The 72,089-nt window shown below is 38.8% G+C and overlaps 1 pseudogene; it reads left to right on the plus strand.

The window, feature by feature from the left end:
* The first annotated feature begins 39,186 nt into the window (after nt 1-39,186).
* Nucleotides 39,187-40,667, plus strand: LOC109702525 (sentrin-specific protease 5-like; annotated as a pseudogene).
* Nucleotides 40,668-72,089: the final 31,422 nt, after the last annotated feature.

Here is a 72,089-nt window from a genome sequence, read left to right on the forward strand (position 1 = left end):
CTTTCTTCCAAATCTCAAACCTAAATACCTCAGAGAATTTTATGACCCCACAATTTTGTTACTCACTTCTTGAGGTAATTACAGTGTTTAACTTTGTAAAATAATTATTAACCCCCTGGCAAATTGCTTAGAGAAATATTAGTAGGGGTTAAATTAACAAAATCAATTTAATCTCTTAGTTCTGACTCTTCTTTACTTCTGGTTTGTTTGTCAGTCATAACATGAGAGTTTGCATAATCAGGATGAAAATGTGATTCTCTCAATGTAGGGTTAACCTACTTGGGTGGTCAAGTATCTTTAAAGAAAGGTAGGCAAGAGAGTTGGTGCTGGTGGTAGTGAGTGTGAGTGAGTGTGAGTGGATTGTTTCCTAGTGGAAACAATCAAATAGACCTGTTTTTCATCCATTACATTTTTCTCTTGGTTTTTCTCCTACTTCTCTGGAGCCACTTCTTTCGTTTCCTCTGGCAGTTTCTTTTCCCAGAGTTCCTCCAATACTGGGCTTCTTGGGACTCTTTTCTAAGTTTCCTTCTTTTTTCCAACTGGAAATTTTTATTTCCTCCAATAGGAAAAATTTTGAAAAGCAGAAATAATTACATTTTTCAACCTCCCACCACAACCTCAATCCTGCTTTTCCTCCTTTATTAAACACCTCAGTAAGTGATACCATATCCTAGTCCTTGATACCAGTCTACACCCTCAGGTTCAGATTCTTCAAAAACCAACCTTAAAATTCTGACTTCCATTGATGAAAATATATGTCAACCAGGGTTTAGTGCTACTGATCACATTGGATCGTGTATCAAACAAATTGTATTTATACATAAAATAAAACATGTCATAATTGGGGAAATGTTAACATTGAATGTTTGATTATATTGAAGAATTATCATTATTTTAAGCATTATAATGACATGGTTGTGTTTAAAATGGACTTTTAATTTTTTAGAAATGTATATTTAAAAATTCAGAAGTCACAATATCTGTTTATGGTTTACTTCAAAATTAATAGTGGAGAAGGCAGAGAAGAGAGGGATTAATAAATCCCTGGTCATGGGTTAACAGTTATTAAGCTGGTGATAGATAAATGGGGGTTAATTATATTATGCTATTGCTTCTACTTATATATAATTTGTGTGTGTGTATATGAGAGAGAGAGAGAGAGAGAGAGAGAGAGAGTACATGCAGGAACACATGCATTAGGGTTTCCTGATTGAGAACCTCTGTTCTGTTCCATTGCCTGTTTGACTTTGTTATGCACTTATTTCCTTGGTTTGACTTCTAGACACACGCACTGTGTGTTCTGTGATTCCCTTTGCTACATTCTAGAACGGAGCCTTAAGGGAGAAGACACTGTCTCTTGTGCTTATTTGTTGCATCAATTAAAAAGATCTTTCAAGCTGGGTACAGTGGCTCATGCCTATAATGGGAGGTGGAGGTAAGAGGATGATGATTTGAGGCCAGCCTGGGCAAAAAATTAACAAGGCTCTATTTCAAAAGACAAGACAGGCTTGGTGGTGTGCACTTGTCTTCCCAGCTACACAGGAGGCATTGGTAGGAGGATCACGGTATGAGACTGGCCTGAGCAAAAAGCACAAGATTCTATCTAAAAAATAACTAGCAAAAAGGGCTGGAGGTGTGGCTCAAGCACTTAGCAAGTGCAAGTCCCTGAGTTCAAACCCTAATACCACAAGGAAAGAAGGAAGGAAGGAAGGAAGGAAAGAAGGAAGAAAGGATGGAAGGATGGAAGGAAGGAAGAAAGGAAGGAAGGGAGGAAAGAAGGAAGGAAGGAAGGAGGGAAGGAGAGAGGAAAGAAGGAAGGAGAAAGGAAAGGAGGAAAGGGAGAAAGGAAAGAAGGAAAGTCCCAGTTTTGCTGTTGTCACAGCAGTTACTAATAATGCATCTTTCACTCTCAGAAGTGTTCTTGTTTCGAAGAGAAATCATGTGACAACTCAAGCAGAAGTGTTGGTGTCTGTCCACTGCCTTGGAGGTGCCAGGCACCTGGTACATCACAATCCGGGTGCTTCCTTTGGTGGCTTCCCATTGGACAGCATGACATCCAACTCAGACCTGTGGCTTACCTGCCCCTTGACTGTTCCTGGTCCTCCAGCCTCAACCCCCCTTTCTCCTGCTCATCCTGCAGCAAGCCAGACTTATTCCTCCTCAACTCCAGAATCTGAACTTGCTGAGTTTTTTCCTACCTGGAAAATCACTTCCCCAACTGCAACCTGTCTAAACCCCACCTACCTTAATTATTACTTCTTCCAAGAAGCAAGTCTTTAATCCACAGACAAACTTCCTTGGTTCTAAGTCACTCTAGTACCCAGTATCCCAGTTCGAGATAATTTATGCTTCATAGGTTCATTCTTCTTTACTGGGATGGAGGCTGTATGATACTATAGCTTGTATGGTATTTTTTCCTCTCAATTCTGCATCCCTGGGACAGAATGTATATTAAGCAGTTAATCATTTATTGCAAGAATAAATTCATCTGTGTTAAGGTCTGTCTGTTTATGTCTAGTAGTGTTTGTTTTAAGAAATTGGGTGTGGCAATTGGTGTGTATACATTTAAGGTTGTTTTCTCCTTTCTGAATAGTTCCCTTTATCAACATGATATGACCTTCATTTTCTCTTCTGACTAATTTTTGTAATTAGCATCAGGTACTGGCTCTAATACTGCTTATGTACTTCAGACTTATTTTTGTCATCACAATGGTGTTACCCCATGAAGTATAAATCTAATAAGGTGTATACCATTTCCTGTGCTCAGTAAGAGCTCACCATCTAACATCATTGGATAGGGTCACCTCTTCCAAACCTCATCTTCATCCCCCTCACACTGAATCACCATGTTCTTCATCCTGGCCTCACACTAGAAGTGGGAGACAACCTTGAATTATCCCTAATCATACTTGAAGAATGAGATTTTCAAAACAAATGCAAGATGATTTTGTCATAATGGGGTTTCATTTTCATATTGCTAGGTTAGAAAGCAATTTCGAGGGGAAAAAAACTGCAGTGTGTCCTAAATGGTTAATGGTCCTCAGCAAGCAATCTGTCCAGCACAAGGAAGATTTCTTTTGCAATCTGACAGTTGATCTATAATCGGGTTCTGCCTGGCTGCTCTTCTGGGCCTCTCCCCATACCACTCCATGGGCTTGGTGAACACCCTAAGGAAGAAAAAAGCCCAAACCTTTTATTACATGCATTTTTGATCACCCAGAAGCTCCTCAACAGAGGAGATCTGCAGATGCTGGCCAGATGTTGCTTTATCTTATGGTAGAAGAACTCCTTCTCCAAGTGTTTTGAGGTTTATGCTTGGTAAAATTATAGAGTGAATGCATTATTTCCCTTCCTTTTTCCCCTTTATTCATTCAATAATCATTAATTTAACAGCTACTATTTCAGAGACCATGATTGCAAAGATAAACAGTATAATTTCTGACAACTTAAACTCCCAATATAATAAAGGATTTAGTGAAATGAGGCAACTATTGCAATAAAGGGTGCTTACTGCTCTGATAGGAGATACAAAGGAAAGGGCGATGTGGAAATGCAGAGGTTGGGAATGGGCATGGTGGTATACAGTTGTAATCCTAGCTACTCCAGAGGCAGAGACAGGGTAGATGTGGTTTGAGGCCAGCCAGGGCAAAGTTACTGAAACCCTATCTCAAAAGCAAATGAAAAATGAGAGGACTGGGGGTGTGGCTCAAGTAGTAGAGTGCTTGCCTAGATATCACATTTAGAGGACTGAGTTTATTTTAAAGCAGTGAAACCATGGAGGGTCTTAAATAAGTATGTTCCACTTCATAAAGACCAGATACAGGATCAAATCTACCAGTCAGATCTAATATTCAATGCAGTATAGACTGTGTATGCCATCTCTTGCCTCACGAGCAGCAAACATCTTTGCCTCGGTTCCAGTTTTGGAGTGCTCTCTTCCTTCTACCTCCCTGTCTCCTTTTCTTACATCCTTCCTTCCATTTGTATTCTGTTTGCAAGATTCTGGTTTTTTACTTCATTTTTTCCAAAATCTCAAAAATTCTTTCTTCCAACTCTGCCTCTCATCCATTTACTGTTTAATTCCCATTCCTCAGTCTATCCTCCCAGGGTTTCTATGCTTCTTCTTTCTTATAATTTGTAGTGGTTTATAAGCTAAAAAAGTCATGCATTTTTGTTCAGTCCGTGGTCACTTGACTTGGTGGCTTTTGGGCCCATCATGGAAAGGAAAGCTGCTCATGGTGGACAGGAAGCAGGCAGAGAACAAGAAAGGAAGGGTTCAGGGGTAAGAAACACCCTTCAAAGGTGACTGACTTCTTCTCACCAGGCCCCTTTTCCATAGTCCATTCAGCCATGAACCCAGCAATGGATCCATCCACAGACAGAGTCAGTGTCCTCATGATCTAATCACTCCTCAATAGTGCCAGCATCTAGGGACCATGCCTTTCAACAAATGATTCCTTTTGGGGAACACTATATCCAAACCATGGCAATCACATTAATTTTCAAGTGTTTAAGGTAAGCCAAATAGCAACTTTAAATCCATCTGTAAACTTAATTCCTCTGTGCCATGTGTTTTCATTTCCTGTTACCGCTATGACAAACTAATTCTGTTCCATGCCTCTTTCAGCTTCTAAGGCTGCCAGCACTTATTGGCTTCTGGCCACAGCACTCCAGTGTCTGCTTCCTTAGTCAAATCACCTCCTTTTTATGCTTCTGATTTCCTTCTGCATTCCTAGTAATAAAAAGACCACTGCAAATACACCAGGCTCACCTTTCCAGCTCAAGATCCTTAATTTAGTGACATCTGCAAACTCCATTTTGCCACTTAAGGTAACATTCACAGGTTCTAAGCATTACACTGTGAATGTATATTGGAGGCTGTTATTCATTGTACCACACTGTATAACATGGCATTTTCACAGGTTTGGGGATGGGGCACAAACATTTTGGAAAGCCCATTATTTTGTCCCCCACATTCCCTTTAAACATGGTTTTTCTGAAAATGTTAACAGACAGATATTAGAACTTCTTCATCTACTCTTCACACTTCTCAACTCTTCTTTCACACCTCTCATCTTTGTCTTATTACACATTTCTAGGCTAATTACTTTGTTCAATCTTTCAGCTCATTAACTGACTCTTCAGCTATTTTTATTTCACTATTTATCTGTTATACATATATTCTTTTCCTAATTATCCTACTTCTAAGTTCCAGAAATATGGTTCTGTTTCATAACAGCCAGCTTTTAATCTCCCTAAGGATATCTATTCTGAATTTTTTTATATCATCTGTTAAATTTGTTTTGGGGGAAGGTTGATTATTCAGTCTGCTGTTCTTTTAAGGTATATTTCTAATACTTAATAATTCCTTCTTGTTCCTATTTGTACTTAAAAGTGAGACTGAACAATATTGCCAAATGGAACACACTTGTTTTAAGCCAAATGCACAGCTTGCTTTTTTTGTCACGATTGAAATCCAGTGTACGAGAGCATGTAGCTAGTGATCACAGACAAGAGAAAAGACACACAGCCAAAGGTTTTGAGGTCCATCTTTAGTCTTTTGTTTCTCTGGACATGAAGCATATTCTTACCTCTCCCATGTTACACTTGAATTTGTGACTACTTTGTCAGAGACAGTAACAGCAACTCCCTCTCAAAAACGAAAGCTTTCGTTAGTAAGTACACGTATTTTTACAAGTTTACCCAGATGCTGGCAAGTTTGTTTCTTTAGGGCCAACACTCATACTAAGAGCACATCCAAGAAAATAGTTTGCTCTGTTTATATTTTGGTTCCCAGGGCTTTTGCTCAAGGACAAAAGCCATTTTCACTGGATGGTAAATGTGGAGGAGGGAGAAGAGTTCAGAGTAGTAGCTGTTTCAAATGCAATCCTTTAGTTGGTTTATCTGGTTATTTACCCATTCTTCCCTCCGGTGCTTTGTGTTGGGTGACTTTTACCTTGGTGTTTCTCTGGAGATTTTATGGGGAAAGTAGCTTTCATTTCAATAGTTCTTCTCTTCAAGTTGAATATTCTTTGTCCTTTCTTCTCCTTTAGGTCAGTCTGCTTTTTTTCTTTCCTTTTGTTTTGTTTTGTGTTTCTATGATTTATAACTATAAGTAAAATTTGTGGTTCATCTAGCATGTTTATTTTCAACTATAATCGATATTGTCACATAGATCTGAAGAGACTGAAGCAATTCCATTCCCACCACAGCACTTAAGAGTGGACGCAATCCTCATCCACATCCTCACAAGGTGCACCGTCATCATACTTTCCAAACTTGACTTAACCAGCAGATATAAAAGCATATTTCACTTTAGCTTTAATTTTTATTATTCTGGATATTGGTAAGATACGGTACCCTTCATATTTTCATTGAGTATTTTGTTCTCTTATCTGTGATTAACACTTTATTGGTTAGCATATCTCTTTTTAGTGATGAAGAGTTCCTTATAGATTCTTGTCAATAAATCCTATTGATCATATTGAACTGTAGGTATCGTCTCCCAATTCATGGTCTTTCTTTTCATTTACAATGGTTTCTAAACTATAAAAGTTATTGACATTGATGTACTACAACTTTTCTTTTTGTTTTATACTTCTCTATGTTATTATAACAAAACTTTTCTACTGCAGGTTTATACAGATAGCTCTTCTATTTTTAAAAAAGACTAATATAAAGCTTTTTATATTTAGGTTTTGAATTCACACACACAATATTTTGTGTGTGTGTGTATGTGTGTGTGTGTGTGTGTGTAGAAAGAGAGAGAGAGAGAGAGAGAGAGAGAGAGATTTGTCTCCTTAATCCAGTATCCCCATATCTTTCCCACAACAGATCATTCTTTCACAATTAGTCTTCAGTGCCTCCAATGCATTTTAAAGTTTCTATTTATGTATGTTTTCTCAGGTCATTATTTTGTTTCATTGTTTTGTCTATTCTTTTTGTTTTTATTTTTAAGTTAGCATATAATATTTTTATAATTTAACACATGCACAGAATATGATTAAATTAAGTTAATTAGAATTTCTTTCTCCTCAAATATCATCATTTCTATGTTTTGGAAACCTTTAAGCTTTTCTCTAGGCATTTTGAAGTGTATAATAAATTGTAGATTATAGTTATCCTACAATACTACAGAGCATTAGAACTAATTTCCTTCTGTAATAATACTGTACTTTATTAAGTACTATATATGTATAGAAATTTTGGTGTCAAGTAGGGCAAGTCTCCTCAGCATGGTTTAGCTTTCAAAGGGAATTGGCCCTTAATTTTCCATATAAATACTGCATGTTTTCTCTCATATGTGGAATCCAGATCTAAAAAAAAAACATGAACACAAATGGGGGAGTGTTTGGAAAGTGACCAGTGGGAGGGGTGAAGAGAGGTGGGGATGGGGAGGAGGCCATGATTGCAGTAAGTTAGACATACATATGAAAAGGTCATAATAAAACTCACACAAAAATTGTGAGAAAGTCTCAAAATAGGGGGTAGGGGAAGGAGGGATAAGACAGAATAATGGGGTAAGTTTGATCAAAGTACATCGTAGGCACGCATGGAAATATCACAACGAACCCCCTCACTTTGTATAATTAACATATCCCAAAAAAGAAAAAGAAAAGAGTTTACAACCAAAGTTTTAGGGTCCAGAAGAAACACTGCTGGGGCTTGTTTTTTGTTTGTTTGTTTGTTTGTTTTTGTAGTACAAAGGTTTGAACACAGGGCCCCACACTTACAAGACAGGTGCTCTACCACTAACTCCATATCCCACCCTTTTTGGCTTTTGCTATTTTCCAGATAGTCTCACATTTTCACCTAGGGCCAGCCTCAGAGTACAGTCCTCCTACCTATGCTTCTGCATAGTGGTTACAGGTGTGTATCCCACACCCAGCTTGTTTGTTGAAACTGTGTCTCACTTACTTTTTGCTAGGCTGGCTTTGAACCATGATCCTACTGATCTCATCTCCTGTGGAACTGGAATTACAAATGTGCACCACTGTGTCTTGCCCACTGTTGAGATTTTAACTAGAATTACCCTGAATATTTATATTTATTTGAGATAAGTGGCAGTTTTACAATTTTAATACATCAGTGTGCAAAGACTATTTTCCCTTTATTGTGTACCATGCACGAAGTTTTAGAATGTTCACCTTAAAGTCTTGCACATCTTTATTTTTCTCCGTGTACCTAATTATTTTTCTCCTTTATAAAAAACATTAATTAAGTTTTCATTGCTGGCATGTAGAGATATAAATATATTGTGTATGAGCATTTTATGTCCAGACACCTTGAAATTTGCTCTTGATAATTACGTTAATTAATTTATAGATTCTCTTGGATCTTCTGGATAGATAATCACAGCATAAAGGAATTAGGACAGTTGTCAACTTTTACATCTTTGGTTTTGCCCAGTTCTGTGAGTAAACCCTCCATGTCATGTCTTGCAGGCTGAATGAAGCAAACTCCAGGGAAGCCTATTTACATAGTAGTGTTTGTGGTGCAATACACCACAACCATGCACTGGACACCTGCTAAAGGCAGTGCAAGTGACAGCCTTATCATATTGCTGGACTGACAAGGAAGAGATTCTAACACTCTTTGGTGTCTTCTGCAAGTTTTTTTAGTCAATTTGTTTGTCTGTTGATTGGTCCTGGGGTTTGAACTCAGGGACTTGAACTTGCTAGGCAGGTGTTCTACCACTTGAGCCAAATCTTTAGTATCCCCTTTGTTCTTTAGTTATTTTTTTAGATAGGGTCTCATGCTTTTTCCCAGAGCCAGCCTCAGATGTGATCTTTCTACCTATGCCTCCTGTGTGGCTGGGTTTATAGGAATGAATCACCACACCCAGCTTCTGCTGGCTTTTTGGATATACTTTATGGAATTAATTGTACTCCCTTCTAATTTAATTGCTAAGAATTCTATTCTTAACTGATATTAAGCTTTATCAGCTATTTCCTAAATCCCTAATGCAGCTCCATATCATGAATTGCAACAATGGGTTATCTAAAGTTAAATCCCCTTATATTTTTAAATACACGCAACTTCATCATAATTATATGTATATGGAAGGAGAGAGAAAGTACATCATTTCATTTGTTAAACTATTTTGGTCATTTTTAGCCTCTCTGTTCATAAATTTGATAGATCTATAATTTTCACAGAATCATTGTCTAGTATTGGTATAAAGATAATACTATTCGTCTAAGACAAGACTAATAGCATTGCCTTAATAATGTTTGACTTTTTCTGTCTTCTTTTATTTTGGGCGGAGGTGATATTGGGGTTGAATTCAGGGCCTCAATTTGACAGGCAAGCAGTCTACCACTTGAGCCACTCTACAGCCCTATTTGCTTTGGTTATTTTTGAGGTAGGGTCTTGCTTATGCCTGGCCTGGACTACAATTCTCCTATTTGTGCTTCCCTGGGAAGGTGGGATGACAATCATACACCACCGCACCTACATATTGATTGAGATGGGGTTCTGAGAACTTTGTGCCTGGGCTGACCTTGAACCTCCATCCTCTCCATCTCTGCCTCCCAAGAGACGAGGACTGCAGTCTTGAGACACGGGCACCAGTGTTTCTTTTTCCTGGTGATTTTGGCGGAACTCACGTGTAAGTTTGTCTGTCTCATGTGATGTGCCTTTAGCTCATTCAGTTCCTTAAACAGTGTTGGTCTATGCTGCCTTGTTTTCCTTTGTGATAGTTTTAGGAAGCTGTGTTTTGTTTGTATTTAAGAAATGGTTTAGTACAAATTTCCAGGTCATTTACCTCACTTTTTAAAAAACATAATTCTTTCACTTGTTTTTGAATCTTCTTTCAATCTATCAATGTTTTCTTTTTTCCATTCAACCTTCAAATTATTTATTTTATTCATTTATAAAAACACTGTTTGCTTTAGTTTCCTATTTTAAGCTTGCTTTATTATTTTATTGTTTTACCATCTTATCCATCTTATTCCCTGTATTCAATCATCTTTGTTTTTACTCTAAGTTCATAAATGAATATTGTTCTCATCATTTCAGATTTTTAGCACTTTTTAAAATATTAGTTTTGGTCTAATTGAGGCTTTATCTGTGTCCTATTAAATGTGCTATGTAGTACAGGCATTCACTTGTTCCAGCACTTGTTTTTCCTTGAGATATTTATATTTGAACATGTTCTAATTTAAATTAAATTGCGTTAGGTGACGTAATACATGTGATAATAATTTTTGGAAATTTGTCGAGCTATTTTTTATGACCTGGTAGTTATTAATTTTTACAATTGTTTTCTGTGTGTTTCATGTGGATGTGTTTTTCAGTTGGGGAAGCGATGTTATTAACACTCTCTGCTCAGGTTTATGATGCTCAGTCATCTGTCAGTCATGTTGTTCCATTGTTTCATATACTTGCTGTTTTACCTGCTTCTTCTATTGAATCTTGAAAATTATGTACTAAAGTATCCTATTGTTAGCAACCATAAATTTTATTTTTCCAATTTAATTTTTCTAATTCCACTTCTTTTTGTGCTGTAAATTATGTATATATGTACGTGCCTGTGTGTAATGTGCACATAGCTATGCAATACACATCCATGCTCTGAATTGCCATTTCAGCCTCATATAATGATCCATTTTTATCACTTCCAAGCTTTGGTTTTAAGGTTAGTTTTTCATTCTGATATTATTATAATGCACCAGTTCCTTTTTTTCCAGAATTTACCTGAGGTATCTTTATTCTAATCAATTTCATGTTTGTCCTTATCTCTGATAATTTCATGTTTGTCCTTGTCTCTGATAAAACACATGGCATTAGCTATGTTAGTTTACTAGAGTTGCCATAACAAAGCACCACAAATAGAATGGCTTAAACCCAGAAATTTGTCTCACAGATCTGGAGGCTGGGAGTCTGGGGTGTTAGTAGTGTTGGTTCCTTTGGCAGTCTGACAGGAAAATCAGTTGTAGTTCTCTCTGCCTGATTCTGATTTTTTATTGGTAACCTTTGGCATTCCTTGACTTATGGGAGCATTACCTGAAATTGTTCCTTCATTTTTTCATGGTGTACCCCTGTGCGTATATCTGTGACTACATTCATCCTTTCTGTAAAGACACCAGTCTCACTGGATTAGGGACCCATTCTACTCCATTGTGACTCCATCTTAATTCATTACAGTTTCAGAGATCCTATTTCCAAATAAAGTCAACTGTGAGCTACTGGGGATTAGGATGTTAACATATGAATGGGGGCTGTACAGTTCAATCCATAACACTGAGTTTTAAAATTCAGCACATATAGATAGATGGATAGATAATTTGAGTTTATGTCTACCTTTTTGCTGTTTATTGTACTTATTTCACATTTGCTATCCTCTTTCCTGACATTTTTAATTGATTGAAGAGTTTTGTTTTATGTAAGAGGCACATAAAATTTCTACATTTTGTACTAATCCTTAAAAATTAAGCTTTTAATCTCCTTCAGAACTATATAAGAAAACTTAGGAGAATTTCACTATCAGATACCTTGTTATTATTTTTATTATTACTTATATCTTTTTGCATCCAACTTGTTTTTAACACCCTTCCAAGCTCATCATTGTTTTGTGCAAATAACACAAAAGTCTGGACATTAGGGAAGTGAGGCTCAAGCTATAAAATCCTGCCTCGCAAGTGTGAAGCACTGAATTCAAGCCCCACCACTGCTGTTGCTCTATGCACTGTCTCTTCTGGACCCAAGTTTATCCTTCCTGACATATGAACTTTAGTCAGTGGTTTTGTAAATAGTAAGAGACCCACTGGAAAATTCTATTGTGTTTTCCTGAAAAATAATAAGTGACAAATTTTAGTTTGAAAGCTGTTTTTCTCTTTATCTTTCCTTCCCACCTACTATGCCAAATTCTCTCTGTTTTTGTGTGCATCAGGTTTATAACAAAACAGTTCAGATGTGGATTCTTAAAAGATATAGCCTGTGTAGAATTTGCTGTGTTTCTTAAATCTGAACGTATGATTCCTTCCTCCATTGTAGAGAATCCTCATCCACTATCATTTCAACAATTGCCACCTCCTCAGTCACTCAATTTCTTCCCCGGAAATCTGATTAGTTGTGTGTTGCAAATTTCTCTCTCTATTCTTCATGCCTGACATGTTTTTATCTCTCTTACACTCTGTGCTGCATTCTGAGTGATTTCCAAATATTCATCCCACTTCAAAAATTTATCTATTCTCTTTTTAAACCATTTACAAAATTGCTTATTTCAGTATTTATATCTTACTTTTAGAAGATCTGTTTGATTCTTTGTCAATTCTACTTTGTATTTTTTAAAAGTTACACAATTTTTTACTGCTCTAAAAATCCTCTGTGCTCTATCTTTCCATCCCTGCCTCCCCAGTCCCCATTATCCACTGATCTTTTCACCATCCCCATTGTTCTGCCTGTTCCGGAATATAATGTAGTTGACATCACACAATAAGCAGCCTTTTCAAATTCTTTTGTTTCACTTAGTAATATGTTTAGGAGTTTCATCCATGTCTTCATGGCTTGATAGAGCATTTCTTTTTAGCACTGAATAATTGTCAGTTTGTGTAGATGTACAATAATTTATCACCTTCAGAAGGACATCTTGTCTGCTTCCAAGTTTTGACAATTATGAATAAAACACTGATGTGAAAGTTTTTGTGTGGACATAAAATTTCCACCTTTTGGGTAAATATCCAGTAGCATAGCTGCTGGATAAGATGGTAAGAGTATGTTTAGTGTTGTAAGAAACCACCAAACTCTCTTCCGAAGTGGCTTTACTTTTGTGCATTCCCACCAGCAATGAGTGAGAATTGGCTGCTATACATCCCCACCAGCATTTCATGTTATCAGTTGTCATGGATTTCAGCCATTCTAATAAGTATATAATAGCACCTTATGGTTGTTTTAATTTGCATTTCCTTGATGTCATATAATGTAGAGCATATTTTTACACTTTATTTTCTTTGGTCAGGTATCTGTCAAAGTCTTTGGCCCTTTCTTAACTATCACAAAGGAGTTAGAAAAAAGTGTTTTAAATATACTCACCATAAAGAAATGATTAAAGTTTATGTGATGGATATGTTAATTACTCTGAGTTAATCATTACCTAAAAAAGACATGACTGAATACATTAGGCAACTGTGAACCATGTTAGTTGCTCACCACTTAAAAAGGCCAATGACTCAAGAACAAGTTGTTGGGCAAGGAAAAAGATTTATTTGGAAAGCTAGCAAGCTGAAGGAGGAAGAGGTTAGGGTCAACAAAGACCATCTTTCTTAGGGGCTGCAAGTGCAATGCTGACACAGGCAGTTGTTATGGTAGGCACATCAGATAGGAGGGTGCCAGTGAAGTTAGAAATTCCAGAGCAGTTACAAATTTGGAGTGGTCTACTTTTCTGACACATGAGCTGCTACTATCAGTAGGTCACTGGACACTGTAGATTTTGTAAATCTAAAGAAAATTTGCTGACTAGTAAGTGTTATGACTCATGTCTTTTTGGCTCCTTTCCCAGGAATAGTTAACTCAGTAGTTAACTACTAGGATACAAAAGGCACCTTATCCCCAGAGAACAAGAGAAGATAACAAAAGGCTACTTTTCCTCCCAGAGGAGGGTATGTGTGGGTGGGGGTGGGGGGTTGAATGGAAAGAGAAAAATGGAGAAAAGCTCTCCCCCCAGCAGATGGGGTGGGGGATAACATTTTCTGAAGAACAGTTTTTAACCCGTTTGGTGGCTTCAGTCACATGTACCATATGCAGCAAAGCTAGTGGGAGACTAATAACGTATGGCCCAGCTGTGTGACCAAGGAGAAGTATAGAGCTTACTTAGGTTTGCTCCTTGGTAACAATCACATTAAATCCCATTTTTCAGTTGTGTTGTTTTCATATTGTTGAGGTCTTACTTTGTATTTTTATTATATACTGCTTGGTTCTTATATTTTTAATTCCACTTTTAATTTGTTTCCTCCTTATATTCTTCATCCAATGATTCTATTAGTTGAGATTATTGAGGGTCTAATTCTTGTGTTTATTCTTTCTCTTGAATCTTACTCTTTGACTTGAAGTCTCCTTTTTATGTTTTTCTTTTTTGAACTTAGATATCTTTCTCAATGCATCTTCAATTTTGAATACCTGTGACATATGCATTGGATATCTTTCTTTCCAGAGATATTTTCAATCCCTATCAAGAGGGGCCATGACATACTTGGGGGTCCTCAGAGCCCTCATTCTTCCTAGTGGGCAGCTGTGATTGTAAACATTCAGGGAAGAATTTCTTTCCTCCCATAGCTCATGCAGACACAGACACCTTTTCTTTTAGTCTCTTTTGTTAGCAGAGATTTTTTTTCTAGTACAGTATTTTTTATCTATAGTGTAGCTCCTTGAGGGTTGCAGGCTTATGCAGGGTCTTAGTTCCAACCTCTGCCTTTAAAAGACCAAAGAAATTATTTTCTTCCCTGATAGCCATTAAAACTCAAACCTCCAGGTTACTAAGCATAGCAAATGCTCCCAGGGTAGTCACTGCATGGGTATCCTTATAGCTTTAGTTTTCAGGTGTCCTTCTGTTTTAGGTCCCTGAAGATACATCTTTTCTTCTCAGAAACCCAGCTATACACTTGAAAGAATGTTTGGTACATTGTACCCATCATTTCTAAGTGATTTTTTTTGTTCAGAAGGTTTTCAAAAAGTTTCCCAGATAGCCAGAAAAAGAGATATTCTGTTTTCTATGTTTTAAATATTCTCAAAATCATGGTCCACTAATCCTTACATTTCTCCATCCTGCAAAGAGATATTTATGCAGAAGGCATAAAAAGCAAGTGAACTCAGTCTACCACCTCAATCCAGTTTTTGAATTGGACCTTGAAGGTTGTCAGATAGAAATGGAGAGACCGAGGCCAGTCTATGCTAAAACAAGGCAAACACAAAAAAATGCTTTCCTCGAGGACAATGAAAGCTTAAGCAGAGCTGGGAGCACTATCCATTAGGATAGAGACACAAGAGGTCTAAGTGATGTTTAAAAGGATCACGCATGATACAATAAAGAGTCTGGATTCTGCCATACACCCGCAAAATAGATACCATTTATTTATTATTTACCAGGCGGAGATTTTACCTCTTATTGTCCACATTTTATAAATAAAGTGGGGCAAAGAGAGTTTGGGCTGGCTAAGTTTCAGCCCCTAGGAGGTGAAGAATGGATTCTGTTTGTCTACAACACTCATGAATTCAATCACTTTCTATAGTGATCCCTAGTCAACAAAGGTAAGTTAATAAATATTTTTAAGACAAGAGTGAAGTAGTAAGACTGGTTATTTAGGAAGGTTATTCTTATTAACCTGATAACACAATGAGTGAAGGAATTACACACCACCACTATTAGCTGGTTTTCTTCCCCTTCTCCCCTTCAACCCTGAAAGCTGTAGTCTGAGAAACAGAGGGAAGAATAAAGGTGAAACTTTGCCCTTTAAGGCCCTTGGATTCACTCTTCATGACATGGTGAAGGGTGTGAAGGTGCCTTTGGAAGGTTGGAAGGCATCATTATGCTCTTGAAAAGGCATATTTGTATAGCTGCACAGAGAGTGGCTTATAGGAAGTCCAAGATTAAAACAGAGAATTATGTATTACTCGCATACTTTGCTAACTCCATTTACAAGAATAGAATATTTGGACTGCCCTGGTTGGGGAGCAGAAGCAAGGAATGCAAAACTATTCAGAGACCAGTTCTTAAAGGACCAGCTGGGTAGAGTGGTTCACAGGCAGTCACATTGTCTTTCTGAGGAGAAAAGGCAGTGGAGAGATGTTGGCAGGGTGTAGAAACTGGGAAAATGATATAGGAGCACATTAGTAATAAGGATGGAAATTGTATTCCCATTGGCTAACATGAATATCCTCTACTTCGGAAATTCTCCAAAGATCTGAAAAAAGAAAGAGGCTTTGCAATGTGGAAATATTCTAGGTAGATGAGGAGTGACTGACAAATGAAGATTCATGTAACACCTCATTTAAATGTTCTCTCATTTAGTATGTCATATTTTGTGAGAGAGGTATTATTGTTCTCAATACAGGAAAACTGAGTCTAGAGGTGCTAGCTACCTTGCCTAAAGCCAGATACTAGTAACTGGCAGAGATGGAATTCAAGCACAGATTTTATGGCCCTTGAAAGGTGTACTTTTTCAGGGCACCTTGCTGGGAAAAAAACTGTGTTAATCAAGGTGAGATTACTCTACAGTGGATTGGAACTCAGAGGGGAGTCAAAGAAAATTGCAGTAGCAGTCCAGACAGACACACCCTGAACGTGGCTTTCCAGATCTCTAATGTTTTCAAATGTGTCACTCCTGAATAACACTCACTAGTCCTGGGGACTGTCCTTCCTCCCAGGATCCAATTCTGAAGCCTCATTTTCTATCTTGTGGTCACAAGCCAGAGCTCCAGATATGCCCCAGTGCATACTCATCAAGGCACCTCTGTGTGCCCAAGCCATTCTGAACCCTCCTAATGGTGCTTCCTAATGAGGGAGCCAGCTGACCACACTGTGGGCCATGCATTTAGGGAGCTTCCCAGGGCTCTGCAAGAAGCTCTGTGTGTATAGTGGGCAAGTTGGTACAGGGATATTAAAATCACCTCCTTTCCACTTTCACTCTTTTCCATCTCCACAGGCAGAGAGAGAGAGAGAGAGATCTGGATAAAACTAGCCAACCATCTTCTCTTTTGTTCTTCATTGTTCTAAAAATCAGCATTTACCGTCTTGGTCATAAAGCAAGAAATCAGATTGGCATAGGATGTCATGGGTTCAGACACTTAGATAAAAGGATATCTGGCATAATTTGATACAGAAGTTTAGTTATTAGAAATTCAATCCCCCAAGTTCATATGTTAATGAATGGTATTTGGAGATGTGTATTTTAGGAGATAATTAGAAATGAGTTCTTGAGGGTGAGGCCCCCCATGGTAGCGTTAGTGACTTTATAAGAAGAGGAAGAGAGACCTGGGCTTGCAGCCTTGCTCTTCACCACATGATGTCCTCCACCCTACTATGAGGCAACGAGAAGGTTCTAAGCAAATGCCACTACCATTACCCTGGACTTCCCACTCCAGAACTATGAGCTTGTATTCTTTCTAAATCACCCAGTCTGTAGCTTTTAGCGATAGCCACAGAAAGCAGACTAAGACAACCTCCAAGGAAGGAAGGGGTAAAAAAGAGGCTAACAGGTGAGACAAATTTCATCAGCTGGTGCTATAAATAAATACACCAAGAAGGATGTAAGACCATCTATAAATAGTCTATCAATTCCTGCCAAAAGAATAGGTTCAATTTACATTTACTTAGTACCTACTCTGTGTTGGTTATAGGATAGTAAGCTTTTCCTCTACATTTCTCATTGCAAACCCAGAGAGGGAGTCACTGTTAACCACCTTTTACAGATGAGAAAAGTGACAGTCCCAAGGTTTAAATGGCTTACCCAAGTTAAGTTCAGCTTTAAGTCTCAGAGCCAGGATTCTCACCTAATACTTTCTGATTTCTAAATAAGTCTAGGACTCTTTCCACTATAGGATCCTACTACCTTTAACTAGGAATTTGAAATTAATAGAAGGAAAAGTGGAAATTTTATGGAAAGCAAAATTGCACAGAAAAATATTGGAGTCATATTTGTCTTCTCATCTGCTTTATCTTAGTCCATTGGGGTGCTGAAACAAAATATTGTAAGTTGGATGATTTATAAAAAACAAAAGCTTTGGAAGCTGGAAAGTCCAAAATCAAGCTATAGACAGATTGGTATCTGATAAGAGCCTGCTTTTAGATGATCCCTTTTTGCTATGTCCTCCTGGTGGTGTGGCAATGCAGCTCTCTGGGGCTCTTTATAATGACACCATGGAAGGTCCTCCCACCACCTCATCTTACAAAGGCCTCTTCACCTAAACCATCACCTGGGTACCTAGTTCTAACATATTGATTTTTGAGGGGACACAGACCATAGCACACTTTGTCTCTAAATCTAGCACTCTGCTGTAACTTACCCATTCCTTCTTTATGTCTATTTAGTCTCCCAAGGTCATGCTCTGAACTTGCTCCCAGAGCCTCAGATTGCAAGGATCCTTGGAATTTAACTCCAGCAATCAAGAATGCATTAAATGCTTATAATGTACTGGTAACAGAAATCCCAAGAGACACAAACTTGGTCACAGCCTACAAGGAAAAAAGTGCTAAGACATGGGACCAGAATTAGAATTTCTTGTCTACTTCAGGTTTGGTTGCCACCACTGAGTGATATTTGTTCAGTTATTCAACGAATATTTGTTGAATATATGCTAAGTTCTAGACATTGTTCTCTTTGCTAGGGATATAGATGTAGATATAATAAAACGCATGTTCTACATTTTTATGTCCTCATAGTGGCAGCTAGACACACCCTTGTGTGGATAGATAGTCATCACATCACAGGATTAGATCCATATGGTTAGAGCTCAGGGAGCAGGGAGGGTGGTATTGGAAATGAGGTCAAAGAGCTAGCAGGAGGACAATAATTTAGGGTCTTTATGCCAGTTATAAGGTTTGGGGATATTAATGAGTAATATGGCAAGCTATTTGAGGCAGAGAAGTGAAATATATTTTAAAAGGCTCTCTCGGGGAGCTACCTAGATAATAAATTGTAAGGGATAAGGTCTTAAGTGAGAAGACCGGTTAGGAGCTTAAGCAGCATTCCAAAAGAAAGATGACTGTGTCTTGGGCCAAGATCATATCAGTAGGAGTGTTGAAAAATGTTCAGATTATAGACATATTTTGAAGCTATAGATAACTGGCTTTCTAGAAAGATTGGATATGGGGTATACTATGAAGTATAAGAAATGACTCCAACCTTTTTGGCTTTAGCAGCTGGAATAATGGATTTACCAATTACTGGGGTACTGGAGATTAGAAATGAAGATAAGTAAGTCAATTTTGGATGTGAATACTATGAGATGTCTGTTAGATAAACAAGTGGAAATGCTGAGAGTCACTTGAATATATGAGTCTGGGAAGGAAAGAGGCTCAATGTGGAATTATAGCTGGGAATACATAAAAGTGGGAAGCATTAGCTACAGTCATGAAATGAACTAAGATCATCAAAGAAGTTAATGCTGTTAGAGAAAAGAAGAGGTCAAGGACAGACTTCTGGAACACAAATCTCGCATGGAATTATTAGGAAGTAGAAAAAAAAAAAAACAGCAAAAGGTATAGGGAATAGTTGGTGAGTTGCCAGAGTTACAAAGGAGCCACAAGATAAAGGAAGATGTTGGTGTCACCACACCGAACCAAGCCCATTTTGACATCCAGAACTAGAATCTAAGATGGTACGGCGTGGCATTCTTGGCATCTGTATGGGTGTTCTGAGGAGGACAAAGCTCTCTGCCACCAATGGCTTTTTGGAAACAAATGATAGGGCTGGCTCTGTGGCTTAGCTGGTTAAAGCACCTGTCTACTAGAAAACAAGTGGTGTGGCAGGAGAAGAACAAAAACAAAACTCAACAGGAATTTAGGCTGACAGTAGGTGGTGACAGCATTGGAGACATCCTTACAAGAACACCTAAGATAACTAGAACTAGCTTGAAGAAACCCATTCACAATAATCAAGCCCCTGGGAACTTCATTTGGGAATAAAACAGGAGTGTGATTAAGCCCTGAAATTGTGAACAAAGAGAGAGATTTGATTGCATAAAACATTTAAATTTTCTGGATGGTAAAAACAAAAAACTTAAACTTATGACAGAAAAGGATTAATTTTTTTTCTTTTACCAAAAGGTGTACACAGGAAAAAGAATGACAACCAGTTTGAAAAATAGGCATCAGAAAGTAGCATACAGTTATAGGAAAAAAAAAAAAAATATATATATATATATATATATATATATAGCCAACCAATGAGTAGAAGGTGCTACATCTCACTCTTAACATAAAGTGCAAATTTTTTTTTCTTTTATTATTCATATGTGCATACAAGGCTTGGGTCATTTCACCCCCCTGCCCCCACCCCCTCCCTTACCACCCACTCCGCCCCCTCCCTCCCCCCCCCACCCCCTCAATACCCAGCAGAAACTATTTTGCCCTTATTTCTAATTTTGTTGTAGAGAGAGTATAAGCAATAACAGAAAGGAACAAGGGTTTTTGCTGGTTGAGATAAGGATAGCTATACAGGGCATTGACTCATATTGATTTCCTGTGCGTGGGTGTTACCTTCTAGGTTAATTCTTTTTGATCTAACCTTTTCTCTAGTACCTGTTCCCCTTTTCCTATTGGCCTCAGTTGCTTTAAGGTATCTGCTTTAGTTTATCTGCGTTCAGGGTAACAAATGCTAGCTAATTTTTTAGGTGTCTTACCTATCCTCACCTCTCCCTTGTGTGCTCTCGCTTTTATCATGTGCTCAAAGTCCAATCCCCTTGTTGTGTTTGCCCTTGATCTAATGTCCACATATGAGGGAGAACATACGATTTTTGGTCTTTTGGGCCAGGCTAACCTCACTCAGAATGATGTTCTCCAATTCCATCCATTTACCAGCGAATGATAACATTTCGTTCTTCTTCATGGCTGCATAAAATTCCATTGTGTATAGATACCACATTTTCTTAATCCATTCATCAGTGGTGGAGCATCTTGGCTATTGTGAATAGTGCTGCAATAAACATGGGTGTGCAGGTGCCTCTGGAGTAACCTGTGTCACAGTCTTTTGGGTATATCCCCAAGAGTGGTATTGCTGGATCAAATGGTAGATTGATGTCTAGCTTTTTAAGTAGCCTCCAAATTTTTTTCCAGAGTGGTTGTACTAGTCTACATTCCCACCAACAGTGTAAAAGGGTTCCTTTTTCCCCGCATCCTCGCCAAGCCCTGTTGTTGGTGGTGTTGCTGATGATGGCTATTCTAACAGGGGTGAGGTGGAATCTTAGTGTGGTTTTAATTTGCATTTCCTTTATTGCTAGAGATGGTGAACATTTTTTCATGTGTTTTCTGGCCATTTGAATTTCTTCTTTTGAGAAAGTTCTGTTTAGTTCACTTGCCCATTTCTTTATTGGTTCATTAGTTTTGGGAGAATTTAGTTTTTTAAGTTCCCTGTATATTCTGGTTATCAGTCCTTTGTCTGATGTATAGTTGGCAAATATTTTGTCCCACTCTGTGGGTGTTCTCTTCAGTTTAGAGACCATTTCTTTTGATGAACAGAAGCTTTTTAGCTCATAAAGTGCAAATTTAAACAATGACATATCATTTATCATTTTTCATGTTACAGATATTAAAAGGACTCATAATATTCACTTCTGTCAAGGGTGCAGAAAAACACACAATCTCATGCACAGTTTCTAGAAGTGTATACAGAGACTTTTATGAAGTAATTTGACAATTCTAATAAAAATGTTAATAACTTTAAATATTTAGAACAGCTTTAGATTTACATAAAAAATAAGAAGATAGTTCAAAGAATTCCTTCACTTCCCACACCCATTTTTCCTTATTGTTGACATTTTATATTACTACTGAGGCAGACAAGGACCATTACTGGGACAAGAGGAGGATAAATTCCCTGGTTTCAATCCAAAACCATTTATCCACTAAAAGCAAAGCTACATCTTCTCTTTACCTTCTCTGGTCAACAGGATATGGAATGTGTCCTTCTCCTCTCCTGTTATTGTCATCGCAGTGATAAAATCAGCCAGGTGCAGGGTGGTTCCATGATGTCTCCAAGGACAAATGGCCACTTACCTTATTTTATAGGAGAAGAAATTTCTTAAAACATGAAGAAGAGGAAGGAATTTCTTTTAAAATGCCATACTCAAGACCAAGTGGAAAATTACCAGACACTACCCCATCCCAGCAACCTGATAAAAGACTTCTATTCCTTCACCTGTCTGGAGGCAAACTGATCTCTCTTAATCAGTGCTATTCCCTTTTCCTGAGCCTCAACCTGCCCCGGGATTAAATCTTTTGTCCTTGAGTCTGAGCTCTTTGCCTCAATTTTACTTTGTTACCACTGATCAGACATTCCTTCACGCGCAGCACTATTATATGTTTGTCACAATTAATGAACCAGCATGAACATGTTGTTATTAACTTCAGTAACTACTTTACTCAGATATCCTTACTTTTACTGAATGAGCCACTTGTGTTCTATTCATGCCAAATACCACATTACATCTAGTCATTATGTATCCCTCGATGCTTCTTGGCTATGACAGTTTTTCAGAGTTTTCCTAGTCTTTGACCATCTTGACAGTTTTGAAGTGGGTTGGTTAGGTATTTCATAGGCTATTCCTCAAATGGAATTGTTGATGTTTTTCTGCTGCTTGACTAAGGTTATATGTTCTTGGGAGGAGGACCAAAGAGGTAAAATGTCATCCTCATCACATCATGTATCAAGGGTATTAGAAGAGTTTTAGGCTCCAGGCCCAGATTCTTGGGCTTAGTAAGTCACGTCTGGCCACTGGCCCCAAAGTACCAAATAAAGAGGCACCTAATGGAAGACAGAGAAAGGAGATTTGACTGACCCAAGCACAGTCACTCCACAGGAAGAGACAAGACAGCATTTCAATTCATTTTCCCGCAAAAGACATTTGCTTTAGGTTTAGAGAAGAAAGAATTGGGATGGGGGGAGAGGCGTGCATAATTTTTAAGCAGTCCCAGTCACAGGTGTGTTTTGGACTGGCCAAAGGTGGCAGCCACAGGTGGTCTGGTAGCTCACTGTCTCAGAATTGAAGAGGGGGTTCTTGTTACAATAAGGTTATTGCTGCCTGGCCATTGGTATGTCCTGCAGAGGTCCTAATGGTCTTTTCCTTAGGGGGAGTTTCCATTGTAAAGTTTTTATCTATCAGTCCTGTCCTTCTTGGATTCCAAAGTGGCAGCAAGATGAATGGTGCAGAGCAAAGACAGATACAAAATGCCAAGGTGCTCTCCTGCTTTTAGTTAATTTATGGACCCAAGCAAGGAGTCAGTGATTTTTAGAAAAAGCAGTTTTTAAGTACCTGTGACAAGGGCACATTCTCTTCCCAAGACTCATTGCTGATGTTAATCTTGAAAATCTGGTCAGGGTGGTGCTTGTTTGGCTTCTTCTCTAAGCTCTTCCCCCTCTTTCTATACGATACTCTTTGCAAGGAAGCCACTACAGACAGCCCACACCAAGGAAGTAGGTGTGCTCCAACTCTGACGGTGTATTACCTACATAAAATAATTTGGCATTCTTCTGCATGGGAGATTTTTGTTTTCTTCATGTATTTACTCCATAATTTATGTATATCAATAAGTTTTATTTGTTCTTTGAGTTACAGTCTGGTACTATTTAGCTATTTTATTGCTGAAATTGCTCCGGTTTTTCATTTGGGAGCTCATTCAATTGTTTTGCATGTCCTGTATATGGAAAATAGACAACACTGTTCCTGCACAGAACCCCACTACTGTACTTAAAAACCAACACTTCCCCATTTTTTTACACTACAAGATACTCCAGGCTTGTCTTGCCTATTTACTGCCACAGTCTCAGAATCAGTGATTTCTCCAATGAGGTTTTATTCCTGTTATTAGAAAATAGTGTTAGAAACCAAAACCAAAGGACAAGGCATACTCATTGTTACTGTGTGGTTTTTGTTTTCAGATTTTTCTCAGCTGACAGAATGAGTTGAGAGATGTGTGTATGCTAATCTCTTCATATATACATAGCTATTTATGTCTCTGTATGTAAACAGCCATCTATATTAAGAAACACATGAATTCATTCTGTCATCTCCAATTTTAATCCATCACCACATGGACCATTCTCGATTTCTCCCTTTGCCTATTTGTAACTTCCCACTCTAGCAGCCGGAAGCTTGGCTCCCACCAGCCATCATCCATTTACTTAATTGTCTGGCTGCAGTTAAATTTACATGTATAGTGGTTTTAGAATTGTTAACCCACACCTCCTGGGGAACAGCTTCATCAAGGCGGTTGTCTGCACAGCTCATTTTGCCTTTAGTCTCACAGACTCCATTCACTTCCAAAGTTACAGAGGTCAGCGTGTCTTGTCCTCACTTCCTCAGTGAAACTGTTTCATACACTTGATGCAATTACATTATTTTGTCATGTTCTGCATTTCATCCTGGGATCTCTCCTCTACTAAATTATTTTTTTTTAATTTTGCCTGTTTTATAGTCCTCTCTTTGTGCTGTAAAGATCTCTGGATCTTGAAAAAAGCATAGTATTACATAGCCATTGTATCATATATGAGGTCATGCATTCTTGAACATGGGATACATATCCCCATGTATTTTGATCTTTAATTTCTTCCTTTAGTATTTGGTAGATTTCTGTACACAGGTGCCGTACATAGTTTATTACATGGGTACATAAGTAGTTTTGGTGATTAGTGTAAATGGTATTTTTTTGTTTCAAATTTTGATTGTTCATGGATGGTAAATAGGAAAACAACTAACACTTTTCTTGATGTTTTACCTTTCAACCATCATGTAATGGGAACAGTCACCTAGCTATGCTCACAGTCAAAGTTTTTAGCCTAGCAACTAGATCATTATATTGCCAGCTTGTTTTGCAGAAAAGCAAACTTTTTTTTCTTTCCTTCCTTTCTTGTTCTCCTTCTACCCCTCCCCATTCTCCCATCCTGGGGAGTTCACAATTAATATTCTTACTGCCACCTACTGGGTCCTCATGTTCCTAAAACTTGACCCAGAAGCCCAGGAGTTTGTGGCTTTTCCTTAAAAATCCATCTTTCCCCTTGGGACTGGGACTGCACTTATTTTGAGATACTAGGCCCTGCATTCTGTTGTTTGCTGACAAATCAAAAAACCTTTATTTCCCTTTCTCCAAAACTCTGCTGTGGTTATTTGTGAATTGAAATCAAGTCCAAGGACCAAATTTTTGGCCTCATTCCTAAACTCATTCATTAGTAACAGGAAATTTTTATAAATACTTTGGTATTTTCTATATAGATAATTGTAATTGTATCTTCTATAAATAGTTTTAGTTCATTCTTTCTCATTTGTGTACTTTTTGTTTCTTTTTCTTGTTTTACTACATTAGCTAGGACTTCTAATACAATGTACACTAAGAACCTTGAGAAAAAACATTCTTGCTATCTTCTAAGTCTCAGGATAAAATCAGTCTCTCACCACTAAATACAGTATCCACTAAAGGGGTTTTGAAGGTATTCTTTAACATAGTGAAGGAATTCTCCTTTATTCTTAGTTGGTAAGAATTTTTATCAGTAATGAGTAGTGGACTTTGACAAATCTTTTAAATAAGAATTGATATGATCACATGATTTTTATTTTATGGCCTATTGATATAGTGGATTAAACTAATTGACTTTCAAATGTTTAGCCACACTTGGAATAAATAAAAAATGGCTTTGTTGTATAATTCCTTTTACACACTGTTGAATTCAAATTCCTAACATTGTATTAAGGGCTTTTAGAGAAATCTATATTCATGAAACACATTTGTCTGCAGTTTTCCTTTCTTTAATATCTTTGTCTGGTTTTATAACAAGCACTTAGAAAGTGCTTTTTCTAAAAAGCACAAACTCTTCACTTAGGCCTACAAGTTAACTAAAAGCAAGAGACAGCTTGGCATCCCTACCTCCATTTGCCATCTGTCTCCTATTCTCTGAGTTTCTCTCTCTTGCAGTCACTTTGGATTCCAGGAAGGCAGTACTGACTGATAAAATTTTATGACAAGGGACTTAACCTTCCCCCAAACAACAGTGAACCTTGCAGGACAGATCACCCCTCAAACGAGGACAATTACCTGTGATGCTGTGGCTGCACTCTGGACCAAACTGATGAAAGTGACAACTTCTCCAGAACTCTTAAACCATCTTATTGATCAACCAGGTCATGTTTTGCCCAGGGCTGCCTACAGTTCTCCCTCTATTTAAATCTAGAGCTCCTGTCAGTATCCCAAAGATATGCTGAGATGCTCACTTTCTCTTACCACGGCGTGTTATCTTACTAAATCTCCATTCTCTAAGAAAGGAGAGCAGCTGCATGCACTTGATAATGTGGAAACTCCAGAGTTGGGATTCTAGCTTAGTATGCCAGAATACAATTTTAGAATTAGGATAATGCTAACTTCATAGAATAAGTTAAAAAGTATTCCTTGTGATTCTGTTTTCTTGAAGAGGTAAAGAATTGGTATTAGTCTCTCTTATACATTTGGTAAAATCTACCATTGAAAACACCTATGAGTGGTGGGCTTTTTTTTTTAAAGGTTATTATTGAATATAGACTAAGTTTATTTAATTGCTACAAGGCTAATCTAGTTATATTCCTCTCCTTGTGGGACTTTTGGCAGTTTGTGTCTTTTAAAAAATTGAGCCATTTAAAGTTTTAGGGTATTCCTGCATTATTCTTGATCTCTCTTTCATTTCAGATGTTGGCAATTTCTTCTCTCTCTCTCTCTCTCTCGCTCTCTCTCTCTCTCTTTCTCTCTCTCATTACCCTAGCCAGAAGTTTTGTCATTTTACTGATCTTTACAGAGAACCAGTTTTTAATTTTGTTGAATTTATCTAATATCTTCCTGTTTTCAATATGACTTATTTCATTCAAATTTTTTCATTTTCTTTTCTTCTGCTTAGTCTTAGGCAATTTGTCTTCTTTCTCTCATTCCTAACATGGAAACTTAGAAAATTGATCTGATATCTTGCTTCTTTCCTAATATATCCATTTAATACTATAAATTTCCCCTAAGAGCTGCTCTTGAGGCATTCCACAAACTTTTATAAATTGCATTTTAATTTCCATTTAGCTCAAAATATTTTAAAATTTACCTTGAGACTTCTTTTTTAACTCTATTCTTTTTTAGAAATGTATTGCTCAAAATTCGAATAGTTGGATGTTTTCTAGCTACCCTACTGTTATTATTTCTAGTTTAATTTCATTGTGGTGTAAGAAAAACATACATAGCATAATTCTAATTGTTTTTAATTTCTTGAGGTGTGTTTAATGGCCCAAAATATGGTACATCATGGTAAGAGCTCCATGTGAACTTCAGGAGAAATGTGTGTTCTGCTGTTTGGGGATGAAATATTATATAAATGTCAATTAGATCAAATTGACTGATATTGTTGCTCAGAAATTTTTATCTGGTCAAGGCTTTCATTTTCCCTTACATTGTTTTTCTGTGTCTTGACTAAGAAACATAGTGTACCCTTAGTGCTTTGTAACCTAGTCAGCTACAGGCTTTCCCCTACTGACTTGAACACAAGCCAGGGCCTTAAACATTCCCAGGTATTTATAAATTTGTTTGGATTATTTCCAACAACAGTGAAAAAATTAAACATCTCGCTGACCATGTAGAAATTCCAGCCCTGAGCCAAATTTCTTAAATTCTCCCATAAACTCTACAACCCTTTGTAGACATACCCAGGTAGAACATCTCTGTCCTCACTGTCCATTGAGTAGACAAAATATAGCTCCCTCTGAATGTAAGTTCCCTTAATATATACTTTGAATTGGTATTAAGTGTTTCTTTCTTTGGAATCTCAACTGAATTCATTTTGGGACAATTTAGAGCAGTCCCTAGTGGGAACTTCCCTGCTGCTGCTTTTTTGTGTGACTCCAGCTGTGGGTTTGGCCACATAAGCACATCGCTGATTTTTTTTGCTTGCTTGGTCTATTGATTACTGATACAGGCATGCTGAGGTCTCCAGTATAGGAGTGAATTTGTGTTTTTCCCTTCACTTCTATCAGTTTTGTCTTATATATTTTGATGTTCTGTTGCTAGGTCAATTCACAGTCAGGGTGGTTACATATTCTTGGAGCAAAGACCCCTTTGTCATTATGCAATGCCCCTCTTTACCTGTGGTTATCTTCCTTATTTGAAGTCAGATTTATCCAAAATTCTATTGCCAATCCAGCTCTCTTTAGTTAGCATTAGCATCATACATCTTTCTCCATCCCTTTCCTTCTTATCAACCTGAAACACTGCATTTAAAGTGAATTGCTTGTAGACAGCAGAGTAAGATTTTTAATTCACTTTAACAATTTCTGACTTTTCTATGACATACTTAGGCTATTAGCATTAAAATATTTATAGAGCTGGATTAAAATCTATACTAATTTTCCTTATATTTTTCTTTTTCCCACTTTTTCTATCTTCTGTGGTTTTAACTGAGCATTCTATAGAATTCGATGTTTTCTCCTTAATTAGCATATCCATTATGCTTCTTTTAAAAAGTTATGATAGTTCTAGAAATTACAATTTTTATGCTTTTTATTTATTTATTTACTTTTGCTGGTGGTACTGTGGTTTGAACTCAGGGTCTTGCTCTTGCTAGGCAGGCACTCTACCACTTAAACTATATCCCCAGACTACAATGTTCATTTTTGACTAATCTAAATTCTCTTTTCAAATACTGCTGTGCCATTTAACAAATGCCACAGGTACTTAAGAAAGAGTGTAATCAATTGCTTCCTACTATCCTCTGTGCCAATGTCTCTTATTTTAGTTCTCTGTGTGCTATATTGGTTTACTTTATTGTTACTACCATTGTTTTAAATAGACAGTTACTTTTTAGATCACTTAAAAATAAGGATAAATTAATAAAATATTTTTATAATACATTCATTTATTCCTACTCAAGACACTTTTTTTTCTGGTTCATTTTTCTTCCAGATTCTACCCTGTCATTTCCTTCATTGTGAGGAGCAACTTTTCAGTTGAAAGACAGACATCCGGGTGATGTATTTTCTCAGTTTTTATTCTCTGGAAAAAGTCCCCATTTTTTCTTCATTCTTGAAGAATAATTTTGCTGGATGTAAAATTCTAGATTGTTGGTGTTAGGTTTTTCTCTTTCAACACTTAAGTATTTCACTTCACTCTCTTGCCTAGAGTGTTGAAGAGCCTTCTGTGCTTCTTACCCTTGTTCCTCCAGAGGGTAAGTTTCCTTTCCCCTCTGCTGATGGTCAAGGGTTTCTCTTTGCCTTTGGTTTTATGCCATTTGAAAGATATGCCTCACATAGGATCTGTAATCTGTAGTTTGGTGACTATCATCAATTCTGAAATTTTTTCACACAGTATTCCTTCAAATATTTCTTCTATACTGCTCTCTCTTCTCTTTCTGGTATTTCAATTATTTGTATATCACACCTTTTGAAATCATTCCCAATTCTTGAATGTTTCATTTGTGTTTGCTTGTTTTTTCATTGTTTTAGTCTTTGGTTTTGGTTTGAAAAGATTTTTTGTTTTTGTTTTTGGCAGTCTTTTATTTTTGGTACAAAGTATCATGTTTCATCATGACATTTTCATGTGTGCTTTGATCATACTCACCCTCTATTTCTCCTTCTTATCCTCTTTTCCTCCCCCTTTTCCCTTCTCCTTCTACTTCCCCAGTAGCCCCCTTTTACTTTTATGACCTCGTTTTCCACAAATGAAAGAAAACACGTGAAATTTGTCTTTGTGAGACTTGCTTATTGAACGTGATAATCTTCAGTTCCATCCACTTTCCAACAAGTGACATAGCTGGAAAGGTTTTATTGACCCACATTTAAGCTTGTTCATTTATTTCTTGCCCTTGTCCAGTCTTCAAATGGGGCCATCAAAAACTTCCTTCATTAGAGCACCTGCCTAGCAAGTGTGAGGCCCTCAGTTCAAACTCCAGTACCACAAAAAAAAAAAAAAGAAAAAGAAAAATTTTCTACATTGTTGTTGTTATGCTTTGACTTTTACCCTCTAGTATGTCCTTTTGAATCTTAATTAAAATTTCTACCACTCTGCCTATATTATCTCCTGGTTTTTCATGTTGTCTACATTTTCCCTTAGAGTTTTTATCACACGAACCACAACTATTCTACATTCCCTATTCAACAGATCCTACATCTTCATGCTATATGAATCTGGCACTGATGATAGTTTTGTTTTTTCAGGCTAGGTTATTATTATTATTATTATTATTATTATTGCCTGTCTTGTTGAAACTCAGATATTTTGAATCAAGTAATAGGAACAGAAGTAAATAGATATCTAGGATTAAGGTATATATAATCTGGTTGGGAGTTGTGCTTTTCAAAAAAATTTCCTTGGTCATAGGTATCAGGGGCTTCAAATTCCTTTCATGTCCTTGTCCATTCTTTAGACTTCTCTAAGTATCCCTCAGACAGTCTGTGTCTTTCCTCTCTTTTAAGTGTAATCTCCTGTTGTTTTATTGAACTACTATGATGGTGTAGGAGAAGGGTAAATACTATGATCTTCCAATTCAGTCTTTTAGTGGGCTAAATTTTAGTGCTGTGACCTTTACAGGTATTTCTCCAATTATACAATCTTCTCTACTATCTTCCACTCCATTCTCTGATTACAGTATTCTCAATTTATTTACTGGAAACTTACCCTCTTTATGATATGTTCATTCTCCTTAAATGAGGCTGAAAGACTAGCAGGAGCTACAGGGGGAGTTCCCTTCCCTCACCTAGTATGAGGCTTTGTGGTCATTTCCCTGGAAACAAGGACTTTCCAGTGAAATAATTCCTGGCTATATTTCACAGTAATTATCTGTCCTTCTCCCTAAAAGAAACAGTAAGAGCCTAGTGGAGTTCCTGGAATTAAAAGTGTGGAGAATCCCACATCCCAGGGATTCTTCTCTTGCAGTCAAGTACACACTCACCCTGCAGACACATTAGCATTTCCCATGTCCATTGGTCAGCAGGTCCTAAGTTGGATAAGAGAAATAAGTTTTGATGTTCTGTTGCATGGTGGGATCTCTATACATAATGCTAATATATATTTCAAAAATGTGAAAAGTGGGCTGTCAGAGTGGTTCAAGTGGTAGAATGTTTGCCTATCAATCACAAGACCCAGAGTTTGAACCCAAATAATGACCAAAACAAAAAAGGTAACAAAAGTATTTTGAATGCTTCACCAAAATATTCACTTTTTACCTATCAATTAAAATCCCAGCCTTCTATGAGCAAAAGAACAGACAATAGAAAGAATAAATAACCCAGAATTAGACCTATACAAAGATCAGTTGACTGATATTTGACAAGAGGCAATAAATAAATAAATGATAGTCTTTTCAGCAACGATGCTGGAACAACTGGATATCACTCACAAAAATTCACACAAGTGACATTTTAGACCTAAAGGACCTAGGTATAAAATGCAAAATTATAAAACTCTTAGAAAACACTGATAACCTTAGATTTGACAATGATTATTGGTAAGTTAAACTTCATTAAAATTAAAATTTGCTCTCTGTGAAAGGTTGTATGGAGAGAGCTAGAAAACTAGTCATAAACTGGGAGAAAATATTTGCAAAAGACTCACCTAATAAAGGGCTATTATCTGAAATAAAAATAAAAACAAGAATAAGAAAACCATCACATTAGAAACTGGGCAGTTTATCTGAACAGATACCATAGCAAAGAATACATGGATGACAAATAAGTATTTGAGAAATACTCACTATCATGTCATTAGGGAACTGGAAATTAAAACACTGATGAGACATCACTACCGATCTAATAGGATGACAAAACCCCCAAACATTGACACCACCAAGGACTGGCCAGGATGTGGAGCAACAGGAATACTCATTCATGTTGGTAGGAATGAAAAATGCTCCCACCACTTTAGGAAACAGTTTGGCAGTTTCTTACAAAACCCTTCCACATGATCCAGTATTGTGCTGCTTAGTTTTTACCCAAATGAGTTGAAGACTTATGTCCATTCAAAGCCTGCACTTGTATGTTTATAGCAACTTCACACATAAGCCCAAACTTGAAAACAACCAAGATGTCCTTCAGTCAGTGACTAGATAGACTGTGGTATATTCCTAGAATGGAATATTATTCAACACCAAAATAATATGAGCTATCAAGCCATGAAAAGACTTGGAGGAAAATTAAATGCATATAACAAGATGGAAGAAACTAATTTGACAAGGTTACATACTTTAGGATTCCAACAATATGACATTCCTGGAAAGGCAAAATAATTAAGTCAATAAAAAAAAATAACAGGTTGCTAGGGACTGCGGAGGGAGGGATGTATGAATAGGAAGAGAATGGAGGATTTTAGAGAATGAAACTATTCTGTTGGATTCATATCAGTGAACATCTGTCAAAACCCACAGAATGCTCATCACCAAAAGTGGACCCTAATGTAAACTATAGATTTTGGCAGAGCCTATGTAAGCTCATAGATTATAACAAATGCCCCACTATGGGTCAGTGTGTCAATAGTGTGGGGATTGTGGATGTGTGGCAGAGGCTATCTGGGAAAACTCTGTACTTCCCACTCAATTTTGCTGTGAACATAAAATTGCTGTAAAAATAAAGTCTACTAAAATACTAAATGTTTATATATTATATATAACAATGAAGCACCTACTCTTTTACTTACCAGAGAAAGTAATGTGTCTCAGGGAATATAAAATATACTAACCAGATTTTATCTAAATTCTTTGCATAATTGAAATATGATTATCAATATTAGAAAGCCTAGCCAAAGACATGGTCCTTCTTTTTAGACTCCTGAAATAATAATTCTCATACTTTTCAGTTATGGTGACCATTAAAATAAAATATCATAATAAACTGAATTTTGAGCCAGATCTTCAAATGATTGTATCATATTATGACAGACTATGATTTCTAAAAATAACAAAGCATATTTGAATAGATATGTTTTGATAAAATATGATGTACACATAATTTAAAAATAAGTGATATATGTTTGGGAAGTAATAATGGGGTAAATTTTTTACCCATCTTGGAAGTGTATGAACAAAAAAGTTAATAGACTTGATTCTAGAACATCAGACATACTAATAAGTAGATGGTCTCATTGTCGGGTCAATGGCAAAGACAGAACAAGGGGCCTTCGGAACCTAGAAGAAGAACACTTCTTGCTTTTACTTTGGGGACAATACACAACTTTATCATATAGCTTTTATTTACCTTTTGTTTTAAGTAGAAAATGTTCACGGATCTTCAGAAAACACATTTGTCTGATAGTTTGGAAGTAACCACATTTGGAATTGAGGTTCTTTGCCCATATAGAGGGTTCCATACTTTTTACAACACAGTAGTTAATGTAAAAATAATATCTACCTAAGGGCGAAAATGCCTTACTGAGCCTTCTATGGCACAGACTTTAAATTTTATTCTGGGTTTCTACATTCTGTTTCTTTTATTTCCCTAGTAACAAGGTGAAAACTCTAGCATCCACCAATGTGAGGGACCACTTACAATATTTTAGCAATCCACCATCATATTGCTGGAAGAAGAGAGAAAAGATAAAGTATTCCACATGGAATAGCAATGATACCTGTTCTTCTTACCTTTTGTTTGTATTGTTTGGTTGTAAGGTATTCAAGCCATGAATTTTTAGTATGGAAAGAGACTAGAAATCACCTTATTTTAAACATGAAACTTTAGACATTGCCCTATTTTAAAGATGAGGAAATTGAGTCTTACAGATCTTTGGTGGCTGAAGCACAGATCATTGGTTTGATGCAGCTCATAGAGATACTATGTCAGGACCTTCAGAATTATGCTGGTGTGGTACCACACTGAAACAGTTAAGATGGTTCAGTCTGACAAGAAAAGGCTGAGAAGAGCCATAAGGGGGAAATCTACTAGGTCATCAAGACTGAGTCTTGGCTTCATGATTATGTAATAAATAACTTGCTTGACCTTTGTTCCCCATACCTGCATTCCTGGAAGATAAAGTCTATATCCTTTCCTGAGTTATACTAGTGTCTGTTGTCCATGGTAGATCTCTCAGACCATAACTGATAGTTTATGCTGATGAGTGAGTCATGGTGGGTCCCTTCATAATTTAGGCTGATGTGATAACTCAGAATAGAGTTGGCTATACTAAAAGAGCAACTATGTGATTAGAAGTTTGGGGTTTTGTGCCATGTGACATCAGCCTGACCTCCTGGAAGGTAGAGAGGCTGGACATTCATCCAGCCTATGGTCAATGATTGAATCAATCATGTCCTTAATGAAGCGCCAATAAAAAGCTCTTCTCATGAGCTCCCCTGTGAACTCTGCAATGTACCAGGAAGATAACCCATCCTCCGGATGACAGAGCTTCAACTCTGGGGCCCTCCAGACCTCACCCTGCTTATCTCCCCTTGGCTGGTGCTGATTTGCATCTTTTTACGATAATAACAGAGCAATCATAAATGTCATGGTATTCCTTTATCCCCAGCTATAGATTCACTTTCTGTGGTCTCAGTTACGTGTGCTCAACCTCAGACTGAAAATATTACATGGGAAATTCCAGAAACAGACAATTCATAAGTTTTAAATTGAGTACCATTCTAAGCAGGGTGATGAAATTTGGTGCTATCCTGCTCTGCCCTGCATGAGACATGAATCAGCCCTGTGTCCTGCATATCCAGGCTGAATATGCTGTAGCCTGTTGGTCACTTTGCAGCTGTCTCAGTTTTCAGATCCTTTGTCATGGTCACAGTGCCTACATCAGGTGGCCCTCACTTTACTTAGAAATGGCTCCAAAGCTCAAGAATAGTGGTGCTGCAATTCAAATCTGTCAAAGAGAAGCCAGGAACTACTTTGCTTACATAATGAGATGAGTTTTTGACTTAATGAAAAAATGTGCACTGAGCTCGCTAAGGCTATAAAACAATAATGTATTTCAAAAGAGAGACTATATTCACTATATTATAATTGCACCGATTGTAATATGTGTACATGTGATATATAGTACACTATGCTACTGCATATATTGCTGTAATTGTTCTATTTCACTAGTATATATTACATTATATTAGTGCATGCATTGTTATAATTGTTCTTTATTAGTTATTAATCTCTTACTATACCTAAGAAAATGAAACTTTGTCATAAGTGTAGTATGTATAGAAAAAAAACATAGGGTAGGGTTCTGTGCTATTCATAGCTTTGGGTATTTACTGTGTGTCTTGGAAAGTATTCCCTTGAATAAGTACTATGTGGCACTTTCCTAAGTTCTGTGGGTCATTTTAGTGAATTGCCAAACCTGAAAAGGTAATGGGAACCCGTGAGTTTGCAGCCAGTCATCAAAAGTGAGGGCAGCCTGAGATCTCCAGATTGTGGCTGATTCTGAAATGAAGACAGTTTTGTGGAGGACAGGGTATTTAACCTGTGAAATTGAGCTCAATTCTAGCATCTTCATTTGTGTTCTGTTGTTACAGCAGAATATCCAAGACTGGGTAATTTATAAAGAGCAAGGATTTTTTTTTTCTAGTTCTGGAGTCTGGGAAGTCCAGTATTAAGGTGCTAGCATCTGTAGATGTCCTTGTTGTTCAGTCTCCCTCAGTGCTTCCTGGCAGCTCAATCCATTGACAGAAGAGTGTGTGTGTGTGTGTGTGTGTGTGTGTGTGTGTGTGTGAAAAAGAGATAGATGGAGAAAGAACTTTCAGAACAAGTCCATGACCCCACTCCAGAAGAACAACATTGCTCTATTCATGCAAACAGAGCCCTCATGACCTAATTGCCTTTTAAACGTCCTGCCTCTCAATGCTGTTTATTGGGAATTAAGTTTCCAACACACAAATTTTGGGGGACACAATAGCATATGGGTAGTTAGTTTTAGAAATCATTGTATTCATGTTCCTAAGATTCTAAAGTTTTTTGGGGAGGAGGAGAAAGATAGCTCTAAAACCCCTAAGGTTAAGACAATCAGAGAAAACCTTCTCTTATTTCTTCACAAAACACCCTTTTTTCTCATCTCCCTCCCACATCACCCCAGGCCAGCTGAACTCATTCCAGTTTCCCCAGGCTCCCATCCCTTGCCCCATGCTTCGAGCATCCTAGAAATATTCTCCATGCAGAGCATAATATAGCAGAGCTTTCTTCCCCTCTCTCCTGTTGGGGCAAGATTAGTTCTTTTGAGAGCATGATAAAAAACCTTTCAGTCATTTCTCTCCTGTAGGCATAAAAGCAAGCAAGCAAGAAAAACCCACCTCATTTCTTGTCTTGGGTAATTGCTGGGTTTCTTTTTGCTAGGAAAATTCAGGGATTACTCGAATGCTGGAATGAGTTGGCAGCCAGGATGCCTGCTTCTCCCCTCTTCAGTAAATCACACTTGTCCTGCTTTATTATTTTTTTCTTTTTGGAGCAGCAGGCAATTTTAAGTCTTTTCTTGAGTCTGCTTATTGCCCAAGCATGACTTCTGAAACACAGAGTGAATGGAATGACTGAAGAAAAAGTTGACCTGTGATGTTGAAGGGAGGGAAAACATAGGTGTGTAGCAAGAGCCATATTTTACATACAGGAAGCCAAAGATTACTATTTTCTCTGTTTTTGTTATTGTTATGTTTATTTGTTTTTGTGTGTTTGTTTGTTAAAAGACTATGTCTCCAAGATCTGGAAAACATTGCAAAGAAACAGTGAAGCTGGGCCCACCGAGTTCTTTCTAGCAGATCCACACTATGGAGAACTGCAGGTACCTTGGGAGTCTTGTCTCCTTCATCTGGCAGGGTGTGGAAGTCGTTCTGCTGTTCTTAACCTCAAGAGGCCCTGGCCACGTTGGGGTTTAGTAGATTTATTCTTACAGAAGAGAATGAACTGAGGAGGTATATTTTCTTTTCCCTCACAATTTATGTGAGATTCTACCCTCTACTCCATGAAAGAGTACATATTTGGTAAATAGAAAGGAAGGAATTTAACTTCTAAACTATTTATGGAACAGGAACATAGATATCTGGCAATGCACTGAGAGTGGGAAACAAAAAGAAGAATGAGACCTCGCTGGCACGTGGCTAGTCAGTACATGCATAGTGGCCATCTTGCCTGATGAGAGCAATGCCAGAGAGATGTGCATGTCCCAGGGGAGCAGAGTGGGTGCCCAGTTTCAGAAACAAGATAATGAGGAAGAAGAGAAGGGAACACCTGAAGTGGAGGTGATTTGACAGTGTGGCAATGGTCCATCAGATTAGGCAAAAATCTCATCTGTGACCTTGGGAAAGTCAGATGGCCTCTCTGAGCCCCTATTTATTCATCACAGCAGAACAAGTACACCCACCATATGGGGCTGCTGTGGGGATTAGAAGAGATCTTTTAGACCAGTCATGTGGAGCAGTGCCTGGCCCTGGGTAGATGCAATTAAAGTGAAGTTGAATTTCTCCGCTTCAGTGAGGAAATGAAGCTGTAGGCTCCATTCAGTGGGCTGTGAGGTGACTCAGATCTCTCATTTGAACAACTAGGCAGGTACTGAGGTTAACACAACAGGGTTGGAAAAGGAAGGAGTGAAATGAGTGTGGTTTGGAATTATTGCAGTTGACATGCTTGAGAAACATTGGGTAGGAGGGGAAGGAGGGAAGGAGGCAGGGGAAGGAGGCACATGCTGTTGACTGGTCGAGGAAACTCTTGAGTAATCAGGACAGCACAGCACCTTCACTTTTGCAATTTCTATCAGTCAAGCAAAGAATTGTCTCTCAGTGACTCAGACTTTATCCTGCTTCATCTCCCTGAACATTTAGAGGACAGCTACAGGGATGTATGAACCCTTATTGAACTCACTAACTCCATTGTGCATTTTTTTTATTTAGTAACTATACAGAGGTGCCAAACACTGGTTTAGGGCATAGAGAAACAACACTGCATGAAACACTTGAGCTTCTGCTCAATAAACTTAAATGTATTCACATAACTTACATCTTGGGCATCTCCACTCCCTACTACTCACCGATAGTTTAATTTCAATAGAGGAAGACACTCCCACACATAACCCTGGAGGGCTTTGTGGTGAAGAAGAAGAAAATCATCTTGGAAGGACTCTTAGAAGTCATGGAATCCTGTTTCCTCAGTTTAACACATATTTAGTGAGTATGTATTTTAACCAGACACCCTTACTTTTAAGAATCCGGAGAGGTGTTGTGGACTGGATGCTTATGTCCTTTTGAAATTCTTGTTTGGAGTCCTCACACCCCCCCCCCCCAAGCATAGCTATACTTGAACCTGATCTTCTAAGAAAGTAATTAAGATTAAATGGGGCCATAAGGGTGGGGGCATAATCTAATTGTGTCCTTATAAGAAAAGTCCTCCTCCCCTGCCTCTCTCTCCTTGTTAACACCAAGAAAAGTCCCTGTAAGCACAGAGCAAAAAGGCAGCCATTTGTAAGCCACAGAGAGAGCCCTCACCTGAAAGGCTGACACCTTCATCTTGTGTAACTGAACACCATGAGTTCAAAGTCAAAACAAGTATAGCCAAGAGATAAAAGAGTGGAGAAAGATTTATGATCTGCATCAGGGAAGGAGAGCCCAGGAGTTATTTCCAAAGGGATAGTCTCCCAGAACAAAAGATGTATGGGGATTTTATTCAGGGAAACTATACATATTTACATGAGAAAGCAGTTTGGGGGTGGGCACATTCCCAAGCATGCTCAATTCAATGTGTACATTACTGAGCATGCTCACTTTGAGGTCATAGTGTAAGAAGGAAAGATGAAGGACAGGAATATTCTGGATATGTTAATTTGTGTGGTAAAGAAGGCAGACAGGAATACTTCTGGAAATACATAGCTTCTTTTCTCAGAAAGGTTTTAGCTGCAGCCAAAAGAATGGACACTTTTATGATGAGTTAATATAGGAGTTTGCCCCTAAGAACGCCTGCCTTATTTCGCTAATAATAGTTGGACTTTTCAGTCTCCAGACTTCAAAAAAATAAATTTCACCATACCACTTTATGGTATGATGATCTGAGCTAAGATGGAGTAGCAGGTATATCTGTTCATTCAGCAACTCGTCCACTGAAATAAGAACCGTTGATGACTTAGACTGTATCTGTAGTCTCCCAGGGTGGGCTGATCCAGATGGTTCTTTGGTGTGGACAGGTTTGCTCCCTGTGCCTTTCATGCTTTTGCTGGGGTCAACAGGGAAGGTCTCTCTTTTTTACCTGTGACACAGGTAAAAGAGAATGAGTGGAAATACCCATGTGGTCTTAGAGCTGGCATGTAGTCACTTGTGTTGGCCAAAATGGGTAAAATAAATGAGGCTAGCATCATAGCAGGAACTGCCACCAAGTTTCATGACAAAGAGTGTGGATACAAGGAGGAACACAAAGTTGGGGTCCTTAAGGCAATTGAGACACCTAGAGTTCAAACCCAGGTCTCCTCAGACCCTACTTAGGGTTATTTTCACATTACTAATAAAATTTACTTTTAATAAGAAACACACACAGACTCTGCCCCTGTACCTCCCACCCCCACCCGCTGCAGGCAATGGCAAAGTTAGGGTCACAGTTTGCATGCTACAGCTTTGGGCCAGCTGCCAGGCAGGTGTCCAGAGAGAGGGAAATAGCTGCACCCAGTTCTCATTACACATCAAAAAAGTGAAAAAACAGTGGAAAATTCTGTGGAGGGCAGGAAACCACTTAGCCATTTCTGGCAAGTATTCCACTGGGTTTGGAGGCTTTTAAAAAATTCTATTTTCACCTGAGTTTCTGCATTCTGAAAGCTAAACTGGGAAGGCTGGTTACTTGGAATAGACTGTTGTGGAATTTCCAGTATAGTAAGGAGGCTATTTAAATCCAAGAACAAAGATCCAGAATGAACCCTCTGTACTAACATCAAGTCCAGAGCAGCTACTCCCAATGTTAGTACTCTCTCCTCTAAAGTGAAAAAAAAGGACACTGAACATTGCTTCCTCAAGGAGGCTTCTGAAAGGCAAGCAGATAAGTTGCTGTTATCAGCAAAGAAGTGGGGTCATGAGTACTGTGGAGAGGAAAGTCTCCTGAAGGCAGCTGCTCACCAGGAAATACAGTGTTTTAGGTTGGGCCTGTGGTCATAGAACCAGGGCAGAGTCACTGGCTTCTGACTTTCCCATGAAGTTCAATGGAGAAAGTCAAAGTCCAGGTGAGAGCAGCTAGATTATAGTCAACTTGAACAAACATAGAAGAAAAATCTTTTGTTATGGCCGCTACCAAGGGCTGGAGCACCACAGAACGAGGGACCCTGATTTCAAAAAAAAAGTTTCAACTTAACCAACATCAAAGAATAGAAGTGTCTCCTCTTATGATGTATGAGAAATTATCCATGACTAGATTTCAGTATAGGATAATCAGCACTTTACAACAAAAGGCAAAGTTTATAAACGAAGAAAACCCCAGGCAAGCTGGGCACAGATCACTGGGGACATCAAGAGACCATTACGAATAACACTGAGTGTAGCAGTGGTAACTCATTTCCTTCCCAGAACCTGAAGACTCTTCTTGTCAGCATCAGCCATCTTTTCAGACATGAACAGCTACCTTGTGAAGGGAAAGAACTCCCATTTGTCTGATGGCCACACTAAGGAAGCTTTTTCTTGAGCAAGGAGCATAGGTTTGATGAAACATTCCCTGACCAACGAATGGCAAAACATGTACATCTGGGGTCAGTCTCCCTGCTCCTCTCCCGAGAGTGCACAGAGCTTATTTATAACATCCCCTTATCAAAACATCATGCTAGTAGCATGTTCACCTTGGGAACTTAAAGAAAACCTGTGACAAGTGCTGTCAGTGATGACAAAGGAAAGCTGTTGGTATTGGATCGGGTACCTCTGTGAGCAGTGTAACGGGTCTGTGTCTGGAGACTGTTCACAGGGAGCACTACCAGATGGAGAAGGATGGATCTTTCAAGAAGACTCTTAGTTCTAAGTTGCTGGACCACCCTTACTGGAAGTCCACTGGAAGCTCCCCTGGTATGCAGTGAGCTAGAAAATCAAAGTAGAGGAGGAAGAACAGTCTAGAAATAGCTGCAGTGGACAATAACAGCTTCCTGTGGTAAACTTGTCCTGATTGTCCTCAAACCTTTGGCCCTCACTTGCTGTCCAGTGCCCTTTCCAGAAGAGTCCTGTTTTTTTCCTCCCACATGGCTTTCTCTTTAAGTTTTAGATATTCTTCTTGATACCTTATATTGCTGCCTTATGAAAATGTTTCATCAATTGTTTCTCAATTAATTGATGGGCACTTCCCTTGACTCCACTTGTTTCTGTTATAAACTAATAATTGATGAACTTCCTTATTCTTACAATTGTTTCTGTAAGTTAAATTCTCAGCATTAGCATTGCCAGTGAAAGAATATTCACATTTAAAATTTAAAGAGAATGGTTAGATCACCAAGGGTCAATCAGTTTAAACTGGTTAAATTTTTCCAGTCTTATATATCACATGACAGTTTCGTTTGGTGCCATTAAGTTTGCACAACTTTTTCTGTGTTTATTTGTGCATGGTCATTCTTTACCTATTTTTCTATTGGATTGTTTCTTTTTTATTTATTTAATACATGAGAAACATCTATGTACTAGCCAATGTGATGATTCCTAAAAATAGAGCAACAAACAGGACACACTGATTTCTGTCTTCGTGTACTATGGCATCATTCCAGTTATGAAAATATTAAATTAATTATAAATACCCTAAGTATTGTCACTCACAAAAGGTAAAAGTCTTTAAAACCAACATTTTGAAGATATATTAAACAGAACTTGTTAGTTTTTATATAATGCAATTTATCTCTCTTTGGCCCAGAGAGAGAGAGAGAGAGAGAGAGGGAGAGAGAGATGCACAAAGCAACATCTTTGGTATTTGCTGACTGGCCTCAGCAAGGTGGGAAGTTAGGCAAAGTGGAGATCACAAGGCCCTTCCAGGGGGTTCTGTTCTGCTTAAATCCCACTCAAAGCCTTATAGCCATTCTCTACACCTCGGTCTGTTACTTCAGCATCATGACCAGGGTTGGCCTATGTTTTCAAATCTGGGGTCATGAATTTTTCTTTTCTTTTTCCTACTTCATTAAAAACTACTCTCAGGAGTCTTAGCTGTAAAAAAACAAAACTGATCATGAATTCTGATAGCTTTTGTTCACCAAAACAAATACTTACCAAGTACTTACTTATGTGTGACTTTGTGCCCGGAGTTAGGATGTCGGTCTTAGATACGAATTATAGAGCTAGTTTTCAAGGGACACACATTCTAATGGGAGAAAACAAGACATGGACATAATTAATTGTTTTCATTGTGCTTGCAAAAAATTACTTAATATAGTGCCCAGCACTGCCATAGAAAGCTGGAGGACAATGAAAAATAAGCCAGACCCCAAGTCTCTGCCTTGGTAGAGCTTAGACTCCACTAAAGATCTGAAGTAGGTAGATGTGTGTAGAGTACCAGAAAGAATACAGAATTTCTGTTCATTGACGGATCTGTGTGAGAGAGAAGGTATGTGTCGGGGGGTTAGATAACATTCACGAAGCATGAACTGGCTAGTTTTAAACAGCTTTATTCTTCTGAGAATATGACTCACAGAATGCACTCTGAAATTACTGAACTAGGTTTGACCCTGTCTTAATATTTAGGGGAGGTATCACTGGGTAACTTACTTAAACTCTGTGCAGTGGTGTGCTGGTAAATGTTTAAAAATCAAATCTGTGTGTGTGTATGTGTGAGAAAGAGAGAGAGAGAAGAGAGAGAAAAGAAAGAAGCCATCTCTGCTTTTAGTGTCTGCCATTTTCCACAGTGTAAATAATTCCACTATGGACTACTTCGATATGGTGTTACTGGGAAGTGTTAAATAATAGGGTACCACTCTACAGACTTTCAACATACAGAAACAATAAACATGATAACCTCAAACATAAATAATAATAAAAGAGTTCTGAAGTGCTGAGTTTAAAATACTTATTGCTTTGCTTTAAATGTAATTTATTTAATTTTAAGTTTATACAGTTAATTTGAAAGAAAAAGCAGCCCACAAAATTCCTGAAAGTTTACCTGTATGCTCACATTGACTCTTACAAGTCAGAGTTGATTTTTTTTATTGTTGTTGTTGTGTTTTGCTTTCTTACAGTGTGGGGGATCGAACCCAGAACTTTGCACATGCCAAGCAAGAGCTTCTACCTCTTGGGCTACATCCCTAGCCCAGAGACAAGGGGTTTTGGGTTATTGGTTTGGTTTGGTTTTTGGCTGTACTGGGGATTGAACTTAGAACCTTGCACTTACTAGGCAAGTGTTCTACCACTTGAGCCACACCCCCCAGGCCAACTCTTGCAAGTCAGGATGAACCAGCTCCAGGACACCATAGCTCTGTGCTTCCATATCTAATTTATGAAATCAAGGTAAATAAATAGCTCTTACTTTATAGAGTGTTTTTTCAGATTAAATAAATTAGTTCATAAAAGGCATTCTGCACCTAGCAAATTATAAACACTCAACAAGTGTTGGCTCTCATCAGTATCACTATTGCCACCATCAACTAGTATAAATCCCAGGAGGGATTTGGGGTTGAGGGAGGTTCTTGTAGATAAGGCCAACCTTGTGATAATCTAGTTGGTAGCCAGAGTCTGCCAGTGATGGTGCCCATGCACACCATTCCCTGAGGTGAGCCTGTTCATTGCTGACACACTAAAAACACAACACTTGCACACATGGGCACTGGAGTCCTTCCCAGGGGAACTGGGGGTGTGACTGAGCCTTGGCTGGGGACAATCTATTCTACATTCTCATACAAGTAATCACCTTCTTTTACTCTAATGCTGCTCACACACCTGGCTTCTTGCCCTCTGAGAGCCATTGCTATCCCTCACCTCTTTTGCCCTGTTCTTCTGTATATCTCTTTTCTCACTTCCACCTGTCCCTGGACTCAGGTATAAAGTTGACATTTATCCAGGCATCTTTCTGAATGCTTTTCATAGCTTAATGCATTTACTTGTCACAAAATTTATGAGGCAGTTTCCAATATCATTTCATTTTATGGATAAGCAAACTGGCCCAAAATCAGTTTCCCACAAACCCTTACCTTGAGTGAAAGAGCTGGAATTTGCACCTAGATGTGGTTTCAATACCCACACCTTCATTATGGAACTGCTCCATTTCTGAGTCATCACCATTGTCACCCATTCCTTCATCAAGGATGAGAATGGCATGGAAGCTGAGTGGGTCATTATCTTGTGGCTTGGAGTTAAATACATTTTTGGCAGCAAAGCAGATTGTGCTCTGCTCAATCTTAAGTTAAAAGAATTGTGAGCATTAATTGTAAGAATTAAGAATTGTGAGCATTAATAAAATTTAGAATTACATTAACTTCTGTGACAAATAATGGAAGAAGATGATAGTAATCATTCATTGAACAAACCTTTTTTTCAGGTTGTCCTCTATGTGCTGGCTGGCATTGCTCTAGGCACCTGTATTGCAGAGGAATAGAACGGAGCTGCTGCCCTCCAGAGGCAGTGTTGGAAAAAATATTAGGCAGTTTGGAGAAGGTGGAGGGTCCAGTTTTTCTCATTCAAACTTTTGGATATCATTAACTCATGGTACATGAACTACTTCATCAAAAACAATGTATCATATCAGAGCAAACTAATAAAGAGCTAAAGACATAATACAGTAAGTGCAGTAACCAAGGTATGACAAAGGAAGAAAGAGGAACCCTGTCTGGAAGGATCATAGAGGGGCTTTCAGAGGATTCAAGGTTCAGGTTCAGCTTTGAACCATGTTTGCCAAGCAGAGGAGGAAAGGAGAGAGAATAGCTTCTCATACAGAGGAAAGAATATGTGTAAAGGGAATCTGCAAAAAATTGGGGGTAAATTTTTTTATGAGTAATCCCTAAAGTGAAATATCTAACAGACAAGAGTCTTGTTCTTAAGGGTGGATGGAGGAATAAATATACAATGAAGAGTAAATTAAGCATTGTGGGTAAGGAAAATTGCAACAAGGATATGAAGGATGTGAGAGTTGAGTCATCTGGTCTACCCTTCTTGGCTCACAGAGGGCATAGGTCAGGTAGAGGAATCAGCAATCTCATGGTTTTCATGGATAGGCAGACTCAAGGTTTCATGTTGCCATTGCACACTTTGCTACCCTATAGTTGAAAGCAGTGGACAAGTGAGTTCCCATCTCTAAGTATTAAGGAATCTGGAAGGCATTTGAGATGAAAAGTCTAGTAGAGACAACAAAGTCACAACAGAATAAACAATCTCTCAGATTCTTTAGTGAATCAGGTTGATTTCCTCCACCAAGGAAGCATTCATTCCAACCATGTACATGTGTTGAAGGAACACCTACTGATGAGAGCATGGCCAGTCATGAGAGAGACTGGGAGTAGAGTGCTCATATCCAGATCCCAGCACAGAGCTCTCTCTCCAAGACCATAAATCCTGATCACGCTTTTGCAGCAGAATATGTGCCTTGGGTCTGGGAGGTGTCCTCCCTTGAGTTGTGCTTAAAGAATAGAGAATGATCTATAAGAGGAATTAGTGCTCCCTCAAAACTTCTTGCACTAAAATCATCAGAAATATCAAAAGTCCAACTTTGCAACTGTAAACAGGAAATAATGAGCAACTGTGTTCACACCTGGGCTGGGGATGTGGGCATTGCCAGTGCCCATAGTAGAAGGTGCTCCCGGCTCCCACCCTTGCTACCTGAAATATACCAATCCACCACATGCTAGGTCCAATTACACCCCCTCTGTGACAGTGTTCCTAATAACTGCAGCCTGGACAGATCATTCTCACTTTCTGCTGTCCCAGAGCACAAATAGGAAATTGACTGTAGGAAAGCCGGGAGCCAAGTTTGTACTCACTTGTGTTTTTTCCTAATTGTTTTATGTGGAAATGTTTTATCTTCATGACAGGAGAACACATTCCTTGAGGAAAAAGCAATACATCTTCTCTTTATTTTGTCCCCTAATGATGGTTAATATATGTAGGCAATGCTCAGAAAATAAATGTTCATTCAGCAAATATTGCCAGGGCTCATGAGGCTACCTAGGCAGAGAGATAAGCAGGTGTCTAACCCCATCCTTAAGAAGCTGCCACTCTCCTGGGGAATGGGGATAGGTATTTAAACAAATGGAGCAGAGCCCCATTAGAGAATAAACTAGCATTATGCATTTCATCAAAGAAGTATCCACAGAACAATGTAGACCAGACTTGCTGCAATCTGTGAGTTACAGTCAACAGTAGGGACTCAGAATTAGAGTGGAGGGACAGACATCAGGGCCTTCTGAAGTCACCACAGATGGTCTTCTGTGGGAGACTGAGTACATAGAGAGAGTATAGAGAAGCCATCCTCAGAAGGGTGTCCAATCTTTTGTGAATTGAGGTTCTAAAACAAAACCCACCTGAGCCAGAAATGAGGCAGAAGAGGCAAAGAGAGCTACCATTCTAGGGCCTTGAGTGGAGTCAGCATGGTGTCCTGACTTGGAGCCAGACCCAAGCTGACTTCCTTCCTACAATGTGATTGTATGGGCAGAGTGAAGAGCATTGTTTCCAAGCCTGTGCCAATATCAGGAATGGGTGGCCAGCTTTGGCTGCTGTGCCTTCTAGTGCCCATACCAGGAGAGGATGTGTGCCAGCCCCCATCTGCTCTGCTCCTCTGATGCAGCTCTCACAGGTTGACTTCTATTCACTGCCAGCACCTTTCCCTTTGTGGCAGAGGAGAGGGGAGGGGACTAAGCCGGATTTGCTCTGAGATGCTGTATCACTGCATACATTCCCCTGGTCACCACCTTAGGAATGGACCATCTGAAAAAAACATCAGCAATGAAAGCATGGGGAAGATTTGAACCTCTGCAGACTGAGGTTAGACTGGAAGGCATTAGTTATGCCCCACTATCCCACCCCTAACTGTACCTGAATGTTGGAAAGAATATTTGGTTATTCAAAAATACAGAAAAATTGAAATCAAAATTATTAGGATAGAATTTGAATCCTACAAATGAATGCCCCCATTTTTTTTTTTTTGGTGGTGGTGATGGGGTCTGAACTCAGAGTCTCACACTTGCTAGGCAGGTGCTCTACCACTTGAGGGCCCCACCCTCAGTTCTTTTCACTTTAGCTATTTTTCAGATAGGGTATCACATTTTTGCTTGGAGTTGGCCTCAGATGGTAGACCTCCCATATAGCTGGGACCAGAGATATCTGTCACCACCAAGTCTGGCTTAATGATTGAGGGGGGGTTTTGCTAACTTTTTGCCCAGGCTGGCCTTGAACCATGATCCTCCTGATCTCTGCCTCTACAGTAGCTGAGATTACAGATATGAGCCACCACACTCCACTTGAATGCACCCATTTTAAGTAAACAGAAATACTTTTCATATGTACATGCTCATATAACCAGTATCCCAGTGAAGGCACTGAACATTTCCATCATCTCAAAAGCTCCCTCTTGTCCTCTTCCAATGAACTTCCCTTCCTCCCCAGCCAGATAACCATTGATCTGATAGACAGCTTTGCCTATTGAAGAACTGCAGGAGTGAGTAATATATGATGTACTCTTTTGTGTCGGGTTTTTTTTTTCTGGCCCATCAAAATTGTTTCCAACACAACATGTTAGTATAAAAAATTTTCAGACATAAGGAAATGTAAAAGACTTTTATGGTGACATGCTACATACTTACCACCTAGATTTTGTCACTGACATTTTACCTTCTTTATTTTTCTACCTGTCTATCCATATCTATCCTTCTATTCTTTCATAACCCTTTTAAAATTTTTGTGTTTTGCTTTTTGAAGTTCTATGGCATTGTAGGGTGAATGAAGCTGACAAAAAAATATGTTGCACATTTCAAAATAGTTGGAAGAGAGGAATCTACCTTGTATTAGATGCATTTCAAACTGCAGCCAAGAGTCAACCTGCCTCTAATTTCTTCAGGAAGTCTTACTAAGTAGAATGTCATATTTATTTACATATTTTCTTTTAAGGTGGTAATAACTTACAATAAAACACAGAAATATTTAGCATACATTTTCCAAGTTTTGACTGTGTTAACCAAAATCACTATAAAAACACAGAGCATTGTGTCAGCCCAGAATTCTCCCACTGCTCTTCCCAGGCAACACTCTACCCTTTGGCCAAGTTGACCTCTGTTCTGTTTCTACTATAGGTTAGTTTTGTCTGTACTAAAACTTTATAAAATGAATTCATACCATGTGTACTCTTTTTTTTTGGTAAGCTTCCTTTGCTTAGCATATGCCTTTGAGTTTCACCCTGTCCTTGTGTTTATCAGTATTCTGCTCTTTTTTTTTATTATTGAGTAGTATTTCATTGTGTCACAATATCACAAGGTGTTTGTATATTCTCTTATTGAAAGATACCTATACTATTTCTAATTCTGGGTGGCTACAGGTAAAGCTATAGTAAATATTTTTATAAAAGTTCTTCTATGAACATATGTTTTATTTTTCCTTTTCTTAGAAAATGTCTAGGACAAGAACTTCTGGATCTTTATGTAGATACATGGTTAGTTTAAAAATTGTCAGACATTCTCATAAGTTTTGGAATGATTTTATACACCCACCCAAAATGAATGAGAATTCTGCCTGCTCCATTTAGTTAATTAACATTTGATGTTGTTAGGGTTTTGTTTTCTTTCTTTTATTTACTTGTTTTTAATTTTAACTATTCTTATAAGTATCTAGTGATTTTTTCAGCATGGCTTAATTTGCATTTCTCTTTACATGAGCTTATTAGTTATTTAGATGTCTTCCATGAAGTATTGGCTCAAGATTTTTTCCACTTTTTAAACTGGGCTTTATTCTCATCTTATGTTTGAGTGCTAGAAGTGACATAATTTGGACACACACCGTCTTCTGTCTGATACATGTATAATAAATGTTTTAGCCCAGTTAGTAGTTCATGCTTTCATTTCCTTTCTCTTTTTAAAATTTCATGTACATATTTAAGGTGTATAATCAAGATTATGTATATATTAACATATATAGATAGTGAAAACTTCCTATAATTCCTAAAGCAAATTATGATAGCCATCCTCTCACAGTTACCTCCCTTTTACCAGAGGCTTAAGAAGAATAGAAGCTTTTTTCTCTTATGGTTTGCATAGTGTTGGATTTTTTTTAAAAAATAAATCTTGCATGCATCAAGGTCATATACATTTTTACTGTGTTATTTTCTTTAAAAATTTTATCATTTCAGTTTTTACACTTAGGTCTACAATCCATTTTGTTTATTTTTCAAGGGACAAAGTGAATTTCTGTTTCTTTATGTGGATCCTAAAATTGTGTAGAATCTTCCTTAAATATTTTATAGAATTTGCCATTGAATCATCTGAGTCTGGAGTTTTCTCTGAGGAAAGATTTGTAGTTACTAATTCAATATCTTTAACAGATATAAAGCTTTTGGATTCTCTGTTTCCTCTTTTGTCATTTTATTAATTTGCATATTTCCAAAAGAATTTCCATTTCATCTATATTTTAAAATATATTGCAATACAAGTTCTCATAACATTTTAACCATCATCTAATGTCCCCATGACTTGAGTTTGTCATTCAAATGGAAAGCCAAAAAGTCTAGTGTCCACAATGTATATTATAATGGGATAAGCGCAGAATAAATGAGGGACAGTATAGAAAATTACTTCTTGAAGTAGATTTTATGCTTAGAATTTAAAGATGAGCAGTAATTATCCAGGTAGGAAGATGATAGAAAGGGGGTGAGCAGAGAGAACTGCAAGTCAAGGGAAATCAGTAACAAGGAGGGATGTAGCCATGTGAGGTCACTGTAAACAGTTCGGTGCTGTGTATGATGGGGAGACAATTATGCAGGAGTCTTGAAGACTTTATAGCAAGACTTTCTCAGATCCCCACTTACTGGGTGCTTTATTTATCTTTACCAGAATATAAGCCCCATGAATGCAAGTTCTTTGCCAATTTTGTTAACCAATATATCTTCAGGACCTAGAACAGCTTCCAGTAACAGCAGGAACTCCATAAATATCTGTCAATCAAATGAATCAATCAACCAATGCTGTATTTGTCCCCATTAAATATGTGTGCTATGGAGATTGAAGAATGAAGCTGAGTTGAGATGAGAATGCCAGGAGGCTGCCTGGCTTGCCCCTAGCTCGATATCCAGCCCTCACCCATCAACACGAGGGATTCACATGAGTGCATGGTCACTCACAAAGTCCTCTGTTCTGATGGCAGCACGTGCATCTTCTCTTTGAGGTACAGGGAGGGCTCCTGGGCATAGGTTTACCATCAGGATGAAATACACTAATGAGAGCTTAGAAGTTAAGAGAGATTAGACAGCAAATTTTCCCTACTCCCCCTGCCCTGTGCAATAAGAGAAAGTCCAAGGCAATATCAGTTGATCCTCCCAGCTTTACCTACTTGTGACATTTACAAAGTTACAGAACCTTACCACCATTCAGTTTGGCTGTCTAGACAATTCTTCCCATTTTACAGACAAGGAAACCGAGGCTCAGAGAGGTAAAGGTTCTTGTCCAATGTTGCACAGCCACTCAGAACAAGGAAGAGACGATATGCATGTAGGATCACTGACTCAGTGTCTAATGATACGCAGTGCTAACCTCACCTTCCTCATGGTCTTTCCTTTCTTCCCAGACAGAACTGTGTCATTGTCCCATCCAGATTTCTATGAGCAGTCATAATACCTGTTTACAAGCCCATCTTTTCATGGTTAGGAACTGTGCTCCCATGTCTAGCACAGTGCCTGGTATGTGGCTGGTGTTTGATCTGAACACTGAATCTCCCAGTGATTAAAAATAAAGGAATCAGAGAGAGCTGGGTTGGAATTCCAGCTACCAGGCTTTTAGGTGTTAGGTGATATATGCAAGCTCTTCATCATCATCAGTCAATCATTCTCATTAAAGTCCAATACAAAGTAAGTGCTCAGCATTTGTTAGCTTTTAATACTATTAAATAACAAATATTTGTTGAATGTCATCTTTGGGCAAAAATACTAAAGACACAGCTATTCAATGATCTTGACTTTCTTGCCCAGAAACATATCTAGACCTATGTGAAAATGAAGTCGAGGGAAATTCAAAATTACTGCACTATGCATGCTAGCAGTTGGGGGGCAGAGACAATTCAGCCTTTGCAAATGAAAATTAATCATCTTGGCTTTGCTCAGCAGCAGGCTGCAAGGATGGCAGTTGCTCCCATCCCTGCCCCTGGCAGAATCATTCAGGAAATGAAGAAAGAAGATGGGATTGTTGGAGGAGGTGGCCCCATGGACTACATGCTTCACATCAGATGTGGATGTTATCTGCTTCCTCTCAGTCCCCTCTACTGCCACTCACTTAGTCACTCAGGGTGACAGGCTCCCTGCACAACAGCCTTGTGCTTCCAGCGCTGCTATTTATTAGATTAAACTGGTTTCAATGTATTCCAACAATGCACACTTTATCTATGACTGCTTAAAAAAAACGCTGCTACAATTGGAATAGAGTCTAAGGCACTAGATGAATCTGCTAAAAATGTCTGTTGCCGAGATAAACACACATTGTGCTGCCCTAATACCTCAGAGAACATTCTCTGAATGGGTAGTGGCCCATTCCTGAGCCTCCTTCTCAAAATTAGTGCTGGGACACTGTAACACTTCTTTACACGCGAGCAAAGCTTTTTAAGTTTTAGCCCAAGCACTTTGAGATGTGCTTACTATAATGATGCTGATGACAATTGCATGACATGAGTGGGGCTCACTGATTATGCCTGTTAACATACATGTAACAAAATTAAGAAACAGAGCCTTGATCTGGTTTGGCTAAGGTCCCAGCCACAGCTAATGACATTGCTTTCTTATCTCCCAGACCCACAATTCTTCGGTAGAAATATAATAGACACCTGTTACCTACCCAGCATACATTCGCCCTTTCTTCTCTCCAAGAAAGAACAACAAAGTTCCCAGCTAGTCTCCTCTCCATATTGTTTTGATGTAAGTGTGGCGAGGTGGGTCCACATGTATCATGTGATGTGTTTGAGAAACAGTGTTAAAGGGTAGACTCAACATGACTTTCAGCTTTGAGGCCCTTTCTTATAACTTTTTCCTATTAAGTAGACATAGGTGTCTGGAAATGCAGCAGAAAGCTTAGGACAAAGAAGTGATCAATATTGGGAATGAATGCTAATGACAGAGGAGAAAGATGAAGAAAAGAACCTCATATCTTTATGAAATTGTGGGACCACCATACCAACACTAAATCGCCTGACCCTGTATGCTTCACGTTGCATTAATCCAGCGTTTGTCGGGTTAGTTGTTAATGATGAATGTGAGTTTTAATTGATCAAGAGCACATCTCTCTTCTGCCTGTGATACCCTTTCATTTCCTTGTCAATCAAGCAAACCCCTGTTCTTCTTTTAAATCTCTCAGGTGCTCTCACATCTGTGAAATCTTCCTTGAAATTCCCAGAGTAATAAAAGGGCTCGTTTCCTCTGGGTATCCGTAGTATGCTGTAGACAGCTCCTTTATTACACACCTTATATTCAGTACCTGCACATTTGTGTCTACAAGAGCTAAGATTATAACTGATAACACTGGGCCTGGCACTCAATAGGTCTTCAGTAGCATTTTATGTAATTTTATGCTTCATTATGTGATGTAACTCATAGGAATCACGGCATTTTTCTTATCTTTTTGGCGATCTCTTGGTCCAATTTTTAAATGCTAATGTTTTCTAACCACATACTAAACCCTTTTCTAATTTCCTTCCTTGAATGATATCATTCAGTCTTAATAGTTTATTATTCTACAAAGATGCTTATAACTCCCAACCCAGATTTCCACCCCAGAATTTCCAGCCAAGATCCACACTGTAGCCCATGACTATACGGTCTAGTGCTTATAGGCACTGTGTGTTATCGCTCAAGATTTCCTGCAGGGAGTTTTAAGTAGTGGGTTTAATGCAGGCATGAGTTCCAGGAAATCACACTGTGATGGAGAGGTGATCATGTGGCATAGCTATACCATCCATGAAGGGTGTGCGGGTCAATGCGACCAGTCAAGTAGGCTATATCTAGCTGCTCCACAGGAAGGTGGTCACCAGGAGACAGTTGTAAAAGGCAGACATTTTGATTATCCTCACGGAGGACCTGAGAAGGGAGGCAGAGGACTGGAAACTGAGTCATGTATGATGAAGCCCTGCTTCTGATATGAGAAAGTCTAACTTGTATTCACAATGGATATGGAAGTGACATAAAATTACAAGAATTCACTATAGTATGCATATTGAAATTGCAGCTGTAAATATTAAATAATAGGATAATTCATCCCCAAAATGGAAGGGTGAAATAGCATGAAGGGAAAAATATGATGCCTTCATTATTTTTATAACCTGAGCCTCAGCCTCCTCCTCACCTCCATCTCTTTTCTGACCCCCTATACACACTTTAAAACATCTCTTCACATAGGAGATACTTCCATCTGCAACTAACCTACCAAAGGTCTGATTTTAACTTCCTAACAAGAAGACTGTAGGTAGGTAATCCATTCCCAGAGCAATGGTTCCACAGTACAGGCAGCATTCAGGCTTTTCCATCTTTTGACATGAGCATATTAGAATTGGGCTTTGTTGCCTCAGTTATCATGTTCAAGACAAGCAAAAATAGAAAAACTACCATATTTGAAGTATTTATCTCCTTATTTTCTGGAAAGGCAAAATTTTTTTCAGAAATTCCAGCATAATTCAGCCAATATCTCATTGGTTAAGACAAATCTCCTTCCAACACTGGCTTATGCCAGCTTGCAAGAGTTGATTATTCATTTTTTTAGGGATTCAGAGTGCTTACTGTTCAACCACTGGTGGCTTAAAATCTACCATGGTAGAATAGTCACATAATTGAAATTGGCAGACCATATCTATCATATCAGGATTGTTGTTGTTTTTGAGAACTATATCATATGCCATTCCTGGCTACATGAGAAGCTAGGAATGTGAATTATTCACTGAGCATAGTACCTTCTTCAATACATATTGGGTTGTGTTTGCAAAAAGAAAGTCAATGGATAGTTTTTTAAAAAGATGATTAAGGTTTAGTATCATAAACTCTGTGAGGGATTTTTAAATTGTATTTTGTTAGGGCCTGCCTAACAGATCTCTTCTGTCCATGTAGTTTCATTTTGCCACTTTACTAAGACATCAAATAAGAGGAAAAATCATACCTTGGTGAATTGGCTAAGCACAGGCTCTGGGAGGAGGTTAGATATGCATGGTTATAATACACCATTTTTCTGCTGCCTTATTGAAACACGGTTCAATGGTGTGGCCAGAGCCAGGGGAAGATCTACAGATTCTTCAACCATGGTTTTATTGGTGATTGCTCTCACTGGACATCCAGGTTTTAGAACAACTCAAACAAAATTGCCAAATAAGCAACTTTATTTTCCAAATTTGCAAACTCATACATTAAAGACTGACAGCAGGAAAGCAAATAAACTCCTGATTTGACAAAAATCAAGCTTAACACCTTTTCACACCTGAAGAGCCTCCAGGTGCAAATTCTTGTTTGGCAATGGGCTCTGTAAAAGAGAATTCATCTCACTGATGTCTCCAAAGTCTAGGAGGTTGTGTACCAATGAATGTTCTGACTTAATAGATACAGAGAAAAATCACTTCCAAGCATAACAGACTAATTAAGAGGTGTATAGAGCCCCAAGAAGATAGACCAGAGCTAAAGGAGAACTGACTCTCTTACCCCTCTCAACTTGAATCACAAAAACCCACTTGCATTCCAAATTCCTTGAGATTGCCATGTGCATCCGACCAGACATGTAGGTGAAGAATTCTTGAGAGTTTTGTTGCTGTTGTTGCTGTTTCTCTGTTATGATCAAAATTCCTCCAGAAGATCCATTTGTTCACATTTAATGTGCTCTCAGAACTGAGCTATTGGTACTGGATGCTCAGTAAATGTTCAGTGCTTGCCATTTCTTCTCTCATATCATAAGATGAAACAAGTGGGAAGTGAGTTATTTTATCAACCAGCATTTTTAGACTTTCATTGGTAAGTGGAAGAACTAGATCCGAGACAATTCCACTAGTCTTTCTCCTGATAATGATATCTCCAATGGAAAGTCCCAGTTGTAACTTTTTTATGATGAAACCGATATGGTAGACTTATAGTGACCAACTTTGTACCTGATTACATATGAAAGCAAGCAGAGACCAACCATCAAAATTATCCGTACCACCAAAAAAAGTCCAGCATTTACTTAGACTTCTTAAAAGTTCACTTTCATTCAATTTTTTCATATCTTACAATAACTTTAGAGTAACCCTGTCCAAAATGACTTTCTGTGATGACAGAAGTGCACTGTATCTGCGTAGTAGCTCCCACCCACAACATAGCTGTTGAGTACTTGAAATGTGACTACTGTGGATGAAGATGTGAAGGTTTTGTTTCACTATGTTTTACTTGAGTTCACATTTTATAGATGGATGTGTCTGGTGGCTACTTTGTGAATGTGCAGCTATGAGTTTCCCAACCTTAATCCTCCATTTTTTTGCTCACATTTGTCTGCCATATTTTTGCTCTCTCCAGTGGTTCTTTAATTATATGAGTTCTCCTTGCTTCACCCACTTCTCACAACACAGAAAAGCCTGGGAATGGAACTCCATAGCAAACTTTTCCTTTCCCTGCCCTGCCTGTCTTCTCTCTTTACTCAGCCTCCTGATTCTACACACTATATGTTTGGGGAGTCTCTTGGGAACTCTAATAAAGGATAGAGAAGGGAGAAAAAAATCAAGTGAGAAAAGACAAAATTCTCCTAAGTGAGGAATGAGAATGAGAAGGAAGGAAGAAAGAAATGCTGGGAATTCTTAAAAAATTAATAAACCAAACCTCATTACACTATAGTGGTCATAACACAAATACACTATGCAGCATCTTGTGAGTCTGTTGCCATATAGTCACTTTTTATCTTCACTGTGGAAGAAATTTCAAAACACCCAGAAGGAGGAAAGTGGAAAAGGAAAGTCAGAGAAGCAGACCTGGGGTCAGCCAAAAGGCAAGCAGATACTTTTATCACAAATGAAGATGGGGCCTGAGACTGAAGGCTATGCAAGGGGTCAAAGCCATGGGAAGCACATAGAAGGTCAGTGGGAGTCAGCTGTGGGTGGGACTGGCTTAGATAAAGTTGTGCACAGTCCATTCTCCTATAGTGTGGTCCCTTTGGAAGGGTTAGGGTCTTATACCTTCCTTAGTTATCTGACATGGACAAGGCATCCAAGTCTGGCACACCTGCTCTATGCATGTGAGGCTGGAGACCACAAGAGAAATGCCTATCATCAACTGGAGGTGGCAATGCCATCCTCAGCAATCCCTGGTAGAGCAGTGTGGTGGAGGAGCTGTGGAGGAGTCCCACAGCAGCCTCAGCAGCCTGCCAAGGTACAAGAAGGAAAAGGGTCTGTCTCCCAAAGAACAGCACCTTCATTAATAGTCATAATAATAATACAACACAAAGTCTTTTTTTTTCTAGTTTAGCCTCAAGTATCTTGTAAGGCCCTTTAATGCTGTAGGGACATCTACTCAGTTCTCAGTAGCAAAAGAAGAGTGTAGATATTCAGATCGGCTTTGGAGGGAGATGTTGAAGGCATAGAAAGAAGGCAGAGGAGAGAGAATTTTTCAAGACTGCAAGAGGTTGAGCAATGCAAGAGAATGGGGCAAGAGGAGCCCCCTGGTGCTATCAGAACAAAGTTTCATATGAGATTTTGAGTTGTGAGACTTGTCCATTGTTCTGAAATCTCCAATGCAATCTACGCTATGCTTACATGTATTCTTTGTATTTTATCTTATTTGGAGAAGAAGGGAGATGTAAACACAAGGGACCATGTCCACATGCAGGTGAATGCTGGTTATGGAATACTAATAGACGAACAGCTGCAAAGATCCAAGCAACCACAGGCCCCAGGACAATTATGAGAACACGAGTGACAGGGAAGTCACTGGTGTCAGCAGTTAGCTATCAAGGGGCATGACTGGGATGCCAACCCAGGAAAGCAGGCATCCCTTCCCTACACTCTTGACAGGCCGAGGTACAGATGCTGGGCTCTCCAGGCTGAGGAATGAAGTGAGCAACCACCAGCATGCATCCAGTCTGGGTTGTGCAGGGCACTCACAATTGTCACACACAGATGTTCTGGCTGTCACTCTCCTGGGGCTTTCCTGTTTATTATTTTTGTGTCTTCAGTCAGTGACATTCCTGTCAAAGGGTGATGGGATGTCAGGTCTGATTACTCCCAGTGTGATATGAGGAGACAAGCTCTGATGGAAAGTGCCACTTCCTTGGTTCAGATGTGCACACTCGTCACCAGCAATTAATGCTATTCCACTGGCCCTGTCTCCTCCTGGAACAGGCCAGAAAGTGCTAGGCAGGCACAGAAGAGGCAGTTTTCCAGGGTTTATGTATACAGGCCAGGGGCTCTGTGATGTCTGCGGCAATAGTAGCAAACACTAAGACAGAAAAGAACCATAGAAAGGGTTTGTTATCCTACTATGGACCAGGTACTGAGCTGGGTGGCTCACACACCTTACCTTGTTCAGCATGATGGTCAAGAACTGTAACTTTGGGTTGGCTGGGCAAACCTGAGTTTGAATTCTCCTATTTATTTGTGGTCATGAGCAAGTTACTTAAACCCTATAAACATCAGTTTCTTAATCTGAAAAACTGGAAGGGGAATGGCTATTTTATAGTTTTGTATGGAATTAAATAAAGTAATTTTTTTCATATACCCAACAAGTATTCAGGATATAGTTGTATGTGTGTGCATGTGTGTGTGTGTGTGTGTGTGTGTGTGTGTGTGTGTATTCAATGGAACAACACAGAAAAAAACTCCTACCTTCATCATGGATTTTATATTTTAGTGAGAGGAAAGAGAAATTAGACAAATAAGTAGTTATATATAAAGATTTTAACAAAAAGTTTGATATATAGTAAACATGAGACAAATAGTATAATCTATATCATCCCTAAGAAGCTTTCTTAGTCCCAATGAGGCATCAAAAGCTCTTTAAATAAGTTGCCTAAGATCATGGAGCCAGATCTTTGCTCAATCAGAACTACTAAGGAGATCTAAAGCAAGAGAAATACACTTGACTGTCCCCTGCTTCTCAAGTTAGCTAGAGCCAGGACCAAGAAATGTATAATGAAAAGTCCCAGAGAGCCATTCAAAATTGTTGGATCCTCTCAGAAGATGTGGGTTGAACCAACTTAGATTCATTATGGTGTCTAAGGAGTAGCTGTCAGGGGAACCATCCAATCTCACCTTTTCTAGGACCAAGTGTGTCCTAGATGGGGGACTTACAGCACTAAAACTAGGACAGTTTTGAGCAAATGGAGACAAGTTAGCCATTGTTACCAAGGCCACAGTAAAAATTCAGTTTTTAAGCAACATAGTGAGGCTAGAGTGCTTCCAAAGGGCAGAAAGAAATGGGGACACTGACAAGCTGAAAACAGGTGGGGGACTGAGCAGGGAAGATGGGGCATCTGAGGAAACCGCCTGAGCCAGGTACCTGAGTCACCTCATTTTGTCAGTTGACCTCCTGGTTAAGTCCTGGGTAATGATTTGAATGACAGTGGATGCTTAATAGATAAATGTTTAAGTGCATGTGCTGGTTGGGCTGCTTGTTATCTGTATCAATAATCCATCTTTCAGTTCAGGTTCAACCCTTTAAAAATAGCAGACACCAGAGAATTAGAAAGAAGGCCAAACCTGGCCTTACATGTCCCAGTTCTGCTTTCCATAACTCAGTGTCCTTGCCAAGTCACTTAATCTCTTTGAATTTCAGATTCCTCGTTTGTAAAATGAAGATAAATCATTATGCTCATCTCCCAATAATGATAATGAATTCAGGTGAGAATCAAATTAAACAATGTGTGCTCTCTTTCTTTGCAGTTTTGAAGTTGTGGTTCTGGAATCAGCTAAACTTGGTCTACCTCCCCTCAGATCTGAATGAAATTTTGGCTCTTGTTTCATTTCTATAAGAGATATATTGCATGACCATTCTCTCATCATTTCCTTCTCCCTTCATTTTCTATGAAATGAAATGGGAATTCTTATCCAGGTATGACCTGCATGTGCCCTGCTTTCTTTCTGCAGGTATTTTTATAGTGTAATTTAAATCTCTATTGAGGGTGTGCATAGATAGTATATGAGAATTCAAATAGTGCTATAAGACTTATTATGAAAAGCATCCACTCTTGCCCCTGTCCTTGCCCCTGCCCCCTCTTCATTCACTCCTGTCTTTCAGAGAGAATTATTTTCAACACTCTATTATGGCTTTTTATAGCACTAACCTTCATTTCTCAAAACGATGTATTTTTGAGATCTTATAACTCCCAGTTTTGGTCATAATATATGGACACCCCACTATTAGATGGAAATGTATCCCTTATTTATACAAATGCTCCTCGACTTACAATGGGATTATGTCCTGATAAGCCCATTGTAAGTTGAAAATATATTAAATTGAAAGTGCATTTAATATACTGAAGCTATCAAACATCATAGATACTATAGGATATCATTTGCCCCTCATGATATGTGGCTTACAAGTGGCTGCTTCTTGTCTGCTACGTGGCTACTACATGGTTGACTGGTTGCTGCAGCTCAATACAGCTGTCTATCATCATGAGAGAGTATCATGTACCCTATCAACAGCCCAGGAAAAAAATTCAAAACTTAAAGTCTGGTTTATACTTACTGCATGTCATTTGAACACCACCACAAACTTGAAAAATCAAAAGTTGAGCCATCCTAAGTTGGGGCTATCCATGATCGTGTAAGCATTTTCACAATGGAGCAATGTAATATACTCCAATTTTGTTTCCTTTCTTGTCTAAAACCAGACCCCTACCTTGAAGTTAACACTAGTTTTAATTCCATTACACATTTCCAATGTTCCATCACAAGTCTCCCACACTTCTACCCCATGTACAAACTCCCCTGGTTTATATCTGCTTCATCTTCTGGGAGACACTTTTCCTGAGAATACTATCCTGCTCCATTCAATCTCAAAGCCATGCATGACCACCACCTTCAAAAGCCACTGATGTCTTCTCTTATGGTGGTTACTGTTTCTTAGCCCTCCTGTGTCTGTTTCTTGGCTCCTTCCATTATTTTGGTGAAGCCTTTCTCGAACAGCTTCCTGAGAAAGGTTTCAAAGGAGGTGAAGGCTTCAGAATCTTACATCTTTGGTGACTTATTATAGGTCATACTTAGTTGATTCTTTTGGCTGCATATGAAACCATAAGTTGGATGACATTGTCCTTCAGATCTACAAAGGCATTGATTACTTCATCTTTTATCTTTCCTTCATGTTGTTGTAGACTGATGCTTTTCTGATACTCAGTCTTTTGATTTGGATTTTTTTTTTCCTCTAGAAATTTTAAAGGTCTTCTTTCTGCCTCCTGGGATATGAAATTCCATAATGATGGACTCCAGGTTTGTCTTCTTCTTTCACTGGAATGAAGACTTAGGGACATTCTGATCTAGGAATGCATGCCTTTCAGTTTTAGAAACTCTCCTACTTTACTTTTTGATGAATTCTCCCTCTCCACTCTGTATTCTCTGTTCTTAGAACTTCTCTTAGTGTCCCTTTCCATCATCTTCATCTACGTTCTGAGATATTTATCCAAATTGCCTTTCACACTTTTTACTGGGTTTATCATTTCTACTACCATAGTTTAAATTTTCAAGAGCACTCTTCAGATATATAAATGTTTCTCTCTAGAAAAACCTACTGTTGTTAAACAAGCATTTACTTTGTTTGTTTAGCTGTTTTCTTTTGACAAGCTGTTTTGATAAAGCTACTGTTTTCATTTCATTTCTTTCCTTTTTTAATTTTTTAAAATTTTGTCATTAATAGTACAAGGGAGTTCATTGTGGAAATTTCATAAATGCACACGATGTGCCCTGAACACCCTCTTTTCGTTCATTTCTCTTTAGATATAAAGAGATCTTCCTCCAATGTTGGGTGAGATTTGGCTGTGTATTTATATTAAGAGAGTGAGGTGTGAAAAGCTGATTGGACGCTCTGTTGGATAGGGCAAGGCTTATGCCTGGTGGATAGGGCAAGGCTTATGCCTGGTGGAGCTTCACCTTGAGGTACCCACTCGACGTGTGCACCCAAGGAGCTCCTTGACACCCATTGTACACAGACTACTGAGGAAAATCATTACATCTCCTGCTTCCAGGATCCTTGAGGCCAGAAGTCAGATTAGGACTTGAGGTCATGATGAAAGTTGTCACCAAAGCCCTGCGTTTCCTGAAGAAACCCTCTGCTTGGCCTCACATTCCACAGATCAAAAGGTCTCTACCATATTCTCCTTATCACCATATAGAAACTGTTCTCCTGCTAGAAAACAGGAAGCAGCAGGGTCAACTCTTTGCACTGTCTTTTAGTCTCTCTTCTGTCTGCAGACCCACACCTACTAACATATTTTCATGTTCTGAACCTTGTCAAGTTCTGACGTTTTTGAGACACTGCTATGACTCTCACCACTACTTCAGTGTAGCTTTGGTGGCTCCATCTGATTCCCAGCTCCCCAAAGTGCTGTCCTTTTCTATTTTCTTTGTTCTTGTAAGTTCAAGCTTCTTTAAAATCTCTGTACTATCAATTTAGTGGACTTACAGAAGGGAAAGAAGTACACATGTGTGTTCAATAAAGGATGTCTCACAAAGATGGGAATCTTCAACTGTATGAGTGGCCCACTGAGCAATAGTAAGAAGGAAGGATAGACTACTGGTGACCACCACCTCTAAGGGACAAGTCATTGCTTATGGGAAAATCCAACCACAACCACATTTTATCTTAAGTTCCAAAGGAGCACATGTTCCTTCCTAATTCTGGAAGAAGTAAACAATACAGGGAAAAACTGGAAGCAGAAGACTGACACACTAAATGCCTTCTTCCCATTTGAAAGGACATGGTACATCTTTGAGATAGGAGTGCAGATCTTGGGGTGCTACACTTAAAGAGGGTAATGATAGCCACAGTCTTTGTCTTACCTGCTTCTCAAAACAGGAAAACATTACCTAGAAGCTTCAGGAGTCTCAGGATCTCATAGGGAACTTTCTGTAGTGTCTCCATTTACATTTTATATAAAGATATGGACTTGAATTTGAAATGCATAACTCAGCAGTCACACATTTTGGAAAAAATAGTTTGGTATCTTTGAGTCTTTGTTTACACACACCATATATATATATATATTTGACCCCAAGCAGGCCCCAAATCCATGATCCTCCTAGTTCTGCCTTTTGAGTGCTGAATTACAGGTGTATTCCACCATACCCAGCTTTCCTTGCCTATAAAACAAAGATCTGTTCACTTGTTACACTGGTTAGTCAGATAAACTCTAGCAATCTCAATAAACATTCACTGAATCTTACAGGTTACTTTTCATGATTATTTCCCTCCCAGACTGTCTAATAGTGGTATAGCTCTTAGGATACTACTTCTCACACTTTTCATTTCTACAATCATATCTTATTTATTAAGATGGTTGGAAAAGAAGGAAGTCCACAGAAATTAATTTTCCATATAGTTGAGGTTAATTTTTTCTCTCATTTGATATTTTTTCATGGAAATAATTTTTTTTTGTGGATGTACACAAAAACCTTTATTCTGATGATATTCCTCATGCTCATGGAAATAATTTTTAAAGGAAGTAATGCACATTGCTTTCTTAGACAGAAAGGTCAGAACACAACTTCATTCTCTCTGGATGCACTTAAGTTCTTTGTTCATTTTCTATGTATTTTGTTTGATCGTATAATGATTTTCTTGCCTAAATGAACAAAATAACTTTTTCTCATTACAAATTCAATATAATCTCATTGAATAGAAATAAGAACTTTCAGTTATGAACAACAAAAAATCCCACCAAACACACAGACAGAGCCTTCATACCACACACAAATACCCCAAGAGACTGAAAGAAAATGATTGAAAGATTTGACTACCTACAAATTAAAAGTTTCTCCATGTCAAAATCCACATTAACAAAATCAAAAGCAAACATCAAACTGACAAAATATTTTACTAACATGACAGAATAATATGGTTAATATCTTAAATATGCAATTACTCCCTGCCTTTTAATCTTGTCTCTCGAGCCAGACTTTGAGCTCCTTGAAAGCCAAACGAGGTGTCTTCAATTTTGTAGTGTTGCCCATTTCAGGACTAACTCACTCATTCTTCTCAAATTGAATTGGACTGAGTTGAAAAGGGCTGGATCAGAAGTTCATTCTAGCTCTGCCTCACAGTGTTCATGCAAAATTGATGTCCAATAAATATTTGTTGAATGAATGAGTGTGTAGAGAATAAAAAATCATTTCTTTCCTATGAAAGTCTATTATTATATATTGGATTTCTGAAAATAATAGAGCTATGTGTCTCTCTTGACCATCTACACCAATCCATCAGTTCTTGGATCTCCTGCCATCACTGTCTCCCATTGTAGTGTGTGGCTTCTTACCTCTTGGTCATAGGAAATCAGAACACTGGTTATGCACCAGCATGTGGCTTGGTGACTAAGACACAGAAGCAAACACATCCTTGGTCCTTAAAGAAGTCTCCGTCATGGAAGGAAACTTGGATATGGCTCAAATAATTGTGACTGGCTTTGATTAGCACCAGAGAAATGTACAATGTAAGGAGCATGAATCCAAAGGGTGGATGAACGGGCTTAGCCCATAGGAGAAGCTGAACATTATACCTTCCACCAAACACCAGGATTGAAAAATGTGGGTTTGGGTGGTGGGGACAGAAGTAAAATATTTAGTTATTAATCAGTGATGACCGTCTAATCTTGAAGTGGTTATCTAAATGACTGACAAAAGAAAAAGAAATATACTTTACTGACCACGGACAAGATCCCTGGCAAGCCATTGTGCCCTTCACATGTGTTATCTCATGCCCCTTCCAGTGGCCCCTGTGACAGAAGAGGAAACTCAGAAGATGAGCCTCGTGATCAACAGCCTATGACAAAAAAAGGAAGGCTCAGAATTCAAATTCAGGTCTGTCTGTCCCCAGAGCCCACAGGTACCACTGATTTGAGAAGATCCTTAGAAGTGTTTTCTCACTCACCTCAGATGTGTCCTGACAAAAATAAAGGACAATTAATGTTTACTCTAATGCCATTTGTTCCAATGAGGCCCACCTGGGGCAGGCAGAATGCTGGTTGCACATAATTTGTAACCACACTGTCTGTAACTTCACATGCAGACTGACTTGCCTTCCTATAGCGAGAAGACCCAAGGCTCAGGTTGCCTGCTTGAGGCAGGCTGACATTGGTATTGGAAGCTCTTTTCTGTAAGCGTTCCAGGGAACATGATATTTAATGAGTCCTCTGATTTGAAGGTGCTACTAATCTATTATCACCTTGACATGACCTTGGGGCTGTTTGTTTGTTTTTCAGAAATTAGCTGCATTGATTTTAGCCTTATGTTAAATGTTGCCCAGATGTCTGGGAGGCATTGAGGTGAAAGAAGACAAAAGCCGATTAAAGTTAGAGTTCTGCACAGCAGCACTGGAGAAGGTGCAGACAGTCTACCCACATTTTCCTTCCACACAATGGCCATGTTTCCACTATGAGCATCAGATTGCTTTCAGAGCCAGTTGAGACCATCCAAATGCTTCAGTCAGCAGTGACCAAGTCAACTGAGACCCAGTGGTACGAAGTGGTATCCTGAGGTTATCCACAGAAGTATCAGCAGCTTTTCAGTCATTTAGCACCAATTCCAGGCACCTACAACTCACTACATATTTCTGTATGTAATCATTGAGCTTTAGAGACAGTCCTTGCCAAAGGATAGAGTTATGATGCCATAACGAGAAGGAAGGAACTTCTAATAGAAGGATCAGTTTAGGAAAGGTCCTAGGAACAAGAAAATTAAGGGTGTGACTCAGAATCAGGAAATGGGAAGCTAAGGGCAGGGTACTCAAGGGGTCCTATGAGAGACGAGGCCAAAAAAGACAGGTTAGGGCCACATAATGAAGAGTCCTGGATACTAGAGTGAGGCTTAGCACTGCTCCTTCTCCCTATCATCTGGTGGCTTCAGACCATTTGCTCAGGATGGTGGGCATATGAGTTTACTTCTCAAAATTTGCCACCTTCCTTGAATACAGCAATATTTATCCATCCTTTTGTTTAGAAAATGATTGCTCAGTGTCTATAACATACCAGATGCTGAATTAGGTTCTGGGGGTTCAGTAGGGCAAGAGACAAACAAGGCTCCTGACCTCATAATTCCCATAGAACATGCCACAATAAGCACAAATAGATGAATATCAGCATAATTGTAGATTGTGCTACACGGTCTGAAGAAAAGAAAGCAGAATGGTGTGAAGTACTTTGAATATGGTGGCCAAGGAAGCCTTCTCTGAGGCAGTGACATTTGAGCTGAGACCTGAAAAAAAGTTAGAGAGAGCCAGCCCTCCAGAAAGTTGGGAGAAATTGTGTTCAACCTGACAAAAATGCAAGGGTGAGACTCTAGAGAGAAAAGAATAAGCTACAAAAGGCAGAAATGATCAGAATAAACTCAGTCATGGATAAAAGAAATGAGAAGGTCAAAAGAAGGAAACTTTAGCATCAGACTAATTAAAAACAGGACAGACTCAATAACTAGGTTAAGCTCAACAGTTCTCAAATGTGAATGAGCACAAGAATCATCCAGAAAGACATTTAAAAATGCACAATCTTGGGCTTCATCCCAAGAGAGTTGGAACAGTTCTAGACAAACACTAGTTTGTGTATTTTTGTGCAAGTCATTCTCAGAACACATTCTGAGAATCATTGGCTTGAAGACCCAAGAAGGGGAGAAAGGCAGTTGGGCACAGGGGTTGAATGAGGAGACTGGGTGCAGGGGAGGGAGTGAATAAGAGGGAAGAGGGGAGTGTACAATACAAGGGTCTACTTCTACCTTGTCATAGCCTGCTTGCATCTGACTTCTTTGTGCTCTGATTGACAAGCTGAGTCATAACGACAGTAGTGAATGCTAAAGAGCTCAGTTGTGGGGACCCTGGAATCCCTGAGGACATCAGGATGGGGAATTGTCACAGCATGGAGTGAAAACAGTGCTAATGGGAGCTCAGTAATAATACTCACACCCACAGTTGCCTCCACCACATCCTTTTTGAGGTTCAGGTTAGAGACAATTTCTGGCTTTTCTAGGAGGATGAGGAGTTAAACTAATGCATTTTCAACAGGCTCAAAGTCCCACTGGACCAGCCGGATGTCATTTTTAGCATGGCGTGGGCTGCTGAGAAGCCCTTTGAAATAAGGAAAGGTGGTGGCAAAACAATTGTCTGTGTCATTCCAAACCCATCCAAGCAATTACACAGAATGCAAGCAAGAGTCATTATGATTTATATAAATATACATTGCAGATTTCATTAAGATTAAGCCATCTTTGCAGTTATTGCTTGCTGGGTTGTTTGCTTGATCCCTAATCTCTATTTACAAATGCCCATCAGCTCCCTAAAGAACTCCTGGTGACCAAAAGCAAACCCATCTTTCACCTTGCTTTTTCCCTCCTAGGCCCTTAGCCAAGGAGATACCTACCTAAAGACACAGCCTACAAAAGACCTCAAAATAGAACTTCTCAAGATATCTGGAAGCAAAAAGAAGTAAAGACACACTCATATAAAGGCTGTCTTTCAGTCAGAGCCAACCCAAGGACCCCAGGTAGGGCAAAGGACCAGACCTTCCCCTCTGTACATTTCCTACCTAGAGAAGGGAGCCAGGGGAGTGTGTGGGTAATGGTTGCACTATGTCAGTTGATCAGTCATCCAACAGTTCACTTAAATTCATTCTATGCCCTGCTCCCCATCACATACTTAGTCACCTGAACCCTTTCCATGTGACATGCAATCGTCATGTTTCTTCTTAATGTTAGGTCTTCATGAACGCAGTTCACCTCGTCTGAATTATGTTTCTTTCAATTGTCAATGAAATTTTAATTTGTTCTTCATGTCTTGCACACATGTCCCCCATCTCCTATATTATTATTGCTAATGTTTTGACAACACCTGACTATTTGGAAATATTGATTATTTCCATATCTCAGCAGAGCCTGGGTTCTTGAAAAGGAAGTATCACCATCACCACCACCCCCCATTTTTTCCTCTCAGATCTCAGTTCCCAGCACTAAGGAATATTTGATGAATGAAACCTACCCCCTAATAATTGGGACCAGTAGACTCTAGGGAAACACACTATATCTCTGTGTCCTGCTGATTCAGAAGTGTCATGGTCCATTATCAGGGGCAAGAACCCCACTTATTCACTTAAAATCTACTGCCTCTAATATTAGGAAGTGGGTGCAGAGGCCACTGGCCCAGGGGCCTCATTTTTGTTGTAACTCTGAAAGTCAGCCCTCCCTTAGGTCTGTCACTGTGGCTCCTTCTGCCAGAGCTCTCCATTCTTATTGCAGGTGCAAAGTAAGAACCTGCTTCCAAACTTCTGAGCCTGCAAATTTCTCACTCTTTTTTTCTAGATTTCTCTCTCTTTCATTTCTTCCTCCATTTCTTCTTTTATTCCATTTTTATTAGCATATATTAGATGTACAAAGGGGTTTCACTGTGATGTTTCCAGCTATGTATATAATGTATCCCAACCAAACTCATGCCCTCTATCCCTCCCTGTCATCCACCACTCCCCATTCTTGGAATGATTTCAATTGTTCTATTTTCATACATATGTATAAAATTCTTTGAACAGATTTACACACCCCATACCCTCTTCTATTTCCCTCCCCTGCTGGAACCCATCCCCAAACAGAACCTGTTTTTACATTCCTGTTTAAGAACTACATTCTACATTTGAGAGAGAACATGTGACATTGTTCTTTCTCAGTCTGACTTATCTCACTTAACATGATGATCTCCAGTTCTATCCATTTTCTTGCAAATGACATAATTTCAATCTTCTTTATAGCTGAATAATACTACATTGTGCATATATAGTACATTTTCTTTATCCATTCATGGATTGATTGGCACCTGAGCTGATTCCATGTTTTGGCTATTGTGAATAGTGCTGCTATAAACATGAGTGTGCAGGTGTCCTCACAGATGTTGACTGTCATTCCTTCAGATATGTGCTTGGAATGGTTTAGCAAGATCATAGGGTAGTTCTGCCTTTAGTTTTTTTTTTTTAAGAAATCTCCATACTTACTCCCATAGAGGCTGCAATAATTTCCACACCTGCCAATAGTGTATAATGCTCCCTTTCCCCCCACATTCTTGCCAGCATTAATTGTTGTTTGTTATCTTCATGATTGACATTTTGACTGGGGTGAGATGGAATCTCAGTGTAGTTTTGATTTGCATTTCCTTTATGGCCAAGGATGCTGAACCTTCTTCATGTATCTCCTAATCATTTATACTTCTTTTGAAAACTCTGTTTGATTCATTTGCCATTTATTAATTGAACTATTTATTTTTTGGTGTTTAATTTTGGAGATCTTTACATATTCAGGATATTAGTCTGTCATTCAATGAATAACTACAAAGATTTTCTCCCATTCTATAGATTTTCTTTTGATTCTGCAAAGTGCTTCTTTTGCTGTGTAGAAGCTTTTTAATTTGATGCAATCCCATTTTTCAATTCCAGTTCTTATTTTCTGAGCAATTGGGATTCTAGTCAGAAACTCATTACGAGTGCCTATATCTTTATGGGTTTTCCTTATGTTTTTCTCTAGCAGTTTTTTTTCTTCTCTCATTTTTCCTTCTTATACCATGTACCAACCCATCAAACAGTGAGTATAGAATTGTGCAGGGATCATTCCAATGCTTTTATTTAGCAGCTGAAAGTTTTGCCTAAAACTGCTTTTTTTTTCCTTTTTTTTTTTTATTATTCATATGTGCATACAAGGCTTGGGTCATTTCTCCTCCCTGCCCCCACCCCCTCCCTTACCACCCACTCCGCCCCCTCCTTCTCCCCCTAAAACTGCTTATTCAACACATATTTTTAAGGTACCTTCTATGTATTGAGACACTCCCATAAACAAGGGAGTGGTACCCAATCTCTTAAGAAGCTCAAAGGGTGTTGAAGGAGAAAGAAAATGAGTGGGTGATTAGGCCACAGACTGGCAAGCATTGTATAAGGCAGTCATGGTAGAAGTAGGAGTTTCAAACCCAAAGCTGGGGTGGGATAAGGAAGAATGTAGGTAGTTCTTCCTTCCTTGATTAAATGATGTCTGAGGCAAGACATGAAGTAGTTGTATTTGGTAGTTAGTCAAGTGAGTGGCAACAAAGAACACACAAGAGATATTAAGAAAGGCATGAATTCAGGGATCACAGAATAATTCGGTCTTAGGGAAAGCTGCAGCACATTAAAAGGTTCCAGCAAATATTGCTTATATTTATATTGGGTCTCATATTCTACATATGAGAGAAAACATGCAGCCTTTGGATCTCTGAACCTGGCTAACTTCACTTAAGATGATGCTATGCTTAGGGAAGGTCACATATGAGAGAGGCAGGGTAAAAGAAGGAAGTCACGAAGGTGAATATGGTTGATGTACTTTCTGTACAAGAATGAGTTTTTAAACCTGTTGGAATCACCATAAGAAGAGGACTAAAGTAGAATGGAAAAAAAACAGAGGAGATGAACCAACTCAGGTTATAATACATATATATATGGAGATGTCACAAGGAAACTCCCTGTGTAGCTATCTTAAACAAATAAAAATATCAATTTTTTTAATAAAAATGGAGAACAAGAAGGCAAAACAGATCCTGTCTGGGTGGTTGGCACCAGTGGCAGTAAGAAGGATATAAGGAAAGGGCATGGGAGGGCGCATATGTGGAAATATTATGTAGACATGTATGTAAATGGAAAAATGAGACTTGTTGAAATGATTCCAGGAATGGGAGGAGGGGAGATGAAGAATAATGATTGAGGGGATGGATTCAAATATGATATATTGTAAGAAATTTTGTAAATGTCACAATGTACCCCCCAGTACAACAATAATAAAAAAAAAGTTCCCATCAAGTTTCATGGGGGCTGGCATCACTATTCCAGTAGTAGAATCTGGTGAGTGGGAGTTCCCAGCAGAAATCTCAGGAAGAGACAGTACCTGGAGTCATTCAATCAGAAACAATACAATTCCAGCCACAGTCAAGCAAAGTTGGGTTATCACCTAGTTTCTTAGTCAAGTACCAGCAGCCAAGGAATTCAACAAACATGAGCCACTGTTATGTGGAAGGAGATACAGTGATGAGAAGCCTAGGCATGCACAGACAGGTGGCCAGAAGCCCAGCAGCCAGGCAGAGGGTTGGCGGAGAAGGGAATAATGTTCCCTTCAGTGGAGGCACTTAAAGGTTCATCAGAATGTATGACAGAACAAGAAAAGTAGAGAAGAGAAAAGAGAAACTCTTAACTGAGAGAGAGCTCTGCTCCCAGATGCCAACTAGTACTGCCACCATGCCATACTCACTGGTATGGTGGAATTCTACTCTATTCTGCCCAGCTTGGGTACCACTGGCTGTTGAAGTCAGTATTGCTGAGCATCATGGATAATGCTATTTGAGTCTATTGTCAAAATAACCCTGAGGAGTATGGCAGCTTGCCTGGCCCAGTTGGAGACTCTCAAGCCCTAAAACTTTCTAAAGACTAGCTCTTTCAATGCAAGACTATCACTCCAACTTTTGAAATAAAAAAAGAAAGAAAAAGAAAAATACTGTAGTCCCTTTTCTCTGAATTTTTTTTAAGCTTCCTTCTTTAACCTTCAATATTCTCTCCATGAACACCTTGCAGAGCCTTGTTTTAAGCCTTTTGGGCCCTGAGGTTAGAGTTCAGCTCTTAATTGAGCCTCCCTACACCAAGGACAGAAAAGAAAGGCTGTCTGCCAAGCAAGATTTACATATTCAGCAGCCCAGCATCTCTTTCCTCTCCTCCATTCAAGACAGAAGGGCCTGCAGAAGCCTTGATCTCTGAGTGGTCTGTGGCCGGGAGGTGGAGAGATAAAACTGCTTTGTCTGCTTTGTAGAGGACCCAAGGGAAGACCGAGCTGGGGCTGCCTGAGTCTTATCAAAAGGAAAATGGTTACTGCACTTTTATTTTTTTTAAATAAGTAATTCAAGAAGAAAAAAAAAACTTGTAAGTAAGAATTTGAAATTAAATTTGCCGAATATGCTGAGAGTTGGTCCTTGGAGAAACTTTATCTGCACTGCATAGCCAAACACATCAGCTTGGGGGGCACCAGCAATTACCGCATGGCATAGATTCAATTTGTTCTTATGTAGGCAATATTATCTGGCACAAGGAATGGGGAACATCAGTACATATTTTTGCAAACACAATTCCAAATTGTAAGGAAGGGCTTCTGGGAGCTTCTCATCAGCACAGTTAGCATCTGGTTTTTGCCAGCAGTCAGTATACGGACAGGACCAGGCTAAATCCTCCATTGGTGGGTGGGGCTTGCTGAGCATCCTGGGAAGGGATAAAGTAAAGGCAGCAGGCAGTCCCCCATGTGTGCAGATGACTGAAAGTTAAAAAGTGAATCTCTGGTAATCTATACCTTTTTCTTTCATAGATTGGCATTTCTCAAAGTTAGACTGGACAATTTGTGGAAAATGTGAAATGCAACATCACCAAAAGACCATAAAGACACTTTTATTTCTCTTAAAATGAGTTTTTGTCATTGTAGGGCATAATTATCACTCCCTTGCAAATATAGACACATAGATGGTCAGTTATGCAATTATGATGGTTCCATTTGGAAAAAAAACATATGGCAGCATCAGGGAACCTCCATCAATTTCAGGCAAATGAAAAATACTGCCAAGGAGAGAGTAATCAGATCTTCAGATAAGTTATCCTGTTGAGACAATAAGATAAGACAGTGGATGGGGACCTGTCACTATCTTATCTCACTTTACCCTGACTAGAAGCCAGCTATTGAGAGCTGATAGTACAAAGGAGATGCTACTCCATTTGCCAAATGATTCTTTCCATAGATGCTTCATTCCAGAGGAACACACGTGATGATTTAAGTACCATTTTATGGATGGGATGTCTAAGCTGCTGGATTTCTATTCTCTAGTGGTAATAAAGGCCTCACTGCCTTCATCCCAGTCACATACCATAACCTACCCAGATTCCATCCTTGACAGTCTATTTCTGTAACCATTTCTGTAGTCAAATGTTCTACCCAGCAGGGTTTAGTTGTAGATGAAAAGGATAGCCCTTTCACAATTTTTGAGCATTAATAATACATAGAGTTAGTAGAGAATATCAAAGAACAGGCTGCAAACCTGGCCTCTAAGAATGACTTTGAAAATAACATTGCAGAATTGGCCACCAGAGAAACCATCACCTCCCCCACAAGGCAGATGCTAGTGGCCAGGACAATACTGCAGAGACTTGGTTCTGGGACCATGTGGAGGCTGCAAGGCCAATACCAGCA

Source organism: Castor canadensis, chromosome 8 (assembly GCF_047511655.1).
Source record: "Castor canadensis chromosome 8, mCasCan1.hap1v2, whole genome shotgun sequence".
Classification (NCBI taxonomy): Eukaryota; Metazoa; Chordata; class Mammalia; order Rodentia; family Castoridae; genus Castor; species Castor canadensis.